General features: G+C 46.3%; 3 protein-coding genes across 6 annotated transcripts in view; 1 reads left to right on the top strand and 2 right to left on the bottom strand.

Moving 5' to 3' along the window:
* Positions 1–11,927: 11,927 nt before the first annotated feature.
* Positions 11,928–61,868, bottom strand: LOC133127618 (transcription initiation factor TFIID subunit 4-like). 2 transcript variants are annotated; one of them, XM_061240634.1, is made up of 17 exons: positions 61,755–61,868; positions 60,409–61,301; positions 59,861–59,997; positions 59,439–59,546; positions 58,658–58,795; positions 57,933–58,055; positions 57,657–57,746; positions 56,904–57,107; positions 53,872–54,007; positions 50,260–50,365; positions 49,712–49,885; positions 32,258–32,384; positions 31,162–31,287; positions 30,727–30,783; positions 28,980–29,099; positions 14,558–14,680; positions 11,928–14,177 (listed from the first exon to the last, which is right to left on the bottom strand). In XM_061240634.1, exons 2-17 carry the CDS (start codon positions 61,208–61,210, stop codon positions 14,154–14,156), a joined length of 2,595 nt encoding a protein of 864 aa, XP_061096618.1. In that variant the 5' UTR covers positions 61,211–61,301; positions 61,755–61,868; the 3' UTR covers positions 11,928–14,153. The 2 variants fall into 2 exon arrangements, with proteins under 2 accessions (XP_061096618.1, XP_061096619.1); XM_061240635.1 differs by lacking the exon at positions 11,928–14,177 and having other exon boundaries at positions 14,359–14,680; positions 61,739–61,805.
* Positions 61,869–62,757: 889 nt separating this feature from the next.
* On the bottom strand, positions 62,758–66,062 carry LOC133126822 (proteasome subunit alpha type-7). Its single transcript, XM_061239221.1, has 7 exons — positions 65,913–66,062; positions 65,357–65,483; positions 64,743–64,867; positions 64,331–64,453; positions 63,965–64,084; positions 63,552–63,614; positions 62,758–63,135 (listed from the first exon to the last, which is right to left on the bottom strand). The coding sequence occupies exons 1-7, from the start codon at positions 66,012–66,014 to the stop codon at positions 63,040–63,042; spliced, it is 756 nt and encodes a 251-aa protein (XP_061095205.1). The 5' UTR covers positions 66,015–66,062; the 3' UTR covers positions 62,758–63,039.
* An 817-nt stretch (positions 66,063–66,879) lies between these two features.
* The window catches only part of LOC133126790 (protein SSXT-like), a 19,275-nt gene continuing 14,197 nt past the window's right edge, over positions 66,880–71,957 (top strand). For all 3 annotated transcript variants that reach the window (XM_061239169.1, XM_061239167.1, XM_061239168.1), the window contains exons 1-3: positions 66,880–67,268; positions 68,577–68,653; positions 69,307–69,391. In XM_061239169.1, the coding sequence (XP_061095153.1) occupies positions 67,200–67,268; positions 68,577–68,653; positions 69,307–69,391 (231 nt within the window). In that variant the 5' untranslated portion in view covers positions 66,880–67,199. The remainder of the gene's footprint in view (positions 67,269–68,576; positions 68,654–69,306; positions 69,392–71,957) is intronic.

Raw genomic sequence — 71,957 nt, 5'->3', positions numbered from 1 at the left:
TGTGCAGAATATCGAGCGATATGTTACTAGTAGCAACTTGCCAGAAGATGCAAGGGTCTATAGAGCAGACAGGGCACTGATCTCCTACACTGAATAGAGTTTAACAGGTGTTTGCCTCGGCAAAATTATACAGCATTTCCCAAGGATATTTGGACACATGCCAGTAGAAGACTACATTTTCTTGTCTAACTATAATTGTTAAAAACACACATTAACAACTGAGAAAATTAGAAATGTCACTTGATTTGTTTATTGGTTCTTTTCTTTATGTTCTTCACATAAGCTATATCTTAGAGGACTAATATACATACAAAACACAGCAGGAATTAGGCAGTGGAAGAACAGTCATTAGTGAAATACTTCAGTATGGTACATGCCTGTGTGTGTGTGTGTGTGTGTGTGTGTGTGTGTGTGTGTGTGTGTGTATGGAGTGTACATGTTCTCCCCGTATCTGCCTGGGTTTCCTCTGGGCACTCTGGTTTGCTCCCAGAGTCCAATACATACAGGTCGGGTTAAGTGGAGAGTGTAAGTTGTCCTTGGGGTATGAATGTGTGAGTGAATGGTGTGTGGGCCCTGCGATGGATTGTTGACCTGCGTGTCCAGGGTGTATTCTCGCCCTTTCACCCCGTGCACTGCACTGACCAGGAATAAGTGGTTTAGAAAATGGATGGACAAACGTAGGGTTGTGCCATGTAGGGAATGATAATAATGTTGAGTGTGTGTGTGTGTGTGTGTGTGTGTGTGTGTGTGTGATTGCAGCAGTGATGAAATGAAAAAGATGCTTTCGGCCTTTGGGAACAGAGAAGGGCGATGTGTGGAGGGCTGATGAGGTCTGAAGAACTGAAACTCCACAGAGAGGGGCTTTGATGTCTGCAGAGAAGCTCCTCGCTCTGGCTCCGTGTCACGGAGGTGACCGAGAGTGATTAGCTGAATTTATTTCAACAATTTGAACAAGCGTGTGTCTGATATTCGTCTGCCATGTAACCCGTGCGCAACGTCTAGTGTCAAACCCAAGGTTTCAGAGATCGCATAAATAAGTCATGTGCCCCTTGGGGGGGGGGAGGTTTGGGGGGGGAGAAGGGGCACATATAGAAATGTGTACTTCACAATTTGTGAAAAATGTCGGAGAACTTTGAATGCTGTCTTGTCTTGACATCACTCTCTCCCCGCAGGGAATGTCGATTCAACAAAACAAAATGTAAAGCAGAGAGAAGCTAACGGTCCTCCTTCTGCCACCAGCTTACAAATACAAACCGGTGTGTAAGTCCCCCACCAATTTATAGTACCTACAAACTAAACTACCTTAAACATACCTCCATACCTAATTTTAATAATACCCTGTATGGAGCATTGTAGCATTGCCTTGCTTCCCCCTCTCCCTTTATCCTGGTTCTCTGCATATCTCCATCTCCTTCTACCTGACCTAACCTATTTATACACCTTTCCTACATTTCTCATAGTTTCTTCCTAATCTGTAGGTGTGTTGTGCTTCCTTCTCGGCACCCCTCTACATTTCTGGTGTCTATCGACGTTTCTCTCAACATCGTCCTCTATAGCGATTGGAAGTGTAAGACCCAAAAAGTAGAGAAAATCTATTATCTGGATTGTCTGGCAAAAAGAAATCGGACATGCACAACATCAATAAGTTAAAAACACACGCTCATTTCAAAGGAGATTTGAATTGGAATTTCAGACGCACATTTTTTATGGACATTATCCCGTTTGGAAGTCCTGCATGAAACTCCATCATGGACTCTCACTCTGCTGTTAGAGTGATGAGAACATACTGATGCAGTGTGTGGGATGGTGCAGGATCCATCAGCATTATCAATCCACAGCTATGCCTGGCACCTTCCTGTTTGGCCGACTCGGTTAGGGGCTCCGCGGATGAATAGCAGCCAGCTCCCAGTAACTGCATGTCCAAATAGAGATGCACATCTCAGAGTTTATTGAGCAATGGTTTTTCCTCAGTAGAAGTGCAGAATCCCTATCCATCATATCCATAAAGCCAGTGTCATTGATTTTTTTCTGCATACAGATCAAATGGTGAGATAACTATACTGCTACATAAAAACTATAGGCTGCCAGGAATTCTTCTAATTCTAATTCATAGCCCAGATATCCACCACTTAAGACTGGCTTGGGCATCACTGCAAAAAACTCAACGAGTGTTGTAGTCTTATAAAATCTATTTTTTCTCTCAAGTAGAAACTATTTGCTTGTTTTAAGGTATCTTTGCTTGATAAGTCTAACTGAGTAAATAAGTAAACTGGAAATCCTTTTGTTTTACGTAGCAGAAAAGAATTAAAGTCTAAATATAAGCCTAAAATAGTAAGATTATGGTTTTATTTGCTTGGTGATGTCATAGGAGGGGAAAGTGAGTCTAATGAGCATTATTTTAAATCCCTTTAAATTAAACTTTAAATTAAATATGCAGTCCAGAGCTATCCTTGTATCCTTGCCCTTATCTGTTTCAAGGCCTTCACACGTTCTAAGAGTTTGTTAATCTTTCCTCCGTGAGTATTGCCCTGAATTCTGTCTGCCGTTGGCTGCCTTGCAAGCTAAATTAACAGACACGCCTGTGAAGTTGTCAGCTGTTCAGTCTTGTGCTCAACTGCTTGAATTGGGCAAAAGATGAACAGTGCTGCTGCAAAAATGAAACTTCATGAAAACATTTACATTAGGCTTCATAAATAATGTGTATATTCGGTATTGGAATATATCTATAAATCAAAGTCCATTTTAAAAAATGATCTTAGTCTACCTTTGTAGATTGCATTCAGAAAAATATATTGCCTCACCAAGAACCATTTATAAGCTAGTGACATCTGTATGGAGTTGAACATTCAGTCATTATTTCCAAATAACACGACCAGGGAATCAATCACATTTACATACGGGGAGCAGTGTGGCCTAGTCATTTGTAACATAAAAATGAAACTGTCATAAAACATAGAATGCACCTCTATATAGGTCTCGTGCCAATGTTTAAAGAAGTAAAGAGACGTCAGACATATGTCTTGCAGACTGGAAGATTAATAAGTGAACTGTAAATCAGATACAAGCTACATAAAAGGCCATGATAACAAGGGCACAAAAAAGCGGTTATATTTTTGTGGATTAAGTGCCATTCTGTTTGATTGTGGGCTCTGCACTGCCGGTCTTTGAAGGTTCTTAACTTTAGATTCACTTTGTGGGACAGCAGCAACGTTATCGCTCTGCCTCGTGGCGATGCAAGTTGAATATAAAAGCGGTGTGGGGGGAAGAGAGGGGACTCATCTTTTTAATCAGATTCAGACTCCAAATGTGAGCCATGCCATTGAAGTGAATTGTCACAGTACCTCGGTCCGTATTCTGGAGATATGATTTTTTAAATTGTGAGGTTTGTTGGATGTTGATGCCTGGCAGGGGTTTTATTTTGTGCACAGAGTGGACTTTTTTTTTTTCATCCAAGTAAAGCAGAATATTGGGTTATATTTTGTGAACAGCACATTTTACAGTAACAGCATTTTACAAGAGTCGCTATGTGAGGAATGGGCATACCTGGACTGTATTAAGCCTTTGCTGTTCTGCACTGAAAGTTCCATTTAGTTTGACTTGAGCCTGCTTTGTCCAACCTAATGTTTTTCCCTTTTGTTTTTTTCCAACATCAAGCTAACTTAATGTTGGAAAATGCATGGGTTCCATGGAACAGACTTGAGGGAGAAAAAAAGTTTTATTTTCTCAACTTTCACATCATATGTCTACGACAGTAGCAGGAACAAGAAGTGACATCTGATTGAGACTGATGGTGAATATATAATGTGTGGCACATTCAGCATTTTGTCAGGAAAACAAAAATGATAAAAAAAAAAGAGAATAACAGAAGCAATCGGGTACAGTAGGTTTCTCAAATGAGACAGGGAGTGGGCTGAAATCAGAAAAAAATCCCCCAGGATGAACACAGGGATTTTGCTGAGGTTCAGGCTGAGGTCTCGAGATTTGGGGAAATGAATGACAGAATCATTTCCTCTGTAAACTGGAGAAAGAACCTCATCTGGGGACTGTGCCCTACTGGAGGGGGGCGCCCCCCCCCCTCCTTCCCCTCCTTCCTCCGCCTGTGATCCGTTACCGGGACAGGGCCCCCGGGACCCGCCGGCAGGATGCGGCGCAGAATCTGTTTCTTCATCGCGGTGCTTATAAGTGAAGCAGGAGTGATATTTATACACCGGAGCTGCGAGGAGATCGTAAAACAGCGATGGAGTGAGCGTCTGGGGATACGGCCGCCCCGCGCCGGCCTATAATCTAAATCACGCGTGTCAGAGAGCGAGTTTAACACCTCCCATTGCGCGACGGCATTCAGCGCAGATAAAGATAAAAGCATAATTCCCATAATGTGCTGATATACTGTATATACACATATACAGCGACTCTTATAAGAGCCGGGGCGGAGTGGATCTGACGTATCCGTATTCATGAAGTCGTTCATAAATATTAATGTTCGGTAAACTGCTTTTGTCTCTCTCCGTTTGATGAATCGTCGGAGACCGGGACTGAATTAAGCACGCTGATCTCCAGTAGAGAAGTCAACCAGAAATAGTATAATGAACTCCATTTAAAGTGATTCACTGTACAGTCGATAATTAAGAGAATTGAATCGCTCGAAACATTCGTTTTTTTTTGTTTTTTTACTCTGAACTGACTCGATGTTAAATGTTAAAATGAAACACTGAATTGTGCAGTGGACTGTGTGAAAGTATAAATATTGGTCCATTGGTAATCTTTCAGTAAAGAGTTAGGCAATGTCAGGTGAAGTCCACAGGTATCTTAGAATTTCTGCATTTTTGGCAGGCAGCTGAACCATATAATATCCTGTATTGATTATTGACCATAATGAAACTAGGATTTTTCCACATTTAAACAATGGACCGCCAATGCATGCACGACCAGACACACACACACACACACACACACACACACACACACACATACAGTTCTCATCCTCCAGAAAGTCATTTAGTGCTTCTTTCATTTGTATATGAACATGACAATACCTCTGAGTCTCATTGGCTGAGACAAACTATACGCAGTACATATATACTTGCACAAGTACAAACTCACCGATTAATATTTGCTGTGTGTCATGCAATCAATATGTTATGCATTTATTAAAAGCCAGTAAACTCAACTCATAAATCATAGTTAATTTAACAAATAAGGCACCGTATTTATAACTATGAGGATTGACTGCGTGTGTTCGTACACATAAATATTGTTTGACACTGAACTGCAATTCAAAGGCTGTGGTACAAGAAAGTCATTTATCAGCGCCCTTCAACCAGACGTGGTACAGTACTCTGCAGCGTAGTCTGTGAAACGCACAACAGCGCGTAAACCCGACATCAGGGCCTAACTCTGCATGTGGACAACTGATCATCTGTTTATTTGACACCTCTCAGAGGAGTCGATGAGCGCTCTTACTGTAAGTACAGTACCGCCCGCAGTCCTCTGAGCTCCAAGAGGAAGAGGAGGAAGAGTCTCTGTGGGGGGGGGAAGGGAGGGGGTGATAGACAAGGGTGAGGACGACCTCGAGGCTGAGAACAGGGACAGAAATGAGGGATGGCTGCATTTTTCCATATTCAAAACTATAAAGGGAATCAAGAGATGTCCTACTGCAAGGGTAGAGTCTGGAGGCAAACGTATCAGGAGGGTGGGGGTGGGGGGTCGGGGGGATGAATTGATTTCTGGGATGACAAACTTCACACCGCGGAGTAAACTTTTACGGGAGGGGAAGAAAGAGCGGGATAAAAAGAGAGAGAGAGAGAAAAAAAAAAAAAGCAATCTCCTCCAGTGTCTCAGTGATTGCTTTTCACACGAAATTACCGGGTAATCAAAGGCCCTGGTTGTGCCCGCAGTCTCTCCTCCCGCCCGCCTGCCCGCCTGCCCGGCCGTCTCCCTGCTCCGACGGAGGCCCGTCATTACCGCGCTTTCGCATGATTATTCATTACCCGCGCGCACTTCACCGCCACGCGCCCGCCCTCTCCGCGCTCCGCGCCCGCTCTCTCCCCGCTCCGCTCCGCGCTCCGTACTCAGCCGTCCATTCAAACGCGGCACTCCACCGGCTCTGAAGAGCCCGCCAGCCGTCGAGTGTTTGCAACCGCGCCGTCTGCTCGCTCCTCCGCGCCAGTGTCACCTCTGACAACAGCGCTATCCGCCCAAGACACTATTCTCTCTTCGGGAAAAGAAAGAGAGAGATCTGACTGTCTTTCGTTCCCGTGATTGAGTCGTGTACCTGATTTGCATACATGGTGCCTAAGCAGGTGGCACAATCCGGTCAATCTGCCCCTCCCGCTCCCCCTCTCTCTCCCCCTCTCTCCCCCTCTCTCTCCCCCTTTGAGTGACAGCAAACTCTCTCCGCCTGCTTCTGAATGCAAATATCACCTTAAACAGGTTGAATGCAAATATCACCTTAAACAGGTTGAATGCAAATATCACCTTAAACAGGTACTTCAGGGGCCCAGAATTGTAATATTGTAATATTGCTCTGGGCCCTCTTTTTTAATCCAACTGGAATTTTTCGGGGGCCCTCTCCAGCTGTGGTCCCCCCCCCCCCCAACCTGTGGGCCCCTAGAATCGTCACCACCTTTCACAATGCTTGTAATGGCCCTGGACAGGGGACAAAAGAGATGGCTTAAAAAAGAAGAAGATCAAGTTGTTTTTGCAATCAAGTCATTTGGTTACTTGGAGCCGAACCGTGGGGTGGCCCATCCAATCACTGCCCCTCCCAGTGACCTGCCCTACGCCTCTGAAGGCACAGAAAGGCAGAGTGTCATTACAGGTGCCTTCACACTGACTCTCGGCCACAAAGGTTATTGGGGATTCTTCAGTCCCAGTGTCCATTCCACAAGGTCCCCTCCACTGCCCTCAGCCTCCATCTGCTTTCTCTCCCTCCCTCCCTCCCTCCCTCCCTCTGTCTTTCCCTCTACCCCTCTCTCCGTGGCTGAAATAATTCAAGGAAATCCTCAGCAGAGGCCTGGGAAGTGATGATCTGAGCATACTTAAAGAGAAGAGATTGAAGCCTCTTAAATGCCTTTATTAAAATATAATGACCTGGAGATTTCCATCAATTATTTCCAACAGCTCACTGTGGAAGAATGGAGTTCATTTGCAGACTCACTTCTTCACCGGTCCTGCTCACACACACAAGTCTCCGGGCACGAACATCCGTGCGTGACTGTATGAGCGTGCATGTGTGTGTGTGTGTGTGTGTCACAAGGCAACAGAAAGGAGGCTGGTGACATACTCATGGTCTCTTGGTGCTTTCGCCTGCTCAAGCGCTCAACACTCTCTGGGCTTCCAGAACCAGACTGGCCACTACCACCTGACTCTGGGACTAGGAGCATTTCAGGACGCGTTCGTGCGTGACTGTGTGTGTGTGTGCGTGACTGCGTCTGTGTGTGTGGGAGAGACTGTGTGTATGTGTGTGAGACTGTGTGTGTGTGTGCGTGACTGTGTGTGTATGGGATAGACTGTGTGTATGTGTGTTTGAGAGAGAAACTGTGTATGTGTGTGTGTGTGTGTGTGTGTGTAAGAGAGAGACTGTGTGTATATGTGTGTGTGTAAGAGAGAGACTGTGCGTATGTGTGTGTGAGACTGTCTGTGTGTAAGAGAGAGACTGTGTGTGTGTGTGTGTGTGTGTGTGTGTGTGTGTGTGCGTGGCTGTGTCTGTGTATAAGAAAGAGACTGTGTGTGTGTGTGTTACAAGGTAACAGAGTAGAGGCTACCAGGAGGCCAATCCATGGTCACACCATGGCAGTACATCATTGATGATGGACATGTCTGATGATACAGATTGTGAGGAGTGTATAATGGTATAGATAATCTGTGTTGTACCTTTGGTGTCACAGTCGTAGAATAACTACCCTGCACAGCAGAGTAATATCTGCAGAATACTGATGGAATTAAGAACTGTTTATGAGTTGCAGAATTCTATCCAGTGATCTAAAATGCATACTTGTGTTTATTATTTTACTTTATCAACCTCTCACTGAAGTAGAGGCAGGCAGCGATATGCACCCAGCGATGCATTTTAGGCTGGGACTATTGTTGCTGCAGGCATTTTTGAATTTAGCTTCTAGTGAGTCATTTATTTTTTATTCTTAGGTAATAGAATAATACAAAATTGGGAAACAACTGAAACTCTTATCCCCAGGCACTGCGGAATAAATAGCTGCACAGACTTTGTTTTCAGCAACTTTTAACCGTTTCTTTTTGATTATTGACAATATGCCGCACTCTTATTTCCAAAAGCGATTCTTCAGCCATTTGCAAAGGAGGAAAAAACAAACACATCACTCTGCCACTCCAGACAACGCGTAAATGAGAAGCTGAACGGTGACTAGTGTAGGGTCTGGCCCCATCAACATGGCTGACTGGGAAGGGGGGAAGGGGGGGAGTAAGTATTTTAAGTATCCCTTGAAGGGTGTGTTTGTATGGGCCAAAAATGATATGTCCACTCTTTGCCTTTGAAAGAAATTTCCTAAACAGCCACTACTGTCAAGCTTCCTAAATCTCTGAACGCTTTTAGCTTTTTTTTCCCCAGAAAGAAGAGTCACTTTGAACATCAGTTCGCTGGACTCAGAAACATAGAGACATGCCAAATCTCATCAGGTAAACCCATAAGGATTCAGTGGGGCTCTGGCCAAATGTCCCCATCCATGGAATAACAGTCTTATAGTCTCACTTTGCCAACACATCCTAAACACACCAGCAGCATGAGCAGCCAGTGTCCCTCTCTAATGAGATGAAATTACATCTGGATCACATTTATCCAGAGTGACTTACCCAGCTCTTTTACATACAATCTGTTTATACAAAATAAGGTCAAAAATAACATCTCAGGACTTTGTGAATGTAGCGCGATACACACATAGTCTGTAGAGTGAAGTTCTGCTGCAATTAGACACTCATGATGATTGACCTTCCGACTGGCTGCCCTGCTTATCACCATGACCATCCATCCATAATCTAACCTGCTTACTCCTGGTCAGGGACTGAAGCCCATCCCAACATGCACTGCACAAGAGGCAGGCCAACAATTGCAGTCAACAAGCAGTTATATTATTCTATACCACACTTACTGAAAATTATAACTAGTCCTCCGAAACCCTTGCTTTATCCTTGAGGTGAACTTATCCATAACACTTGACAGCATGTGACAGTACATACAACATGACAGAGAATACAAATATACTTGCGTTTTTCTCTCTCTGGGTTTCCAACAGACTTGACAACTATGTACTGCCATTTCTCTAGTAATCCAGTGAATAAATCTTAAGTTTCTCATGCCTGTCATTTCACAACCCAGTTTATTACTGCTTTTCCCAACATTTCAAAATCTAGTAAAACATATTCATAGAGTGCAATGTTTTGTTGGGACACTTCAACATAAATGGTTTCTTACTTGACTTTATTGGGGACGAAATGTAAAATGCAGGTACTCAGAGATGGGTATGCATTTCACTGCTTTATAATCGTCTCAGCACACCGAATGCACTTCATGATTTAAGCTTCCATACTTTATTGTTAATTATTGTGAAATGGGTTGTTTTCAGCAAACAGAAGGCTAATTAACTTTCAACTCAGCACAGTGGGTCAAAAGAGATGATTCCAATATGGTGGAGCCTGTTCTGTTTCAGAAGGGAGCAGGTCCCATTCTACCACAAGCATCATTTTAACATTCTTTTACTTTTATTGCAATGTTGGTTTGCTGCATTCGTTTTACGTCTTTTCTGTGAAGTACGTTGTACATCAGATGCATCACAAAGGGAGCAAAATAAAAAGTTATTATTATTATTATTACCGCACTATTTGAACCGAGGCTACGCCAAAGCATCAACTGGCCGTGGAGAGGTAATATTGGGCCCTCGGGAAAATGTGAGGAACCATGGGTCTTTCTCCAAAGTTATACTTGCATGGAGGGACGTATTTTCCCACTATACCTGGAGCCAGTTTTGCTTTTTATATTTTATGTTATTGTAGATATCGCTTCTGATTTCAGTGCAGTGTACAAGAGAGTAACAGAACACGCAAAAAAGGGAGACATATCCTACCACAGGAAAATCCGAACACCCATAATTCCCTTTTGTTCAGCAGCCACACAAAGCTACAACCGTAACATAGCAACGATCCTTGCGAACAACAACCGGCTTTTTCCTTCAAACACTGGCCTTGTATGCGAGCACATCACGGCTGATTACTTCAATATCTTTTGACTGAAAGGCCAGCGTTAAAGCCACATCTCACACAAGACAAATTGTTAAATGGAAGGACCTTTTGTTTTGCGTCTGGTTTAATGATTTGTGGGCATGCATTTTAAGGGCAACTATCCATCATTGTGATAAGTCAGGGGTTAATAAAATGCAGAGGACAGACATAGTTGTAGGCAATGTTGGACACAATGGAAGGCTTTCAACAAAACTATAAATACATTATTGGTCAGACCTGCTCTCCTCGGGCACTCTCTGCTTTGTTTTTGCCCGGGGCAGGCATCACTTATGTTAAGCTATGCACTCCCCTCGGGCGAAAGCACAGGCTCAGTCAAATGCAATCCTTCATCTAGTCACGCTTTCAGGCTCTGTCACGTGAATAAAAAAGGTGTTTCGTTAAAAACACAAAAATAAAAGAAGGAAAGAAAACAGAACATTTCAAGGGATACGTCAACGGCGGGGGAAAAATGAATCCAATGCTTCTAACGGCTCAAATGGATTTATTGGCAGATTACTGCACGGCATTACGGCAAGTGAAGCGTAAAAAAGGTGTCGTTTAAAACGTTGGTAGTCTGACCGTTCATTTATAAGCACCAGTGCGTTATGCCAAATATCAGACGAGAACTGTAAACAGCAGATTCTAGCAGTCATCTGAAGCAGGCGGGGCCCTCACGGGCACATTATGTGGCTTTGTTTACTTTAGATGCGAAGCGCACCGTTTTGCAGTCATTTTATTCAGTCAGGGACTGTGTAGAATTAAAGACAATATTGCTTTTCCGTCCCAGAAGGCAGGCTCTAGGCAGTGGTGTATTGGGTCAGTTTCACTCGCATTGGCAGTTTAAGGATTCGGATATTGTTTTTTGAAAAAATAAATATTCGTCAGCGGGGGGCAAAAAAAAACCTGGCAGCACTGCACATTTGGAACAGGTGTAATGTACGGCCATTCCGAATAATTTGAAAAGTAATAGAATGCCTGCTTTTTGGATGGCGGTTAGAACCGTAGCCTACAGTTGACGCAGTTCCATGTGACGGTCCTCCTAGTCGACTCCGAACAAGTATGCGCCCCCGCCCCCACCCACTTAAAAAGCGAGAGCGCGCACGGGAATCACCAGCCCCGGCTGGCGCTGGAGATGAACGGGGATATTTTCAGTCACCCATCTTCTGACGCCAGCTGAGCTCCTCACCTCGTCTCAGACGCTATCTCAGGTGAGATCTCTGCCTGCCGCTGGCCCGCAGCTAAATTCGCTAATCAAAGCAGGAAGAGCGCGCTGCAAAGATTAGTACGGCGGAGGCATAATAGAATGGTAAACAGGCGAGGATTTGCATGCGGCGACATCGAGACCATGTGATGTTTGTCTTCTTTTCCCAAAGTTTTAAATTTAGAGTTTTCTGAGGCAAGGGAGGTCAGGTAACAGACCCAATTAATACAGATGCATTTAAAAGATACATATCTCAAAACCTATTCTGGAGATTAAAATTACGGGGAATTAAGGGGATAAAACACACAACATCACAACCAGTTTCGGGGCAATAATAGCTCGGGCAATTTAAAAATCAGTATCAGTTTTTTTATGTTTTATTTTTATTTTACGCTTAAAGACAAAGTATACTTTCATATTTACTGTTCTGAAAAACATTACACCCCACCCCCCTCCCAGAAAGACAGCAAGCGTTACAGACTTATCAATGTAGATTTTTTTAATTTCACTTTTTTCACAATAAGGCATATTATTCTGCAACAGAACGAAAAATACAAACAAGAAAACCAAGAGGCACATCTGGAAAAACAACTTATTAGCTTTTATAGAGAAATGGCCCCATATTCAAGTATGAAAATAGACAGAAAATAGCCTTACCAAGAAATTAAAACAAGGTTTTTACCACAGATTGGAACTAATATGTATATTTTACACTTTCTAGAGTGCAATATTTTGGCATTTTTCCTGACAAGTAAAAGTTTGTCCTTTGCCTTAAGTACCAATATATTAAAGATAATTATTGCTTGTGAAATTTCCACAATCTGAGCATGGACATGACACAAATTCTCCATTTCATAATGTAATATGGCTGTGAACTTGAAATGGGCTTCAGAAAGTGAGATTACATTCAAAGTCTATGCGTGAGCATCAGGGTTCTGACTGAAGCCCGCTCCGTTTGTGAGATCTTTAAGCTAAGTGCATTTCTTCAGCAATAATAAGCCGACATTCACATGACCAACAAACATCTCTGGGGTTCCCTGGCTGCCAAAACGTGTATTAACAAAGTGACCGAACAAACAGCGCAGATAATTGGGAATCGTTTAGCAAAATAATGCTATAGTTTGTAAGCAAAGCACGCTAGCAATGTTAGCTGTGCCTTTAACAGTGATGATTACGATAGAATGACAAATGCTCCCATCAGCTTGTGACAGTCTGTTATCACCTTGAAAAACGGTGATTCAGATTACAATTTTCACATTCATTTTTGGTACAAGTGGAATACAGCCCTTTTGTATTATTCATGTAAATTACCCAGATATATTTTGGCATTACCTCACAACCTGCAAACGGGTTTAGCTGCACAAGTCGAATACAAATGCTATACACTAGTCACCTGTTTAAGCGAAAAACTAGATACAATATGATATGGCGTAGAAAATGTAAAGGATAAACCGTATTGAATCTACAATCCGCTGCAATAATACAAATATACAATTCTTATTCAGATAGCATCTCATTGTAATCAAATGCAATTGTAAAAAAAAAAAAATGTATTTATCAAATATAGATGTAACCATATCATACAATGGTGTGTGCTTTTGTAAAAAATGTCAAATCGACTGGGCACTTCTTTCAGCATTATGACAAACGGTGTACATTCAAATCCACACATCCTCAACCATAATTTGTGGCAACTGCACAGAACACGTTACGATGGGCGTTTAGTGGTGCGCTAGTCCATTGTAGGAATGGTCCAATCCTTAACAGAAAACGACATTTCCAGCTCAAACTTTCCAGAGGTGAAGTCTACCATGTTCAGTACAGTCAAACTGCCCCCCCACCCCACATTCACACCGATTCAAACAAACAAAAGTCGGTTGGTTGGCATGTTTGATGTTTCTCATTCACCCATTCATACACACACACCAACGGCGATTAGCCGTGCAAGGCACCGACCAGCTCAACAGGAGCATTTGGGGGTAAGGCGTCTTGCTCAGGGACACTTCGACACACCCAGGGCAGGATCGAACACCCAGGGCGGAATCAAACTGGCAACCCTCCAACTGCCAGACGACTGCTCTTACCGCCTGAGCCAATGTCGCCCGAGTCAGAAAAAAGGACACAGTACCTGTGCCTAGTACAGACTGCATGTCCCACAGCACCGCCTCCTGTCATTGAACTCCAGGAGAAAGTGCAGCCGCGTGGCACTGCTCATTACAGTGCCAGTGGCCTTTCCCCTCCACAGTGTGTGTGGCAGTGGTTCTGCTGAGGGGACTGCGATTGTCTGAGGGCTGAGGTTTGATGGTGTGAAGCTGTCTGGACAAGAATCCATATAGTGTGTGCGTGCGTGCGTGCACGTGTGTGTGTGTGTGTGTGAGCCAGCGCTATCACAGTAGCACAGTACAGGCTGAGCGAGTGAGTGTGCGTGCGCATGTGTCTGTGTGAGCCAGCACTATCTCAGCAGAGCGCTGTACAGTCTAAGCGAGTGTGTGCAAGTGAGTGTGAGTGAGTGAATGAGTGAGTGTGTGAGTGAGTGTGTGAGAGAGTGAGCGTGTGCGTGTGTGAGAGTGAGTGAGTGAGTACTATCTGGGCAGGGCTGAGTGTGTGTGAGAGAGAGAGTGAGTGAGTGAGTGCTCTGAGCAGGGCCCTGTACAGGCTGAGTGTGTGTGTGTGTGTGTGTGTGTGTGTGTGTGTGTGTGAGCGAGCACTATCTGAGCAGGGCCCTGTACAGGCTGAGTGTGTGAGCGTGTGTGTGAGCGTGTGTGTGTGTGTGTGTGTGTGTGTGTGTGTGTGTGTGTGAGTGAGCACTATCTGAGCAGGGCCCTGTACAGGCTGAGTGTGTGTGTCTGTGTGTCTGTGTGTGAGTGAGTGAGTGAGTGAGCACTATCTGAGCAGGGCCCTGTACAGGCTGAGTGTGTGTGTGTGTGTGTGTGTGTGAGAGAGTGAGCACTATCTGAGCAGGGCCCTGTACAGGCTGAGTGTGTGTGTGTGTGTGTGTGTGTGAGAGAGTGAGCACTATCTGAGCAGGGCCCTGTACAGGCTGAGTGTGTGTGTGTGTGTGTGTCTGTGTGTGAGAGAGAGTGAGCACTATCTGAGCAGGGCCGTGTACAGGCTGAGTGTGTGTCTCAGTGTGGGGTCCTGCTCCATGCAGAACAGCAGGTCCTTTAAGCCCACGCGTGTGATCCTCTGAACAGAGGCCTGCTTCAGTACACCAGGGCCTGAGCCCAGAGCCACCTGAGAGAGGGAGAGGGAGAGGGAGAGGGAGAGGGAGAGGGGGGGAGAGGGAGCGCGAGGGAGAGGGGGAGAGGGAGCGCGAGGGAGAGAAAGAGAATCAGACAATCAGACAACAGGCATACACAGTACATCCCCCCTCCCCAACCCCCAAAACAACATAATGAGAAAAATAAAATGGGAGATAATGACCTCGGGGCTGGGCAATACAGTTTGAATGCCTGACGCAGGGGGTAGTACACTGCCTGAGGTGTCACTGAGGGCAATTTCCATCCACCAAGGACATTCAGACTGCATAATGCCCGGCCTGAGGTCATTATCCCGCTTATACAACAGCTCAACAACAAACCGCATCATTGTAATCAACGCATGCATTTAAAAATGCTATTTGGATAGCAAGTTAGCTTCATGCTAAGTTTCCTTAATGGCAAAAATTGTCTCTCAGCACTTATCGTGGATAGCCAACTAATCAAAGGAGGCTAAATTAATTAAATTTAGCAAAGCTATAACTAGACTAGCCCCTCTTCAGTGAGTTAGTTGGGGAGATGCAGACTGAAATAAGTTTAATGCTGAAGAGTACTCCAGTAGAGCACTTTAAAGATTGAGAACTAATAAATTTCAATCATTAATGGCAGTATGTCTGTGACCTTACACTAAACATGTAGTCAACATGCATTCAACTTTCTATGAGAATGAAAACTTTTTTTAATGTTATGTACATTTTCACAGCCTTAAAAATAAAGACATTTTGTTGTGGGATTTTGTTGTGCGCAACTTTGTTGTGGAATTTTAATGTGTACATGAGAAAGAATTATAATTGCAACACCACATGTTCCTGTTCACAGATTCATATTTAAATCAGCCTTATAACGGCTGTGTGCAGTTAAATGTAAATGCGAATATCAACAACCTTCACACTCTGTAAAATCCAAATGTTTCTTAACCTTGAATCTTCCGTAATCCAAAATGTGCAGTTAAATTTAATGACAGAAAAAAAAAAATCAACAACTCTCACACTCTTTGAACTTCCCACACTCAAAAGGCAACAATTTTTTAGGACGTTTCGCGACATGTGCCGCAATAAAACGAAATGTGTGTTTCGTTTCAGCGCTGAACAGGCCTGTTGGAGCCTGGCAGCACACTGAAGGTGTTAAAGGTGTGCTCTGGCACACCACCGGCGCTGCAGTCGTGTCCTTCCCCCACATGTAGTGAAGGCGGCACCATCTGGCCCGCAAAACAACCCCCCCCCAGACAGGACTGCCGGAGGGGTCAACTTCACAAATACACCTTTTACTTTTTTTTTTTTTTTTTTTTTTTAATCTTTTTTTTTTTTTACTCCACCGAATTCGAGTCACCGTTTGCGGCACGTACGCACGCAGAGACGCCCGACTGAGAAGCGCACGAAGTCACAAAGCAACAGAACGAGACTGAAAACAAAAGGTGAAGATGCGACAGTTAATTGCACGGCGGGGCGTGAGGTCTCCTGCCTTGGCGTGCGGCGGAACCGTGGGGTGATCAGAGAGCTGGCGTTAAAACACAAGGCCCACGGCCTGAGCTACAATACCGCCTCAGCCAGGCGTTTCGGGTGCTCCTGCCCGGGTGAGCGGGGCGAACCCCCTCCCGAGCCCCCATCCACAAACACGGGCCGCGATGAGCCCACACCCACAGAGACGCCCGGTGTACATACAAGGCAGGGCCACACTGCCTCCTACAGAGCCCGCGTGTGAACCCCAACACAAGCATTCATATTTAAAGCACAGCACCATTACACCTTTTGAGGCAGCAGTTGTGGGAAAGGGGGGGGTGTGTGTGCAGCTGCCTCTGGCTCTGAACAGAGTGAGAGTGTGTGTGTGTGTGTGTGTGTGTGTGTGTGTACCCCTCGTCCTCTCGCCCCCACCCCCCCACCCCACCCCCCACAGCTCCACCCTCCCAATCCCAGGCTTAGCCTGCAGCTCTCTGCAGAAAGCATATTCTAGCCTTGAGAAAAAGAGCAGGGGAAAGAGAGAGAGAGAGAGGGGAGGAAAAAAAAGAGGCACAAACGCTGCAAGGCCATCTGGGTAATCTTGTTCAAAGGCTTTGGGTAATATCTGCCATTTATATAGGCAAAAAAACTAGCACTTCATTTCCATACCTACCAGCCTCAAGGAGATTAAATTAAATAAACCAAGAATTAGAAACTAATTAAACTAAACTAATACAGACTATTCCACATTTATGTGCTTTTGTTCTTTTCTCAACTTTATTCCCCCGCCAGTGTACATTATTATTGACATAAATGCTGTAGAGGTTTTAAGAAAACAAATTAGTCCCTGGTTAAGGACGATAACTCAAAACATACAACAAAAAAAAAGTTAAGTGTAATAAGATATTGCGTACAGTCCGTGTGTACATGGGCCTACGTCGCATAATTACAGCGGCGGCTAATCTCGTACAGGAGCTGGACCGTCACGGGCCACAGTGGGAAGATGCAGGGGAGCGATGAACGTTCAAGCCTCCGTCACCGCGCCTCACACGAGGCACCAGGCAGCGGAAGCCCCAATTAGGGAAACACAAAAGGACACAATAATCACCACTTCCTGTTCCTGAGGACATGGATACCGCACGTGCAGCAAGCGTGTGACGGATACCGCCGGCTCGCGGCATGTAAATGCAGCTTCCGTTTCAGGTTCGTTTGTATGGCGCTTTTCACAGGAGGGCCGTCACAAAGACGCTTCGCAGAGTACGAGAGGGCACAAAGGAAAAGGGCAAACGCCACGCCAGCACCCCAAAATAGCAAGTACAGTACATGGAGGTAAAAATAAATCTTGGGAAGGACCCGGCTACAGAGGGGGAGCCCATCCTCCGCTGGCCGGCAAGGTGTCAAGGTAGGATGGATAAAACGAAAAGGTAGCGGAAGTGAAGGGTGAGGGATAGAGAGAATGAGAAGGAGAGGTCGAGAGATTGAGAAAGAGGGGGAGAGGAATAGAGAGGAGAGAGGGATAGACAGAGAGAATGAGAAAGAGGGAGAGGGGGATGGCGTGCTCCACCCCAGCAGTGTTGCCACGGCAGCGTGTTTTAGGCCCCGGGGCCCGTCTCATCATGCCTGCTGCGTACAGATGTGGCAGCACTGATGTCATCTGAGCTCCGCACTGGCCTCTACTGCCTTTGTCTTTCCATCACACACACACACACACACACACACACACACACACACACACACACACACACACCAACGCTCAACCACACACACACACACACACTCACATACACCAACGCTCAACCACACACACACACACACACACACACACACACACACACACACCTCAACGCTCACACTCACACTCACACACTCACACCAACGCTCAACCAGACACACACACACACACCAACGCTCAACCACACACACACACACACACACACCAACGCTCAACCCCACACACACAAACGCTCAACCCCACACACACACACACACACACACACTCACACTCACACTCACACTCACACTCACACTCACACTCACACTCACACTCACACTCACACCAACGCTCAACCAGACACACACACACACACACACACCAACGCTCAACCACACACACACACACACCAACGCTCAACCCCACACACACAAACGCTCAACCCCACACACACACACACACACACACACACACGCACACACGCACGCACGCACGCACACAAATGCCCACACACACACGTACAATCAGATTTACAATCCTTTCTGTAAATCATAAAGAAAATTACACCTTCACAGTAAACTAGCAATTAAATGGACCAATGGAAGCCACTGCACTCGTAAAAAAAACACACAAAAAAAAAAAAAAACACAATGGGTCACAGCAGAGAGCTGGCACAGCTGAAGACTGAGAGAAGGGCCAGGGCACGCGGTCTGTTCGGAGATAAGACAGTGTCACCGTCGAACCAGTACGAGCGGCGTCTGTTTCCCAGCGCTCGCCTGTTTGACCTTCAGCGCACCGGGCTATTCAGAGGCAGACGGAGCTGCAAACCTCGCTCAGGGTCGGCCCCCGTTCCTGGAGCCCGGCAGCGTACGCACATTAAACCAAACCCAACAGCCACGTTCTGTGGCCCTGCGTACGAGAGAGAGGGCCCTGGAGCGTGTCAGAGAGGGAGGGGGGGCAGTGCGATACAGGAACACCTCAATGGGGATTAGGGACACTCTGATACGCCCAGTGCCTTGTTACACTCCCCGAGGAGGAGGAGGGGGGCGGGTTGACTATCTAATGATAACATAACCCAACCCCCCCCCCCGCCCCCCGCCTCCCGCCTCCCGCCCTCCACTCTTTCAGAAGAATAGATGTTGGGGTCTCAACCCCCCCCCCCGGTGAGGATAAATCAGATATCTCAATCCCAGTCCATTACCTAAACACACTTTCCATCTGCCACTCTATGGTTCACAGGCAACTGCACGGTGTACTGATGCGAGAGAGAAAGAAAGCAGGTTGGAACTGACCAGAACAGAACAGAACAGGACCATTTTCGATTTCTATGAGACCAGGTTCTGGGGACTCTATGAGTGACAGGGAAAAAACCAAGCATGTTCCACACAGGGGTGGTTTAGCGGTTAAGAGCCACGCATCGAACGCTACGGCTGAACGCTAACCTGCCGAGGCCCCAGGTCTGACCCCCTCTCCCTCCCAGGGTGCTCTACACCTCCCTGCCACACGCGCAGGAGAGAAACACGGAGAGAGAACTCATTAAAAACGACCCGTATCCCATATAGCCCCATTCCAGCATCCGACTCCAGAGAGAGGAGCAGCACCTTTTTTTGGTGCGCAAGCCACCGCCCCCTCCATCCCTTTTTAGATTGAGAAAGGATCCCAGAAGAGAGAGAGAAATCAGCTGATGTACAGATGACGCTTCCACCAGCTGTCAAAACGTCAGTGCCACCCTCGTGCACACCTGCCTCGTTCGACTACAAACGCCAGCTTTCACATGAAGCACTTCAGCACTTCAGCAGTGTCAACCCAGCACTGAAAACAACACTTTTATTTATTTATCTTTAAGAATTATTGGTCTTCTGCTGCTGTAGCCTATCCACTTCGAGGTTAGACGCGTTGGGTGTTCAGAGATGCTCTTCTGCATACCACGGTCATAATGTGTGGTCATTTGTGTTACGGTCACCATCCGGTCAGCTTTGACCAGACTGCCCCTTCTCCTCTGACCTCTCTCATAAAAAAGGCGTTTCTGTCTGCAGAACTGCTGCTCACAAATTGCTGCCACATGATTGGTTGATTAAATATTTGCATTAACAAGCTGGTGTACAGCCCTACCTAAAAAAAGTGCTCACTGAGTGCATATACAGTACTACAGTACACTTTCGAAAATAATGAAAGTTTTGTAAATATTCAAACATATAAACTATAAGGGGCAGTAAACGGTTAAACTAAATCAAATCTATTTTGTTTGGACCACACTGCCTTTAAAACTGCATTACTTCTCCCAGGCACACTTTCCCGCAGTTTTATAAGAAAATTGTCCTGGTAGGTTGTTCCAAACATATTGGAGAACTTTCCACAGTTCTGCAGACTTTGGCTGTCCAGGTAATCCCAGACAGCCTCAATCAAGTTTTTATCAGAAAAGTGGTCCATTACTTAATGTCATTTTATTTAATGAAATGCAGACATTTCTCAAACATTTAATCGTCGGAAAATGACAGTTGGAACTGTCACACATGCTCTTTTCTATTGACACACTAATGTAGAAAAATTCGACATTCTAAAATCAAATTTATATTAGGAAAATCCAGGGTGCCTAAGACTACCGCACAGTACTGTACATAGGCATAACAATACATCAGAAAGGTTTGTGATTTGTAAGATAAACATCATGCAGACATTCGCGTACAGTACATCAGATGTGCAGAATCGGCACTCCCCCCCTCCCTCTCAGAATTCAGCCTCGCCACACAAATATTTGCTCCAATAACCCCGGCGCCGGATTGGTGCACACAGGAGCTACCGCCGACCAACTGGAATGAGTCTCTGGGCCAGCTCGCGATGTGTGACGGCACTGCCCTCCGGAGGTGCTGGGGCCTATTCGTTCTGCACCGCACCGTGCTCACTCTCTCCCTCCCTCCCTCCGCCCCCTCCCCCCGTTTCTCCCTCCCTCCTACTCCCTCCTTCCATTATCTGCAATTAAATCCTTGGGCTATGGCTTTTATTCTAAAAAAGGTACCCTGGTTTCAGGACTAGCATCTGGCATCAGTCTCTGTGTGGCGCGTATTGGAAATGAAGGCGAGCCCAGGCAGAGGGGAAAGAGACCGGTCCAAGAGTGCAGTCACAAGCCCTGATTTTATTTTATTTTTTTCACAAGCTTTTGGGGAAGAAAAACAAAAAAACAAAAAAAAAAACGGTACCAAACACATTTTAAAAGTAGTCATGGACACACACACACACACACACACTTTAAAAACACAAGGCCTGATGAAAGCGAACACTGAACAAAGGTCCCCCAAAAGCCAGCCGTGTCTACAGGAAGTGACGGTAAGCGTCAATTTTCCCGTCCGCGATAAATCCGGTCTGCCATTTTGTGTGCCGGGAAGAGGATGACGAGGAGGACCGCATTCCCCCCCCGTCACGCGTTTGGGCCTTTTTTTCCCCGCCCTTCCCTCCCTCCGAGTCTGAGAAACTTCACCCGAGTGAGAAGGGCACGGACGGCCCCCGATCCCGCGCGGGGAGGTCGGGGGTCACGCGCGTCACGTGACTGCCCCGGGGCCCCCGCGGCGGGGGCTGCTCGACGGCGCAGCTGCCAGCTCAGAGTTGAAAAGGAGGTCAATTCAACAGGATGCAGCGGAAGGGCCCGGGGCCCCGTTCTAAATGAAACAGAGTCCCCTGGGGAGCCTGGCTAACCCAGCAGCCATGTCCTTTACAATTCCCCGCAACGAGAGGGAGGTGAACGCACGCTCTTTATGTAGTCATTAGCCTAGGAACCTTTTATAAAGAAATAAATAACTTCGAGAGAGAGAAGGAGAGAGGGGAAGGGGGGGTGGAACCCCTCCAGCAATGTTCAGCACCAAAATCCTTCACCTTCATCTCCCAGAAATAAAGAAGCCTGTATCCGCCCCGCTTCTCACCTTTGTGACTTTTAATTAAGTTACTTTTATTTTTTTTCCTATAAAGTTTCTTCCAAAAAGTGTGCCGATATGAACTAGCTAGACAACAAGGAAGCTCAACTATCCTGTTTTTTCGGCAGCAGAAAAACAGCAGTTTTCACAGCTTAAGTTTTGTAGTGATGGCGTGTGTATGAGAGAGGGCGTGGGTGTATATTTGAGTGTTGTGTGCATGTCTTTGTGGTGGTAGGTTGAAGCAAGCAGACATTTGCAAGGTAGGAACAACTCATTATTAAAAAAAAAATCACCTCAAGTGGTGCCCCCAGGAGAGAAATCTCATTAACAGGTTTCGATTCCATCTTTCAATACTTTTGTTAAAAGTGCCAGAAAGTGTTCAATTAGCACCTGCCTCACCCATTACGCAAAGCACAGGGGGAGCCTTTCGTCAAGCCAGACTCCCTCTGGAGTGTGGGCACTTACGTGGCTCCCCGGATTTTCTCCCGTCTCGGGAAGCTGCTGTCCAACACGTCCAAGCCCCCACAAGGCGGGGTCCCAGCAAGGTGGGCAGATTACATTACATCACATTATTGCCATTTGGCAGACGCTCTTATCTTATCCGATGGACGGTTGCAGGGTTAAGGGCCTTCCTCAAGGGCCCAATGGCTGTGCGGATCTTATCGTGGCTACACTGGGATTCAAACCACCAACCTTGCCTGTCCCAGTCATTTACCTTAACCACTACGCTACAGGCTGCCCTGTTACGTGCCCAATAAAAAAGAAAAGAAAAAAGAACGAGGCTCATCACCTCCATCTCATTGAAAGAACCAGCCCCTTGTCACGGTGCACAGCACAGAGTCTTCTGCTCAACACACACTTATCAGAGCAGCACACACCCTTCAGCTTGTGTCCAGCAAGGGACTTTGTTCCACTCATCTCCAAATCAATCTTACTGAGTTGAAGTTAAACTTGTAATTATCTAGTTTTTTTTTGTTTTTTTTTTGTTTTTAAACAAACACTCTTTAAAATCCATAACTTGATCTTGGCCCGAGTGCCAAGAGCTGAGATCGGACACGCATCCACACAAAAAGAAGCTTCTGCTGTTGTTGCTCGGTTATCATGACAACAGTTATCAAACTGTGGCAAGTGGGAATTACTGTTATTATTCAAAATGTACTGTTAATATCCCAAAAAAATTTTTTTTCCTAAAGCTGGCACGTGAAAACTTGCTGGATCATCAGGACTACATTAGCAGCCCCCCAAGCTGAACACCAGGGACATCGCGGCTGCAGTAATCTCACTCAAGTCACAGGGCTTACCCACAATCACACTGGATGGTTAATCGTTCAAGGTAGAATGACTGCAGGACGGCAGTTCTATGGCGAAGGCCTTGAGTTTGTAACATCAGGCTTCTGTTGGCCTTCAGGACCACACCACAGATAACAGGCAGGCCTGCACCTCAGGCTCACACCTTCAGAGGGGCATTTGCTGTTAACTGTTGGCAGGTGTGAGAATGCGTTTGGTTTGTAATGCCATAATGTGTGCAAGACAAAATCCCTTCATCGGGCCAAATAAAGTCTAATCATTAAAAAAAATTCACAGCTTAATGGAATCAAGTTTCTAACCACGGTTTGCTTCCACAAGTTTCTGGAAAACATACAAAAAAAAAAGATGCTCTGAATCTTAGTAAGGCGCCAGGCGGTGACATGAAGGAAACCGGCGTGATCCCATCGGACTTGACATTCATTACCCCAAACATATAGTCTATCTGCTGAGTTTTGGTGTGGTTCTAAACCAACATGTTTCAACAGCACAGGGGCCAAAAGCCACATATCCCCAGTACGAGTATTTTTGACTGAATTTTGAAATCACAAATATTTGAGAAACCTACGAACTGTGCATCACATCAAGTTTATATGACAATGTCTAACAACATCAAGGGCATACTGTCACACCGAATGTCCCTGCAGCCTAGCTACAGTTGCCCATAGCGACACAACACATTCACAGTTCTGAGCGGCTGACTGGTTACCAGGTAACTGAAGGGACACAGAAAATGGAAATGAGAAAATAAGACAAGAAAATAAGGAATACGATCTAAGAGTGGTTCTTGTGGAGGGGATGACACACTTTGTTTTCGTGAGATTAACGTTGTGAAACTTTTCCACATCAACAAAATTTCATAATTAAACCCTTACATGGACCAGGAACAAGGGGTTGACTCTTGACTTCGAACTTTGCAAGAACTAGGTCATTTGTTTTTTAACAGTCTGGCAATATATTCATTTATTTTTTTTAATCAATTAAATCAATGGATTAATAATGAAAAAAATACTACAAAAATGTATTTGTTCACAAATTCACTTCCTTTCTGAACCCCAGATTGAGCCCCTGCATCTTAATATAAGAGAAGAACCAACAGCCCAAGTCATGAATCTACCTCACCCAGGTCTAACAGTCCTGGACACAAGATAAAAGAAACTGACAATTAAGACACACTGTATTTTCACTGCACAGAATCCATCCCTCTAGGCTATACATTCTGAAATGGTGATGGATTCATAGATAAAAAAAATAAAGAAATAAAACACAAACACAGCTTGCTCAAGAAAGAGGGCTTTCTGCCCACCAAGCCTCCTGCCTGCTGTGTAAAAATACTGCAGAGTATGCCATTATTCATACCAACTGGTTAATTCCATCATAACTAAAGGGCAAAATGGCCTTCAGAGGATCCTCTCACTCTGCTGACTTCTTTGAGAACCGAATGCCCTTAAATCCTCAATGCCCCACATCAAACCTGCTTTGATAAACACCAAGGGTTAGATAAGCTTTCTATTACTACACATGCCTAGACAAGTTCTTTCCTCCTGCAACAGAGTACTCAAGTGATACTTGCTGCACAACGGCATGCTTCATGCTTCATTAAAAATTACACAACTAATTTCAACCACAAGCATGTCCCTGAGTGGCCATTATTACACCAGCTTTAAAACGTTCAGTTAAGAACATTCCAAATCACAAATATGAGATCAGAATGTTCTCAACCGAACATTCTAATGCTGATGTAACAACTGGTAATTGAAAGCAAAGGAGTTTCTCGAACACAGACTTCCAAAAAGGATTAATGACTGATTGGATATAAAAACAGAAAGCTACATATTTAGTGGTCAAAGCGCACCTGGTCAAAATTAGCCAGAAATGTCTGTTTTTAAAGGTATTTTTATTATTATGATTTTTTATTTTAATTTTTATGTCAAACATAATGCAGAGACGCGCACGCACACACACACACTGCATATATAATGCAACCACGCAGCCTATTGCCTGGCTCCCCCTGCGCTCAGTGCTTTCACAGGAGTCAGGATCTCGGTTTTAGCCACGGGGCATGTCCTTGGGCTGGCGCTGGGGGTAGCGGGGGGAGGGGGGGGGGTGTTTTTGTCCTAGAACTTTCAGTCCCGTTCGCCCAACGCTGGAAGGACATGGAAGGTTGCCAGTGCGTATAACTTAGCACCTGTGAACTCCCCCCCCACCCCCCCCACCCCCATCCAAGTGGTGTTGTTCCAGAAGGTGGCAGCGAGCAGTACTGGGTTAGGCCCTGCAGGCTCCCACACTCAGGCATCTCATTGGAAAGGCATGCCTCAAAACAATATGGAAATGCGCTGTAATTCATGCAAGCTGCCTTTTCTTCTGCCACCAGTCCAACATTGCCAAAAGGACTAACAAAGCCATTGCCAAGAGTACTTCAGAATGATGTAGTTTCTCTCAGAAAAATATGAAAAATACATACATGCCCAACTATATGCTTTTGTTTTTTTTTTGATGAAGAAAAAAACATGCCACCCCCATTGTCTTTTTAATATTCGGGCACACGCAGGGAAATTTGGTTATTTATATATTAAAAGCATTTGCGCCTCTTCCTCTTCACCTTTATTCAACAAAGCGGTGGATTACCAATTACAATCCCGGCCTGCGGCTCCGTGCGGGCCCTGGAGAGATAGCGCACTCATGCAAATGAGCCGGGACACGCGCTGTGGATACTGGCACCAAACATGCCGGCACGCACCCCCCCCCACGGCGCGGCACACTCGCCCAACCACCCGCCAGGGTCCGGTAACCATGGCGCCTCTCCACCCGCTGCCCTCCGCCCCGTCACCCCCGCCCCCGGAGAGGGTAACTTGTCCTGCCGCACTACCTCCCTGTGGCCTGCAGGGGGCCTCAGCCATGTCAGGCACTCGCACCGTGGACCGTATGTACAACCAAGCGCACTGTCCCCCAAGTACTGTAGCGCTAGCCGCTAGCCTGCCGTCGCGGATCTTCAACACTAGAATTCGGCACCGTCAGGTGCACGTAGAGCCTGACTGCATGCACAACTGGTCATGCACAATCCAGCCAGGTGATGTTTTTCCACACTACCTTGCACGTTTGACTCTTATTGGGCTGTCGTGGGCCAAATATGTCATTGTTTTTGATTCCCGAATACTTTTCTGTGCGCGATTGATCTTGCCGGGTGCAACTGAGCCGACCCAAAAGCAGGACCAGAAAGCATGGTAAGGGTTAGCATTTTTTGAGAGCATTTCGTAGGTTCCAATACACCAGACAAGCTCAGAGAATCGTGAAGTGAATTATTTGAAACCAAAACACTTAGCATTTGACCCAGGACCGGGTACACACAATCCACTCAGTCAGGTGAAGGATAAGTTCCACTACGCTCAACCCCTATTCACCGGTTTCCACAGACCCGATAAGCTCGTTTAGAGCCTTATTCAAACAGTGTGGTTGAATAGTGATAGAACGAGTAGCCAGAGATAAGTCATTTCTATTGACAGGTGTGTGAATGACTGGCCTCACAAAAAAACGCTTCCCGGAGGACCAATGTTTACGCTGGTTTTTGTTCCAGCCGATTATTCTGCCTTCGTTTTCTAAAGAACAGCATACATTGCTGTTGGTTCACTCCTATATCAGCTTTAGCGCATAACTGAAAGAACGTGTCTATTTGCACACCGAATAGCAGAAGAGGGTATGAAGCGCGCAAATCGCCGGTATCACAGGTACAAAAACCTACACCCCGCGCCTCCCACCCCCGGTTCCCCGTTGCGCGACCCCGCCGTACACAAACGGAGCGGATACCGCGCAGATGCACAGCGCAGCGCTCCGGGCCAGCAGAGAGCGGAGATGTACCGTAGCTTCAGGAGCGGCGTTCACACCTCAACCCTTTTAGAAGTGTTGCATTTTTTTACGTTTTAAATTTGAATGCTTTAGCACGAGCTACCTGGAGACGGGGGCCCAATTATCTTCCTCTCACCTCCTGACACCGGCTCCCCAGTCCTGCGAGCGGGAGAAGGGGAACGCCGATCCGGCTGGGAGCGGATCGGAACCGGAACGCTAGCTAGACCGATATTTGACTGAAGTCGAAAAATAATGGGTTTACAAACATGGCTACATTCTGAAAGAGAAGTAGGATTTTACACAACCACATGCTGGAATCCATCATACAAGTTGAAAAATCTATAAATGGGAAATGGGAGTCTACATATTTGTGATGAACTGAACTAGCATGACACGGGTACAAAAGGAATTTCAAAACTTCCACTAAGGACATTAATGGGCTTAGCTCAGAAAGCTAGTTACTGCCACGTTTAACATGCAGCGGGGCTTGGGTGGCCGGGTGGGACGGGTTTTAACAAACCTTATCCCCCAAAACAACAGGGGACCCCACCAGCTCAGAGCACAAGGCCAGAGGGGCATGTGAGCCCCAAAACTGAGCACAGGGGGGGGGAACAGGGTCCCACATCTCAACAAGCTCCAACACTGACTACCACTGAGCCTGACTGAGACTGCACCAGCCTTAGAGAACCAAGTCACAGTTGGCAAAAAGCATCTATACTGGGCTATCGTGGAGGCTGAACTTAAACTATCATTAACAGCAAGTCAAATGCCAATGCAAAATTGGGCCATTCAGAAGATTCCACATCTGCTTCACCTGTCCATTTTTCCCCCCATTCCGTTACAAATCACCCAGCTGAAAATGAGCTGGAATTCTCTCAATGCATAAAGGCTGTGCAAAAACTCATGTGAACAAAAAACAGAATACACTGTTGGTAAATGGAAAAACAAAGTGCTTTTTTGCCTTTTCAGAAGAGTTCCTGGGAAATACAACGCTTTTCTCAGAAATGAATGCTTTTTCAGAACAGTATGCGGGACCGATTAACGGTGTCCAACATACCACACGACTTGATCAATATCTGCCCGAGAAGTCTGTGCCTTTGAAGTTTTGGTTTGCAATATGAAATCAATGTGTATAACTCAATTAAACAGAAATGTTACGAGTGAAAGTCACGGAGACGCAGAAATGGGAAACTAGCAGTAGACCCTCTGGAAGAACACATTTAAGAAAGCTTTAGCTAATAAATGCATCAGCTTGCTTGGCTCTCTCTCCCTGCGCCTTGCCCTTCTGAGTCCACCGCACAGAACGCAGTTAGCATCCTGGTGGAGCTGATGCGGAATTATCCAGCGGTCACAGGTCTGTCTGAGGGCAAGAGCGAGACCTCCAGAGGAAGACATCGAGGAGGTGGGCCGGGGTTGCGCGGAGTCAGACTCCTGAGGTCAAGTGCGTGGCAAATTGGCGGGGGCGGAACAAGCGCCTCAGCTGGGCGGTTCCCCAGGGACACACTCCTACAGCGCAACCCAGAAAAAAAACTCAGGCAAACATTTCTCTAAAACTGAGGAAGGGCGACGGTGAATGTTTAATAAAGAGGGTGCTCGCGACTCCATAGATCGGTGGAAAGAGAAAGAGCGAATCGCATCAATTAACAGCAAAATCAACACAATCTCGAGTATTTGTAGGAATTTTAAGTGCACGGTGCCAAAGACTGATAACCGGGGGAGAAATGGTGTGTGTGTGTGTGTGTGTGTGTGTGAGAGACAGAGAGAGCACATTTGAGTGTTTAGGGGGGGGGGGGGGTTAATAGTCCCTCTGTGTTGTACATTAGGTATATCACACACACACACACACACACACACACACACACACACACAAAGCGTTGTGAAGACGCTGTAATGTAGGTATATTACACACACAGACACACACAGACAGTAATGTAAACACACAGACAGTAATGTAAACACACACACACACACACAGTAATGTAAACACACACACACGCACACACACACACACACACACACACACACACACACACAGTAATGTAAACACACACACACACACACACACACGTGCTCTACCTCGTTTCCAGACCCCCCGCCCCAGGTGTCCAGCGGGCGTTTTTTCCGGGGCCCGATGGCCGCGAGGGCCGTCAGATTAGCATCTCTCTGCTGCGTCTGCGCCAGCTCCAACTGCTGCATCTGTTTCCAAAAACAAAAACAGGGTCTGTCACACACCGCCATTTCAGGAAAAGGCTTTGTTTTCATTAGCCTTTTTTTCAGTTGTGAAAAAAAAATAAAAATTAAGAACATGTGGTGAGGCAGTGATCACAGAAAAGGCATTATTTTAATGAGTACGACTGTAAATACTTCATACAAAAACACCCCGTATACAAATTAGAAAAGCTTCTCATTTTCAAGTACAACATATGTACCCAATATAAATATCCGCTGGTATTACGAACGCATGAATTAAAAATTTGTGCCACAGACCTAATATACAGACAATCACTACGGGCATTAATACTTAAGACATCACCTTAAAATCGAAGGGGGAGGGGGGGGGGTCTCTATCATGTGCTTTACTGGAGGAAAAAAAAAAAAAAAGTCTACAAATGGGAATGCATTTGAATCGACGCTTTTACATAGAAGTCGATACGTCTGATTGTCAGCTCCAAACCAGTCTGAAATAGTTATTAAATGGCATGAATTTCACTGACTGCTTTAAAATGATGTGAATTTGATATGAGAGCAACGTGAATCCACATGATGTGAACACACAACGCATACGTGTGAGATACGCCCATGCATCAATTCTCTCTCAAGCATAACGCACACAAAACACTCTCATACACCCACACACAAACACACAAGCACTGTCACACACACACAAGCACAAACACACACGCAACCAAATACACGGTGTCTCACACACACACACACACACACACACACACACACACACACACACACACACAAAGCCAACCTTAGGTGCTTCCATTTGATTCTATTCCCCGTTAGCCCGGGGGCACAACTCTGGCTAGCTCCAATATTAGGCTCAATTAAAATAAGCTGCAATTAGTGAAGCCTTTTCTCTCGGGCAAAGAAAGTGAGGAAATGGATATTGGGAAATGTAAAAGTCAGCTACTGTGTGGAGGCAGCCGACGTAAATGAACTTATTTGTTGATTTCTACAGTTGCTACACGGGGACCTCTGGGAGCTGAGGCTTAACTAGTCTAAGCTATAAAATAAAAAGCCCCGCAGCCAAACATGAACTGTGTGAAAACAAGGGCTCCATCACGGAGAGAAAACTGCTGGGCCCAGAAAATTAAAAGCCAGAGGCACTTTCCATTTACAACTAAATCCCAGCACCACCTTGAAGCCAAAGAATTATAAGTAGTATCAGATTTACAAAATGAACAATTATCCTGAAAAACTGGAGCCCATTGTAGAACCCCCCAAATACTACTACTAGACTCACAAAATATAGAAATACAAATATATTATGCATACATACATGTGCACACACACAGATATGCTTATACATGCATGTAAACATGCGTGTATTATATTACACACAGGCATAAACGCCTGTGTATAAGCGTATCTGCGGTCCTGTTTTTAAGCGAGTTGCTGCCAGTGATCGAATGAAGCGAGGGTCCCCTGACGCAGCTGCTTGCCTCTGACCTGGCAGTGAGGGGTCCCTGAGCCTCGTGCCCCAGAACCACACCAAACACCCACACACGGGTCCATACGCCCCCACACCAAACACCCACACACGCGTGCACACGCCCCCACACCACACACCCCCACACTGCCCCAGCTTTACCTCTTTGGCCTTCTGCTTCAGACGGAGCTGCTCAGGGTCCTCACGGTTGGACCGACTCTGTGAGAGGAGGGAAATATCACAGATAAGGGTGTGCACCCGATGACACAAGTAGAAGCAGCCACTGCTGAAGCAAGCCCTTGCTATTCAGCAAAATGTCCGCAGTTCAACAGCATGAACAAAATATTCTTTATTGTGTACAGAGAACAAATCACAACTTTTGTGTCTTCAACAACAAAAAATGTATTTTTAAATTGTTGGAAGGTGATGGTACAGCAGATATGTGTTTGGTTTATATTTGGCAAGAAAGGTGATCGAAGACCTCAACAAAAAGGATAGAAAGTCACAACTGCCATTGGCAGAGGACATATTGAAAAGCCACAGTGGAAGCTGTCCGATTCTGAGAAACAAAATGGCATCGTTGCCTGAAACCTGTACCTTGGCAACGCGAAGGAGAATCTCTCGCTCTTCGCCGTCCTTCCTCTGTTTCTCCAAGCGGTCGAGCTGCTCCAGGAACTTGAGCTGAGCCCGGGTGTCACTCGACTGTCTGTGCCGATAGTCATCCTGCGCGATTTACAGGTACATTAAGTAAGAGTTTTGTGTTAAAACAGTGTTACAAGACCATTGTTAATCCCTTCCCATCATTGAAAAAGGCTCACTGACATGTTGACTCACCCTCTGCCTGTGTTTATAGTCCTTAAATTCAGGTTTCAAAATATGCAGTTGACTGTACCAAAACATTGTACAGCTGTACAATAATTAAAGCTCATTGGTTGAAAATTGGTTCCAATTGCCACAGCCAATGGCATAGGGGGGGGGTTTGAGGATGTTTGTTGCTGCAGTTCCTCTCTCGACTATTAGAAGTCTGAAATTATCTATTGCACCTTCAAAGAGACCAAAGGCACAAAAGTGTGCTGCAGTTTTAATATCTTGACATTAAAAAGGTTCAAAAGTCCAGTTTTCTACTATTTCTTCAGTTAAAAATGCCTGATAAAGTTCTAGAGATGTGTAATAAAGACTAAAACAGTGATAACCAGCCCTGTTCCTAGAGATTCATTTCAACCAAAATTTGGCACACCTGACTCTAAACTAATTAGCAGCTTAACAAGATCTCTCACCGTTGAATGAGGTGTGCTTTGCTGGGTTTGGAGTGAAAACCTACAAATTTGTAACACAAAGGGCCAGTATTTCAAACGCTCTTATTCGAGACACAGTGCTGCCTTGATCCCTCACTTACGAGAGCTGGGGGAAATCCAGAGACATATCTAAAAGAACATTTTTTACACTGCTGGCCTTATTTGAGAAGAAAAAAGGAATAAAATTGGGGAGCCCAATATTATAGGGCTGGTGTGGCTCGTTTAAATTATTGGTCTTCGGTCAAGACTTTGATAAGCAGAAACGGGTTTCTTAACGCTGGGCTAAACCAGAACCTGTGCCCAGACCGGCCTGTTTTGGACAAGACAGGACATCCCAGGTCTAAACCCACTTCCCTTTTGTGGAAGTGTCCGACTTCGTTCCGGGAGGAACGCTCTACCTTGAAGGATATCTTGCGATGCTGCGCGACCACCGTCAGCTTCTCCAGAAGCTCCCGCAAGCGCTCCTGCGTGGCGTGGGAGAGCAGGCTGACCGCGTCCGAGCTGAAGTCTGTGACGCCGTGCCTCCTGCCTGCGGAGAGCGTCAAAAAAAAAAAAAAATCCCATTACGCACTTTTTCTTTTTTTTTTGGAGGCGAGGCATAAAATAAATAACGAGCACAGCAGGTGCTTCCCCGGCGCGGTAATGAGAGACAGTGAGGAAAGCGGAACATTTTCCCCATAAAAGACAACTTCAGAAGATCTCAGATGATGAGACGTTAATGAAACCTTGCCCAGGGCGGGCCGGAGACGCCGGCGCGGCTTCGCCTCGCCCGCAGGGGCCGCTCCGCGCCCAAGGTCGCTTGTAGGACGAAGACGGCAGAAGCGCAGACGGACGACCGACTCTCAGGAAGGCAACACAAGTACACGACTATCAAGATTATTGTGCAGAAAGGAGGGGGGATACAGTAACGCTTCACCGAAATAGCCAGGGACCAGAGAGTGAGACGGACAGAACATTTGCTGCATATTTCTGAGGAGGTTTTCAGCCAGTAGAGTCATTAGAGCAAAAGGAGGCAGCGGTGTGATTAATAACAATATAAAAGTGGTGAATGCCCCTGCCCTGGGTTTCAAACTTTACCCACAAGAAAACTAAAATTCACATAAATCGCACGCTCGAGCCCTCGCCATAAATCACATGGTCAAATCCTCCCATACGAAAAAAAATGTATTGCATAGTTTTGCTTAATTATTGAATAGTGAAAGTGCATTAGGATCAGAGTCGGAAATGAATAATTAAGCTCCTGAACGCACTCCCATTGCCAAGGTGCCATTTCTTAAGGGAAGTGAAAATGAGCAGCGCGGCGGAGGCTCTGAGCGCGAGCGAACGGGTTAAGTGACAGGGCTGATGAGAGGGACGACGCAGAATCAAATTAAAATGTCAGGCCTGCATATAACGCAGAATTTAGGAGGTTCAAACACTGGGTTTAAATGATCCCCGAGGGGCACCATTTTAGATTTTGCCCATTTCTGATATTTATGGCCAATTTCTCCCGTTTATCCATCACGGGGGCCCATCAGGCGGGGAGGCTGCCCGCGAGCGGGGGGCGCTGGGAGGGGTGAGGCTGCGGCAGATGGGGCCGCTCTGGGGGCCCGGGGCCGCGCGCTGCAGGAGAGCCAGGCGCACACTGAGGCGCGCGCGGGAGACTGTGACCGAGACCACGCGCTGCACTGTCTGCTCACATCCTGTGTCACACTGCACTGTGCGGTACGCTTACATCCTGTGTCACACTGCACTGTCTGCCCACATCTTTCAGCTCACTGTGCGGTACGCTTACATCCTGTGTCACACTGCACTGTCTGCCCACATCTTTCAGCTCACTGTGCGGTACGCTTACATCCTGTGTCACACTGCACTGTCTGCCCACATCTTTCAGCTCACTGTGCGGTACGCTTACATCCTGTGTCACACTGCACCGTCTGCCCACATCTTTCAGCTCACTGTGCGGTACGCTTACATCCTGTGTCACACTGCACTGTCTGCCCACATCTTTCAGCTCACTGTGCGGTACGCTTACATCCTGTGTCACACTGCACTGTCCTTCAGCTCACTGTGCGGTACGCTTACATCCTGTGTCACACTGCACTGTCTGCCCACATCTTTCAGCTCACTGTGCGGTACGCTTACATCCTGTGTCACACTGCACTGTCCTTCAGCTCACTGTGCGGTACGCTTACATCCTGTGTCACACTGCACTGTCTGCCCACATCTTTCAGCTCACTGTACAGTACGCTTACATCCTGTGTCACACTGCACTGCCTGCCCACATCTTTCAGCTAACTGTGCTGTATGCGCAGACATCCTGTGTCACACTGCACTGCATCGCACTACACTGTACTGTACGCTCAAACCTCCTGCATCACATTGTACGGTATGCCCAGACATCCTGCATCACACTGCACTCATACCTCCTGTATCGTACTGTACAATCCATGTCCTGCAACTCACTGCACTGTATGCCCACATCCTCCACCCCACTGCACCACACCTCACTGGACTGTACAGTGTCCTGCATCCCACTGCACTCCACTGTTCCATATACTCAGACCACCTGCATCACACTGCACAGTGTAGCTCCCAGGCATCCCACATATATCCCACAGTTCCCTGCACAGCACAGGGGGACATGCTGTAGTAGCACCATGCTGCAGTACTTTTTGGGGGAAATTCCCATGGCCATAAAAAACACACAGCTGCACTTCACGTCTTAACAGTAAATGGTAAAGTTGCATATGCAAATTCTCGATGCAAAGGAGAGAACAGAACGAGAGTGAAACAAGACAGGATTTATGACACTGAATGCTCAGGTAAAGGTAAAGGCCACAGAGGGGTGGAGATATGGTGCAGAATGAATGGACCGTGGGAGCAGGCAAAGACACATTAAACGGCTCACCAACACAATACACACATCCAGAAATCTCAAACAAACTCTTGAGTAATGTGTTCTAGTGCAGAGTCTGAGTACATACTGGGGAGTACTGGATCCGATCAACTGAGGGATCCAGCATGCAGCAGTATCACACACATACTGTATGTTGCTGGGGATCTGGTATGGATCACGTGCACAGGAATAAATTAGACAGATCCTGAAAACGTTCACAAACATACAGGGTTACAATCAGACAGACTTAACTTTTTCTAAACTAACCAGGAAGGTCAAATGAAAACTTTCGCCTGCCCCGACGACTTGGGGAGCCGAGGCAGATTTGGAATGCAAAACCTTCCAACGTTTGGGGGAGGGTGAACGGCATGATGGGAAGATGCTGAGGGCCAGTTTCTGAACTTGACCAAAACACTGGGGGTCGGCAGCCGCACCGTATCGATCACAAATCTATGGAGTCAGGACCTCCGTGCAGCCTCCCACAGCGCCGGGGCGGCGCGTTCGCCCTGACCTCCGAGAGGAGCCCTCCCACACCCCGCGTCCGGTCTCCGGAGGGCCGGCGCCCACCGGGGGGGACCACACGCGCCTCACAGCACCCCGAATAAGGGCCGCCTGCGTGGGATAAACGCAGTCCGCGGGGGGCGGGGGAGGATGGGTAATGCCCTGCGGGGGGGGACAGCGGTCCCATGAGCGGGGTGCGCAGGGTACGGTTACTGCGCTGGGACGGCATTGGGCTGTCACAGAAGAATAATGCAGGACAATGCAAACACCCAGAAATAAATGAGGGCGTTTCAATGCTACTGGAACTGCGTCGTTCTTCATTATGCTCCTGATGCAGGCCTACTTGTGCAGTAAAATAAAAATATTTTACATATAATTGCGTTCGTATGCATGTTATTTCATTTCCAAAAATAAATGTGGTCAGGTTTATGTCAGATGCAAAACAGACACCAAATTGTTCTTGTTACAATGAAGCTGGAATTGGAAGAACTCATCACTTAGCCTATATAAACAAACATAAACCGCTCTTAGCCAACAGTCCAACTCAATCACTGAGCAATTTGTTTGAATTTGCTTTTAGTTATTTTTAGTAGACCCATTTCCTTTCTGGAAAGTGCTTCTTTTTTTCTTTCTTTTTTTTTTTTTCCAACAGTGGGAGTATCAGGATACAAATCATGGCAGATGACTGTGGCACCCAGAAAGAAATAATAATAAATATTTAATATAAGGAAATGAGCAGACATTCATTAATGCAGAGCAGGCAGCGTACAATTACTAAATAAAAAGTAATGTGCAGCAATGCAAGTCCTAGCCAAGTGAAACGCTCCTTATCTTCAGCTTAAGAAGAAAACGGTTATTGTGTATCATATTGCCTGACAGGGATCCTGCATACCACTACATCCGAGATCCTGTACGCTGCCACATCAGAGATCCTGCATACTGTGACATCACAGAGATCCTGTACACTGTGACATCACACAGATCCTGTACACTGTGACATCACAGAGATCCTGTACACTGTGACATCACAGAGATCATGTATACAGTGACATCACAGAGATCCTGTACACTATCACATCACAGAGATCATGTAAACTGCCAGATCACTGAGACCTGTATGTTACATGATTAGAGACAAGACACTTGTGTTGATACACAATATGGGGACTAGTAGCCTCGTGTGATGTTACCATACCAAACACTGGACTACCAACACTGACCCCTGAAAGGGCAGCGGTCTTTCAGCAGCACAGAGGGACAGAAGGCGACTACTTAAATTCAGCTCAGATTTGGATTCTCAGGACAGTCGCTCCATGACGACTCCTCTCCATCCGAACCCCACGACCGTCCTCCGCGTTACCGTCACCGCTAATCACCGGCGTGGCTGCTGCTGCTGTCCTTCTGCGAGGCCAGAGAAAGGCTCCGAGATGCAGGAGCAGAGCTGCAGGCCAAGCGCCCCGGCCCAGTGCGGACAAACGCGCTGACAGGGGAGAAACCCAGGAGGAGAAAAGTGGAAACACCTGCACCCCCTGTTCCCATGGCCGTCGCGAGGGCCCCTTCAGGAACATAACCCCTCCAGCAGCCCTTACCCGTGGAGACGCAGAACCCTGAGCACAGCGCCACGGTTACCGAATGAGTCCTCAACACCCCCCCACCCCCCGATTTCACGGGGACGAACAACCCCACGACAGGGTGCACCGTGGGATACAGTAGATCCGGAGGCACTTGCACAGATTCAAGTTAGTGTCCCAGAAAGACTGATCACAGCTCTGTGTCAAAGAGGTCAGGAAACATAAAACACCCAATGACACGCCCCCTCATCTTAAAACATACGATAGGGAGAGACAAACCAAGCACTTTGCCAACTACACTACAAACATCCTTCTGCTATGAATATACAAGTGAAGCATTTATCCAACTACAGTACTTCTGACAGAAAAGAAAGTGCTAGACTGTTCAGGCATTCACCCAACTAAGCTACAAGCATCTTTACTGAATAAATATACCAGTCAAGTGTTTATCAACATACGGTGCCCCTAACAGAATCAAGGGAACCAGTATTTTTGCCACATACGCCTCGAGTATCCAACCGCCATAAATATTTATCCAAATGCAGTACTGACCACAGCAACGAGGGGGGAGGAAAGGTCAGATGTTTATTTAACTGGGGATGGCCGCTACAGAGAAAGGGTGAGACGGACGGGCCGTTTATTCGGTTAGCCCGAGTCTCGGGCGTCTCTCTGTCCCCCGCCACACTGCAGACGGTGGCGAGGGAAGGGGGATTCTCCAAACTTCATGCCCGGAGAAGCTGGCAGAGCCTCCCGAGCCGGGCCTCCCCCGACGCGGTCGCTGAAGGCCCTCTGCACACGGGTGCTAATGAGGCCCATCGAGCCACTGGCTAACGGAGAGGAGACCGGCGGACTCCTGCCGAATTTCAATCCCAAAACGGGAGCGCCTAGCGTCACTGCTAGCGCGACTCACACAGCGCAGTCTGCTTTGGGGTGCTACACTTCCCATTGTGAAATTTCTACTTTGAGGCTACAGCGCTACACAGACATTACACCTGGGCCAATGCCTCATTGAATTGGCCCACAAAAGGACATGCATTGAATGTCAAATTTAACCAATGAAAATGTCAATTAAGCCAAGATGACAAAATTATATTTTTATTACGTACATTCCCTTGGAGGAGAATTCATGGGCCACCAGAGATCTTGGACCCAATATTTTGTCAGATTCATTCACCCGTACGTTCCATAGGGCCACATTTAATGACTAGTGTTCCAGCAGAACGGAAACGTATGAAGCAACCGTTCCATTTACATTTACATTTCCCATTGGAAATGTTAGCCATGAAGCCAATTATGTGCTGCGCTGAAATTTGACCCCCCACAAATCCATCCACATTGACATTAGTCTAAACAAAGCACAGGAATGATCCGGAACAGCTTGGCAAACAGCAAAAAAAAAATCCTGAAATATATATATATTTTTTAAAAGAACCATTACATCTCCTTGACCAGGAAAATAAAGAAATGAGCAAGGCCATCTACATAGACTGAGCATTGGACCGACTACCAAAATGAATCATATCCTGCCTTTATCAAGGAAAATGACTTAACAAAATGGCTTCCATTACATTCATTTCTAAAAATGAAGACACCCTTCAGAGAGAACATGCGCAGGAGCTGAACTTGTAGAAATGTCAAGGTGACACGTTCGCTGTGAATAATAATTTGGGGTAGACACTCCATCTGTAATAAAGACACAGATTTTAAGAGAATGACAAGGTGTATGTGTGTCGTGCTGATCAGGACACACCACTGTAGGTCTATGGAGAGGGTTTCAAGCCATTTCAGCACCCGACTATATGGTCACAGTCCAAGTAAACAAAGTTGCACTGTTGGCAAACGAGTGCTTACGCCTGCGATTTTAAAATTAGGTGCAAATTAGCAACCGTGGTCACTGTATCCTCTGGAGCCCACGGACAGGAAAACAAGACTAATAACAGCCCCCCGAAACGTGAATGTGCCATCGTACACAATCTGCATTTTAGTTACATAATTTAATACCTTTCAACAACGACTTCCAGTACGCACAGACGTCCACAGCCTCGCCCTCCCATTCCTACTCCGCCCTGGTCTACAAACCGTTTTTTTTCCCCCTCATCAAGGTGACATTTCACTACAACCAAAAGCAGCTTTTTAAATTATGTTTTTTTCGAAAGATTTTTTCCTATTCTCACTTTTTTTTCCCACCCCCATCCTCTTCATTTTTTTTTGCTTTAGTTCTTTTTTTTTTTTTTTTTTTTTTGCTGATTTAGATGGAGTTCCTTCCAGGCCATCCCTTTCATTTCCCTAGCCTACTTTCAGAACGTATCTTTGTAGAAATCCTCTTCTGCGTGACTCGGGGCCCCTCAGCTCTCAGCCTTTATTTTCATCATCACAGCATAATGGATTCCTGCCACATTGGCAAGTTTATTCAATATCACCTACATTTGCATATTGCTTAACAAGAACATTCAAATTGTTGATGCCACTGATCAAAGTGTTTGGATTTCCTTCTCCCCGCTCACATCCCCCCCACCCCCACCCACCCACCCACCCCCCCGCACTCCTTTCAAATTTTTACCATCATCTGCAAAAACGATGTGATCACGCTTTAAGAGCCAGACTCTTTGTTTTTACAAGGACAAACCGTAGCTCCAGCTCTACACAAGACCATCTCAAACAGCACACAGGAGAACAGACGCTACGCCGAGTCACAATGCACCACATCTAGTGGGGTAACCCAATGAGGGCAAAAGCCCCAAGACTGTAAACTGATGCTGATTTTTTTGTTTTGAATGAGGGGAGGGGTTTAACATTAAAGACAATGATTTATGGAAAAAGAAAAGGTACAAGATGTCCAACACACCTTTACGGCAGTACGTTCCCCCCCCTGTACACCACCCAAGTACCGTACAACTGGGCATGCCCTTCATCATCATAGCAGTGACCCAGATGTATTCATTCAAGAAAAACAACACATTAAAAGGAAACTGATCTGTTAGCGAATTCATGGGAATAAATGTTTCTGAGACGACAAACAGCAGCGCTTGCATTGCAGATGCTAGAGGTGAAGATAGCAGTTGAAATCGTACTTCCCTCTAGGGTCTTTCAGCGCACTTATCCCTGGTTATGGGTATGCACTTTGTTGTACGTCGCTCTGGATAAGAGCGTCTGCCAAATGCCATTAATGTAATGTAATGTAAAGATCCAGTACAGAGCGCCGTCAGGATTAAGTCACCGCAGAAATGAAGACCCTGTGTCGCAGTGAAGTTCAGCGATTTAAAGCCGGCGTTTATTATTGATCAGCGCCGACATGCTCTGCTGATTAACTCCAGGCTCCTTTCCCCGTGGGTTCAGAGACCCAGAGGTGCCCGTTCCAACAGATGCAATTAAAGGTGAAGATGGCAATGTGATTGCTCACTCAGAGTAAATGCTGTCTTCACAAAACCAACGGTGTACTCATAACGGCCAACCCTACTGTACAAATACAGTCAATATAAGCGGGTGATTAATGGTATGCAGACTTAAATCAACGGGGTGCAGCGGTTTCTCAAAGTGGAAGTTAACTGTGACTAGTCCCAGGAAAAAGGGTTGAAAAAGGCCCTTCGCCATCTCCACAAAGGACCCCTAGCCACTTCAATGGTTCTTTGTCAAGCAATACATTTCACACCTTCCATAAAGTGCCATAAAGAGCTACAAAGGGTTCTCCTCGGGAGACAATGCAAAGAAACCATTTTCCCCTGACTGTAAAGCAGGCAAGGTCTTTCCTAAAATGGTGGAAGAGAGATGGCGGAGAGCAGAGACGGTGTTACAATACTTCCAGAAAGGCCAATGAACAGAAAAACAAAAGCTGATAAACCTAATGATGCAAAAATCCAATCCGGCCGGCATTAAGAACAGGGCAGAGCAACTCTGCTGGTATTCATTTCGTTGACGAATGTGGCAGGTCACCCTCTCGTTAGGCTCGCCCGGGGACAGAAACTGGCCTGGCACAATGCAAACACTCCGTGCCAAAAAAGAAAAAAAGAAAAAAATAAGGCCCCTGGAGCTCATTTCACACAAACTTCAGAAAAACATTTAACATTTACACCTCCTGTGAAAAAATTAAATCTTTTTCTCTTTGGCTGAGAGAGACGCAAAGGTGGCAGACGGGGCTGGTTCCTGAGCCACAGCGCCCCCTGGGGACAGAGCTCCTCCACTGCCGCGCTATGCCCCCAGCCTGTCAGAGCCGGAGCCGGAGCCAGAGCCAGAGCCGGAATGGCGGGGGGGGGGGGGTGTATCTGCAGTCATCTGCCTGGGAGGCTGTGGAAGCTCTGGGCTGTACGAGGCCGGGGGACATGGCTCAGATCCACAGAAACAACAAAGAGAGGCTTCTGCTTTATTACCTCTCCAGCAGAGCGGCGGGGGGGGGAGGGGGAGAGACCGTACAGTCCTGTGTCATTTCACCCCCCCGGGGGACAAAACTGCCCCCGGGGCACAACCCACATCGTCCCACACTGGAAGCCAGGTGCGTGTGCGTATGTGTGTGCGTATGTGCACGTGTGATTCGGTCTGTGTGTGTGTGTGTGTGTGTGTGTGCGTGTGTGTGTGTGTGTTGCATACTTTTCTACACCAGCTCTCTGGCTGGGACACATTTGGATTGTGCAGGGGGACAAGGACTGCCATGTGGTTTTATTCTGTGAACTCATGGCAGACAGGAGTTTATATTGCAAAAGCCGATCTTATAGACAGTAAACAGTTTTTTTATTCCTCTTCTTTTTTTTTTTTTTTTTTTTTGAAGGGCACATGTTTAATGAAGCATTTCTGAAAGGCTTTTGGGCTGGAGGGCAGCTTTGACCTTAAAATCCTCAACAAATTTTTTTGAAGCGACTCAAAAACACACAAGCAAGAAGAAGCGCGGAATAAGACAGCAGTGCGACGTTCCCGCTCAACTGCAGCTTCAGGACGCACAACGGCACCATCCATTTCCCCGCAAATTACCGCTAGAAAAACCATTAAAAAAAAAGCCCTGAAAACAAACGGCGTCACGCTCGTCCGAGGACTCTCACCGGGTGGGCCCCGATACAACATGGAGGCCTGTCCACCCTCAGAGCCGGTCATTTAGGAGAGACCGCGCCTCCATGCAGAAAGGAGGACTGCAATGACGCCTCAGGTCCTGAATGAAGACCTCTAGCATTTCCAAACTCTTAACAATACATATGAATTCACAAAAGGGGGGGGAAAAAAACAACAATACAAAAAACAATCAGGGCCAGGAAGCGGGTACTGTAAATTTCATAAACGGACTTGCATGACTGTACACCAAGAATGCAGAAAGATGAATAATGGAACTATGTTTTTTAAAAAAACAATAACGGGGGTGGGTGGGGTTGGAAAATGGGAGTCGTGGGAATACAGGGACCGTTGCGCCTGAGGGCGATCAAATTATACTCCGGACCAACGGTTCCTCCTTATGCGCTGACATTTACATGTAACATCAGCCCATGATGGTGTGCGGTGTCTGGGGAGGAGGAGGGACTCCTCTCAGGGCCCCGAGAGGCCGGGGGCCCGGGGCCCTTATTTCATGGCCCACAGCTCCCACTGCTTTACTTAGCCCACCCCCTTCCGTTTTTTTTGGGGGGGGGGGGAAATGTCTCCCATTATATTCCAGGGAGGAGTGTACTGGTTATGTTTCAGCTAGGCCTAACCCCCATCAGGTTACTCACGAATGTAACCCAACGCCTCTACTTTTTTTTATGCGCTTTGACAATGAGCATATCGCAAATGCCCAAAAAATAAGACCAGTAGAAACAGAACATGTCATTTCATCTTTAAAATATTTCAAAAAATATATATACTATTTCAAACCTTTCAAATTTCTGTATACAGTCAAAGGAGTTCCATTCCATCAACACATATGACATATGTTTTTTTTCCCCATGGGCCCAAATCACTTAAATATTCCCTTAGAAATGGATTCACAGTTGAAACTGGCCTAGAAGGGGTGACCAGGGGCATCAAACACCAAGCAAATCAAAAAATTCAGAGACCAAGCAAACAGGGAAAATGTCTTCTTTGGAAACGCGACCAGAAGAAAGGACCCTTGGAGCAAACGGAGCCGCCTACCACAGATCAGGAGTCTCGGATATCTCCTCAGAATACTGAGCCATCCCAAGTTTTTTTCCCCCCCCCATGAACAAACAACTTTCTAAGAAGAGTCAATCTTCATCCAAGCACAACAGGTCAGAGAGCGAAGCCCTGCCTGATTCACTTTAATAAATTATTTAAGTCCCAGCAGGCGACAACACTTTTTCCCTCTTCTGCAATTTTACAAATCGAGAAGCACCCGTCACCCTCCTCTCAAATGGTGAATAAAGGCCATGAGATCACATTGCTTTTATTCAACACTGCCACCTGCTGGCGTCCTGCGGCAAGCCAGGCATTCCATCCCTGCTGGGGAACTTAGTTAGAAAAGTGAAACAAATGGGAGGAAATGGACAAAAGACCGCCACAAGGCCAACACGATCGGTCAGCTGTGACAGAAACAGCAAAAGGCAGGTTAATTTGAAGAAGGGAACACCCCCACATGTGCACAGCCAGAGCTATGGTACACTAAAAAAGGACATTGTGTCCACTGCACACGTTTCTTTTTTGTTGAAAAAATGTGATCCAATTCGCATCCCGATCTGGAATGGCCCATCATCTGTAACCACAGCCGCATTCACGCTGCAAACTGCACTTCTGACATCTGCAGTTCTCCTCAGAACAACGTGCTTTCACCAGCCGGCTTCTCCTCAAATGCATACTACAGCCAAGTCTACAAAGAGTGGAGTCAGAGAAAGGAGGACCTCTCATAAGTGGCTTTAGCCTCGCAGTCCATGGGCACCTGAACCACCAGCAGGGGTCACTAGAGAGCGGTGGAATGCGGAACAATAACCGTCTAATCCCTCCCATAGCCTGGACGACACGGACCACTTGGGCGTGGCCCTATGGATCTCCCGGCTACACCCAGCACCGGTACAGACTGGGTTCAATCTGGAACCACGGAGCTCATCCACACACCACAGCCAGGTGCATTAACCAAAAGAGCAACCCGACAGCCTCTTAAAGCTGATATTCTTACAATGCCATCAACATCAGGCCAATAGCACCTAAACCATGCGCATACCATTAAAAACACTAGTCTCTAAAAACTTTACTTTGGTATTGACAAATCCAGACAGGACTCTCCTGAGACCATCACATTGGTATAAGTGCAGGGCTACCGTAATTCAGTGACTAAAATGGGAGAAACTAATTTTTCTACAAACCAACTGCAGTGCACCATTTGCAAAAGCTGGGGACAGTTCCACCCAATGAAAGTTCAAAGACTAAGCAGAGACTTTTCTAGAGATGAAGGTACTCTGGAACATGATGCAACTTCAGAAATTTGTGAGAAACATTAATCTCCTTTGGAGATGTTGCAGTTGGTCCTGCACATCACATTCTCGAAAAATCACCACCCAAAAAAAGAGAATAAACAGAAAGCAGGTTTGAAAGAACGGAACGCCTTTGAGAAGCCAGACACAGCCAGTCCTTTTCATGTCCTTGTCAATGCAAATTATCACTGTCCTCTGGCGACTTGTTAAGTCCAGAATCAGATATTCACCCTATAAGCAGAATTCCAGTTTGGGGAGCGTTTGCTCGTACGAGCTAAACCACAAATGGAGATCTCCTTCCTCTCAGACATTTGTCCAGAGCTGGCAGTGAGCATTCTTCAGGCTCATACTTAAATACACCTTTCTTTACATGCTGCACCGCATACATTGTGCACCACCAGTATAATCTTTCCTTCGTTTACACTCAAAATACAGTGAAAATGATAGAGTAAACTATAAACCGGAAAAATACATTTCAGGGTACATGCATTTCTCTTTGGAGGACGGCGAGATTTTAGTTACGTTACTTGACTACACCCGCCCCCCCCCCCCCCAACCCCCCGTGCACCCATCCCAGCGCACAAGTGTTAATTAGAAACTGCTAACATTGGATCGATAGTGTAAAACAACAAAGGGGTGACATTGGGCTCGAGTCCCCTGAAAAAGCAGGGTGGTCGATAACGCAAAACGGGCAGCGTAAGCATTCTGCTGAACTGGGTGACCCAGAGAGGGGACTGTAATGAGGGTGTACGGGTGACCCAGAGAGGGGACTGTAATGAGGGCGTACTGGTGACCCAGAGAGGGGACTGTAATGAGGGCGTACTGGTGACCCAGAGAGGGGACTGTAATGAGGGCGTACTGGGTGACCCAGAGAGGGGACTGTAATGAGGGTGTACGGGTGACCCAGAGAGGGGACTGTAATGAGGGCGTACTGGGTGACCCAGAGAGGGGACTGTAATGAGGGCGTACGGTGACCCAGAGAGGGGACTGTAATGAGGGCGTACGGGTGACCCAGAGAGGGGACTGTAATGAGGGCGTACGGGTGACCCAGAGAGGGGACTGTAATGAGGGCGTACTGGTGACCCAGAGAGGGGACTGTAATGAGGGCTGTACTGGGTGACCCAGAGAGGGGACTGTAATGAGGGCGTACTGGTGACCCAGAGAGGGGACTGTAATGAGGCTGTACTGGGTGACCCAGAGAGGGGACTGTAATGAGGGCGTACTGGGTGACCCAGAGAGGGGACTGTAATGAGGGGTACAGGTGACCCAGAGAGGGGACTGTAATGAGGGCGTACGGGTGACCCAGAGAGGGGACTGTAATGAGGGCGTACGGGTGACCCAGAGAGGGGACTGTAATGAGGGCTTACTGGTGACCCAGAGAGGGGACTGTAATGAGGCTGTACTGGTGACCCAGAGAGGGGACTGTAATGAGGGCGTACTGGGTGACCCAGAGAGGGGACTGTAATGAGGGCGTACGGGTGACCCAGAGAGGGGACTGTAATGAGGCTGTACTGGGTGACCCAGAGAGGGGACTGTAATGAGGCTGTACTGGGTGACCCAGAGAGGGGACTGCAATGAGGGCGTACGGGTGACCCAGAGAGGGGACTGTAATGAGGCTGTACTGGGGGGTGACCCAGAGAGGGGACTGTAATGAGGGCGTATGGGTGACCCAGAGAGGGGACTGTAATGAGGGCGTACTGGGGGGTGACCCAGAGAGGGGACTGTAATGAGGGCGTATGGGTGACCCAGAGAGGGGACTGTAATGAGGGCGTACGGGTGACCCAGAGAGGGGACTGTAATGAGGGCGTACGGGTGACCCAGAGAGGGGACTGTAATGAGGGCGTACGGGTGACCCAGAGAGGAGACTGTAATGAGGGCGTACGGGTGACCCAGAGAGGGGACTGTAATGAGGGCGTACGGGTGACCCAGAGAGGGGACTGTAATGAGGGCGTACGGGTGACCCAGAGAGGGGGCTGTAATGAGGCTGTACTAGGTGACCCAGAGAGGGGACTGTAATGAGGGCGTACTGGGTGACCCAGAGAGGGGACTGTAATGAGGCTGTACTGGGTGACCCAGAGAGGGGACTGTAATGAGGCTGTACTGGGTGACCCAGAGAGGGGACTGTAATGAGGCTGTACTGGGTGACCCAGAGAGGGGACTGTAATGAGGCTGTACTGGTGACCCAGAGAGGGGACTGTAATGAGGGCTTACGGGTGACCCAGAGAGGGGACTGTAATGAGGCTGTACTGGGTGACCCAGAGAGGGGACTGTAATGAGGCTGTACGGGTGACCCGGAGAGGGGACTGTAATGAGGGCGTACGGGTGACCCAGAGAGGGGACTGTAATGAGGGCGTACGGGTGACCCAGAGAGGGGACTGTAATGAGGCTGTACTGGGTGACCCAGAGAGGGGACTGTAATGAGGGCGTACTGGGTGAACCAGAGAGGGGACTGTAATGAGGGCGTACGGGTGACCCAGAGAGGGGACTGTAATGAGGCTGTACTGGGTGACCCAGAGAGGGGACTGTAATGAGGCTGTACTGGGTGACCCAGAGAGGGGACTGTAATGAGGGCGTACTGGTGACCCAGAGAGGGGACTGTAATGAGGCTGTACTAGGTGACCCAGAGAGGGGACTGTAATGAGGCTGTACTAGGTGACCCAGAGAGGGGACTGTAATGAGGCTGTACTGGGTGACCCAGAGAGGGGACTGTAATGAGGGCGTACGGGTGACCCAGAGAGGGGACTGTAATGAGGGCGTACTGGTGACCCAGAGAGGGGACTGTAATGAGGGCGTACGGGTGACCCAGAGAGGGGACTGTAATGAGGGCGTACTGGTGACCCAGAGAGGGGACTGTAATGAGGGCATACGGGTGACCCAGAGAGGGGACTGTAATGAGGGCGTACGGGTGACCCAGAGAGGGGACTGTAATGAGGGCGTACGGGTGACCCAGAGAGGGGACTAATGAGGGCGTACGGGTGACCCAGAGAGGGGACTGTAATGAGGGCGTACGGGTGACCCAGAGAGGGGACTGTAATGAGGGCGTACGGGTGACCCAGAGAGGGGACTGTAATGAGGGCGTACTGGGTGACCCAGAGAGGGGACTGTAATGAGGGCGTACGGGTGACCCAGAGAGGGGACTAATGAGGGCGTACGGGTGACCCAGAGAGGGGACTGTAATGAGGGCGTACGGGTGACCCAGAGAGGGGACTGTAATGAGGGCGTATGGGTGACCCAGAGAGGGGACTGTAATGAGGGCGTACGGGTGACCCAGAGAGGGGACTGTAATGAGGGCGTACTGGTGACCCAGAGAGGGGACTAATGAGGGCGTACGGGTGACCCAGAGAGGGGACTGTAATGAGGGCGTACTGGTGACCCAGAGAGGGGACTGTAATGAGGGCGTACGGGTGACCCAGAGAGGGGACTGTAATGAGGCTGTACTGGGTGACCCAGAGAGGGGACTGTAATGAGGGCGTACGGGTGACCCAGAGAGGGGACTGTAATGAGGGCGTACGGGTGACCCAGAGAGGGGACTGTAATGAGGGCGTACGGGTGACCCAGAGAGGGGACTAATGAGGGCGTACGGGTGACCCAGAGAGGGGACTGTAATGAGGGCGTACGGGTGACCCAGAGAGGGGACTGTAATGAGGGCGTATGGGTGACCCAGAGAGGGGACTGTAATGAGGGCGTACGGGTGACCCAGAGAGGGGACTGTAATGAGGGCGTACTGGTGACCCAGAGAGGGGACTAATGAGGGCGTACGGGTGACCCAGAGAGGGGACTGTAATGAGGGCGTACTGGTGACCCAGAGAGGGGACTGTAATGAGGGCGTACGGGTGACCCAGAGAGGGGACTGTAATGAGGGCGTACTGGGTGACCCAGAGAGGGGACTGTAATGAGGGCGTACGGGTGACCCAGAGAGGGGACTGTAATGAGGGCGTACTGGTGACCCAGAGAGGGGACTGTAATGAGGGCGTACGGGTGACCCAGAGAGGGGACTAATGAGGGCGTACTGGTGACCCAGAGAGGGGACTGTAATGAGGGCGTACGGGTGACCCAGAGAGGGGACTGTAATGAGGGCGTACTGGGTGACCCAGAGAGGGGACTGTAATGAGGGCGTACTGGTGACCCAGAGAGGGGACTGTAATGAGGGCGTACGGGTGACCCAGAGAGGGGACTGTAATGAGGCTGTACTGGGTGACCCAGAGAGGGGACTGTAATGAGGGCGTACGGGTGACCCAGAGAGGGGACTGTAATGAGGCTGTACTGGGTGACCCAGAGAGGGGACTGTAATGAGGGCGTACGGGTGTCCCAGAGAGGGGACTGTAATGAGGGCGTACGGGTGACCCAGAGAGGCGACTGTAATGAGGGCGCACGGGTGACCCAGAGAGGGGACTGTAATGAGGCTGTACTGGGTGACCCAGAGAGGGGACTGTAATGAGGGCGTACGGGTGACCCAGAGAGGGGACTGTAATGAGGGCGTACGGGTGACCCAGAGAGGGGACTGTAATGAGGCTGTACTGGGTGACCCAGAGAGGGGACTGTAATGAGGGCGTACGGGTGACCCAGAGAGGGGACTGTAATGAGGGCGTACGGGTGTCCCAGAGAGGGGACTGTAATGAGGGCGTACGGGTGACCCAGAGAGGGGACTGTAATGAGGGCGTACGGGTGACCCAGAGAGGGGACTGTAATGAGGCTGTACTGGGTGACCCAGAGAGGGGACTGTAATGAGGGCGTACGGGTGACCCAGAGAGGGGACTGTAATGAGGGCGTACGGGTGACCCAGAGAGGGGACTGTAATGAGGGCGTACTGGTGACCCAGAGAGGGGACTGTAATGAGGCTGTACTGGGTGACCCAGAGAGAAGACTGTAATGAGGGCGTACTGGTGACCCAGAGAGGGGACTGTAATGAGGGCGTATGGGTGACCCAGAGAGGGGACTGTAATGAGGGCGTACGGGTGACCCAGAGAGGGGACTGTAATGAGGGCGTACGGGTGACCCAGAGAGGGGACTGTAATGAGGGCGTACTGGGTGACCCAGAGAGGGGACTGTAATGAGGGCGTACTGGGTGACCCAGAGAGGGGACTGTAATGAGGGCGTACGGGTGACCCAGAGAGGGGACTGTAATGAGGGCGTACGGGTGACCCAGAGAGGGGACTGTAATGAGGGCGTACTGGGTGTCCCAGAGAGGGGACTGTAATGAGGGCGTACGGGTGTCCCAGAGAGGGGACTGTAATGAGGGCGTACGGGTGACCCAGAGAGGGGACTGTAATGAGGGCGTACGGGTGACCCAGAGAGGGGACTAATGAGGCTGTACTGGGTGACCCAGAGAGGGGACTGTAATGAGGGCGTACGGGTGTCCCAGAGAGGGGACTGTAATGAGGGCGTACGGGTGACCCAGAGAGGGGACTGTAATGAGGGCGTACGGGTGACCCAGAGAGGGGACTAATGAGGCTGTACTGGGTGACCCAGAGAGGGGACTGTAATGAGGGCGTACGGGTGACCCGTAGGCGGTACGGTAAAAATGACTTGCCGGTTTCCAGCAGGCGTTTGTGCAGGACGGCCGGGGCGATGAAGGGCTCGTCTCTGCAGGACCTGATGACCGACCCCACCAGCTCAGAATTGGTCGCTAGGATGCGGGCGCTTTCTTCGCTCAGGTTCACCCCGGCCATGGACGCCACGTCGTTAATGTCGTCCTCCTCCCTGTCAAGAATTACGTCCAAACAAGAACCCTTTACATGATCAGAACCCTTAACATGATCAGACACACTGACATTTTTTTTTTTATAGAAAAAGGCAGAAGATGCACAAGCACAAACAATCCAGTGTAACTTTTCCCAACCGGAGAATAACTCAACAGTGGTCAAGGGAGGACACACAAATTAATCATGAAACACAATGCAGAGAAAAGCGCACAATTTTAGGGAATGAAATGGGATTTAAGGAAGCAAGTTGAATTATTCATTGCTTGGCAGTTGTATGCTCAGACGCTGTGTAATCTAGTCCGAACAGAGGGACTTTCACCATCACCTCTTCACTACTTCTTTTAATTACGGCGGAAGAGATTAATCCGGTACCTGAACGACGTGGGGGCCCCGTCCTTGAAGCAGTTTCTCTGGACAACAGACGGCTGCATAGTAATAATTTTCGACACCTGAATAGGGGATTGGTTTATAATTGTTCCTGTGGGTAAAACATAAAATAATATTATTAGTCTGTTTGCAGAGTCAAAGCATGAAAGGAAAAATATGAGCAGGGAGACAAAAGAAAGTCTATAAGACAGGGGAGCACATTAATAGAATTAGAAAACAGTGCTGCAGAACAGCTTCAAGCCAGAAGACACGTACAGTTATTTAAAACCTGTTCATTCTTTCAGGTTAGCAGGAGCACGCACAGGTTTATTTTAAAACTACCAAGTACATTTGAGTAAAAACAATCTCATAAATACCTAGTTTATCATTATGATTTCCATCGCCACAATTTCAGTTTGCGGTGGGGGAGAAGAAATGAGGACATATAGTTATAATGAACCCAAAACAAATCTCAACAACTTGATCCACTAGTAGTCAGCAGCATGCTGACAGTATGTGCGTGTCTATGAGTGTGTGCATGTTAAACTGTGTGCATGCATCTGAGCACACGTCGCAAGTGAGAATGAATGAGAGTGTGTGTGTGTGTGTGCGCGCGCGTGAGTGTGCGTGCGTGCGTGTAGACGTGCCTGTGTGTGTGTGTGTGTGTGTGTGTGTAGACGTGCCTGTGTAAAAGAGTGAATATAAGCGGGAGACAAAGTGAGTGGGTGAAAGAGGACAAGGAGAGTGAGATGGACAGAACACGAACATGTACGAGCACAAGATCTAATAATTCATCTACTGCATTTTCATCATTATTCCTGTGATCACAGCAGTGGAGAAGCAGCCCTGAGGACGTGTGTGTGTGTGTGTGTGCGTGTGTGCGTGTGTGTGTGCGTGTGCGTGTGTGTGTGTGTGTGTGTGTGTGCGTGTGTGTGTGTGCATGTGTGTGTGCGCATGTGTGTGCGCATGTGTGTCTGTGTGTGTGTGTGCGTGTGTGCGAGTGTGTGTGAGTGTGTGTGCGTGTGTGTGTGTGTGCGCATGTGTATGTGTGCGTGTGTGTGTGTGCGCATGTGTATGTGTGCGTGTGCGTCTGTGTGTGTGCATGTGTGTGTGCATGTGTGTGTGCATGTGTATGTGTGCGTGTGCGTCTGTGTGAGCGTCTGTGTGTGCGAGTGTGTGTGCGAGTGTGTGTGAGTGCGTGTGTGTGTGTGTGTGTGTGTGTGCGAGTGTGTGTGCGAGTGTGTGTGAGTGCGTGTGTGTGTGTGTGTGTGTGCGAGTGTGTGTGTGTGTGTGTGTGTGCGCCAGTGACCCCAGAGTACACAGCAATACTCTCCACACACAGCCTGCAGCAGTAATACACATTGGCTGGCAGAGAGCATATCCCCGGGCCCCTCTCCCTCTCTGCAGATGACCTCTGCCTGGGCCATTATTTTATGCATTAATGACGAGATGCATAAAGCGATGAGAATGCGCTGGGTCCCCAGGCAGACTGGGCCTGGTGATGGGCTCCACACAAAAAATAAACATATACAACGCCCCAGGAGCGCTGCTAATAACCAAAGTCACAAGCTGATCAAAAAAATAAATATATTTTCCCTCCATCTGATAACGAGCCGGTTCAGATGACTTTGTTTCAGGATTACCGAGTGACACTTTGAAAGTTACACAATGTTATTTCGAAAAGTTTTTGTAATCTTGTTTTAAGTCTCTTATCATTGTAGCTTTCTGCTTGCCTGGGCAGTATCAGAGTTTCATCTTTGCCGTTGCATTAAAGGCCCTGTACAATGATTTTATTCTTCATTTTGGGAGAATGAGCTACTTCCAAATGAACATTCAGGAAGGCTGTGAACTTCACCTCAAATCTGGGACTGAACATGGAAATGAAAAATATGTCTATAAAATAATGCCACCTTAACAAAGTAACAAACTTAACTAAACTTGCAGCAAACATTTGTGTTAATCTTGTGATCTGCAATGTGATCACTTTGTGATGTATGCCTATCCCAGCATACATTGGGCGAAAGGCAGGAATACACCCTGGACAGGTCGCCAGTACATCACTGGGCACACACACCATTCACTCACACACACACCTCCACAGGCCACTTGGCACCTCCCCCTCACCGAACTTCCACCTCAGGCTCACGACTACTGTCTGTTCTGGCTCCACGGTGGTGGAACGAACTCCCCGTTGAGATCAGAACTGTAGAATCGCTCCCCACCTTCAAGCGCAAACGGAAGACGCACCTCTTCAAGCCGCACCTCTCCCCTTCCCTCCCTACCTCCCTGTGAACCTTAATTGTTGTCTTTCTGTGATGTACTTTTTTGGGTATCGGTATTTGTAGTTGGCTAGGTAAGCAGTATTTGGCTAGTTAAGTTTTGCTTTGTTGTTTATTTGTTTGTTAAAAAAAATAAAAAATAAAAAATTCAAATAGGCCCTGGTCCTTATCTTTGTGTTGTACAGGTAGCAGTTGAAATTGTACTTCCCTCAAGGGTCTTTCAGCGCACTCATCCCTGGTTATGGGTATGCACTTTGTTGTACATCACTCTGAATAAGAGCGTCTGCCAAATGCCATTAACGTAATGCCATTAATGTAACAACTATCCTCAATGCTTTCAATAACGGCACGGCTGCTAAAGTGCTAGATGAAACGGCAGCAGGAAGTGGCACGGTTTCCAGAGGAGACTCACGCTAGTCTGCGCTCTCAAATCTACGGAGGACTGTCATTCTGCATTCAAAATTTGAAATTCAGAATGTGTATTTGCTGGTTTTATTTTAACCTTTGATGTGGAAGTGGAGCAAAAAACAAAAGGCAGGAGAAGCATGCCTCAGGACCATTACCACGGAGCACCTGGACAGGACCGCAACAGGCTGCTGCGCTCACCAACCCAAAGGATGGGCCGGCAGGCAAAACTCTCAGGCCGGAAACATGCCCCACGCGAATACGCCTTCAAGCTACGGGAAGTAAATTTCGCGCATCGTTGCGTTCCGCCTGAAGCGGCGGCCGAAATTCTTAACGCAACGCAAGCGCGTGCTGCAGTGTGGAGCATCTCAGCAAGGGGCACGATAGCAGGCGACAACAGGATGTCAGGATGCAATTTCTGCTTTTTTCTGTCCGCTTTGTCACAACCGTGGCTTTGCTCGCGCCCTTCAGGATGGATTTATTACCTTCAGAGGAACACAGGAACGCACACGGAATACGTACAACCGGGCCGTGCGTGTCGGCCTAACGCGGTCATCCCCGTAACATACGTACGCGGGGTACGTTTCAGGCCTTAGGCACGAGAGTTTGAGGTCTGAGCTACAGCCAGCTTCCACAGGTACAGGGGGCAGAATGACCAGTGAAGGGGCCAATAACCAGGAAGTGCTCACGGTGAGTGGGCAAAGGAACGGCAGCACGGTGGAACGTGGCCATGAACGGGGGTTCCAGAGATCGTCCAATCAGAACATCACGCATCATCGCCAACGGACCGACCAGCCAGCGGCACAATGGCTCGGAGTCTGCACCGTGGTCCAGATTCCTGCAGAAACTCGGAGCCCTCGCTCCATCGGAGAGAGTCGGCATTGCCCCATCCCGAGCAGTGTTCCCGCTCGTGCTCGAGGGCCAGGAGCCTTACCTGTGGCGCGGGAAGCAGACTGTATCGTGGTCACAAATTGCTTTGGCAGAGTCCTGTTCTGCGCGGACAGGGAGAAGTGTGACGGGCCTGACGTCAGGGCCTGCTTCATCACCACGCCCCGCGGCTGCTGAATCACCTGGAGGGGGACGAAGCAAATGAAGCTGCTCAGGGCCCTTCCACACCGTCTGCACAGATCCGACACTCTCACAGGAGCCATCCCACTACTCAGGCTCACAGACAGCAGGTCAATCAGTATAAGCTCACAGTACGGTAGATCTCGTGTGAATATGCATATAAAAAAGCACAGCCGTGACATTAAGAGTCCATCACCCTTTCAGCCATTCCAGGCAATTACCAGCCGGAAAATTAAAAGAAAATGCACATCAGATAAGGGACAAACATGAGAGACTTCCCAAACACAGCATATCCATGTCACGTTAATGCGTTAGCCCTCAGATCATTAAAGAGTCATAAATAAATAAAAAACAAACACATTGGAACAAAAGCAACCGACTGCACCCAATTAAGACACGTTACCGTTGCCATGAGCTGAAAGTATACGGTCGAATAAATATGCAGTCCTTCACCTTAACACCCCCCCCTACCCAACACGAAATGTGCTGACAAATTAAAGTGGCTTTCTTGTCATAGCAGTCAGTCACTCACCCAATCCTGGCTGGAGGAGAAGCCTCTAAATTAAGCACTTTACATTCACCATTATGTCTCTCTTAAGAGCCCACGGGGCCCGGGGCAGCCCCACGCGCCACAGAACAACTTTTCAAAGGGCTCCAGATTAAAGTCATTGAAGTTCCAACGGGGGTTTTGAAGCCGGGATCCCGTTAAGGATCAGCCCCCCAGCCACAATTGTGTCTTTGAGAATTCTCAACCGCAGCTCGATGATAAGCAGTAAGTTAGGGGCAAAAAATAATAATAAAATAATGGGGGGGGAAAAAAAACCCCACCACATTGGACCACCATTAGACACTTCCCGTACTTCATTTAATTGCGGTTTTAAATAGCTGTGAAATAAAGGCACTTGCTTAGAATGGCAAACATTCAATAGCACACACAGTTGATGAGAATTTCGGACATGCAACGGAAGGAGCAATTGGTTGCGTTGGGCATTAAGATCCTTGACAGATATATTCAGTTACGTCATGGCAGTAGAGCCAGCCACATTTCTATCCAATGGCTCTGAAGAGAAAAAATAGACCCAGTCAAACTAGATGCCCTCATATGCCCCATCACCATCTAGTGATAAAGTTAAGGTACTGTAACAATTCCGAGGGAGCAGTTCACCAAGCGATTCATACTTCATAACTGATATTAACCCCAACACTCAGGCTCACTGATATTTAACTTAACTGATATATACTGCTATTGTATTGTTGTACTCAGGGTATTCTAGCTGCTAACTGTGGTATGCTAGTTTGGAAGCTGATTGTATTCTTCAAGGGTCCCGATTATCTGTATGTTTACACTAGGACTCGGAACTGTACTGTCCTCTTCACACTTGTACTTGTGTTTGATCTGCACTTTGTTGTATGTCGCTCTGGATAAGAGCATCTGCTAAATGCCATGTAATGTAATGTAAAATTAAGATACCTGCTCGTGTAAGGTTCATTTTTAAGGCCGAGTTTACCTAAAAGCTAGATAGCATCTAGCACTGCATCAAGCCTGGTCTTGAAAATAGTCAGCGTTTCTGCCTCCACTAAATGGCATGGCAATCTGACCACTCGGGGTGAATACATACTCTCTAATAAATACTTCCTTTGTGAATTTCCATGTATGCCCCCTTGTTCTGATAACCAAACTCAACCTGAAGAATCTCTTGCAGTTACCAGAGTTACTTCTGCAACTCCAAACCTCTCGGATGTGTGTCTGTGTATAAAATGCCATTTCATTTTTTGGGGATTTCTGCGGAGTGTTAGGGAACCAATGGCACGTATGAGAAAACGAATCATGTAAAATAAATGAAAATAAATGAAAATCCTGTAACGGATATAAAGCTTGAAAGGAAGAGGGCGAAAAGGCGGTACGCACGCATCCTTGTGTCGAAAACGCTTTCAAATTGGGCATGTTCCACAAGATCGATGGGGACCAGCGGATTTAAATTAAATTACATTTTACCCAGGGCCAGTTCATCTTCACTGGGAAATTAAGACAAAGTGCTGAGAAAACCCGACAAAAATGAACTACACCAGAGCGCAGGTTTGCCAAGAGACAGAGTGTGCAAAATTATCCCCCCTCCTTCCTCCATGAAAAAAAGAAATCTGAAACAAAAAACAACAAATTACTTAAAACTAAATTACTATGTAAAACATTATTTCAAAACGGCAAATATCAGAGTACGCAGCGTACAGGTATTACAGCCTGAGTGGGAGCTGAATAGGAGCGTGTGGGTGTTGGGAGTGTATCGCAGAGGAGGCGAGATGGAGCAGAAGTTTAGCGCTAACTGGTCCTGTGAATATGAACTGGGTAAGCCCTAGAGAGGGTTCTTCTGTAGACCCGCTCAAACAGCAGCCCTGCTGCAGTTACACTTCACACAAAGATGAAAGTTAAAAGCATAAAAGTAGAAAGAAACAAAACAAACAAGAAAGAAAAAACAACTCTGCATTAAATAACCAGCCCCCCCCCTCCACTGCCCAACTTCTTACAAGAGATTATAAATTCAGTTTCCATTCCTTCTCAATTCACGGCAAGCCCTGCAGGGCTGCGCCCTCCAACCGGTTTAGGGCCACATATCTATCTCAAAAAGGCCGCTTCAAGCAAGACAAAGTAACTGAAAGTAAAAGAAATGGAATTTGTTTATACACAGACGTTTAAATGTGTGACAGAATTATTCAAGTGTCCACCCACTCCTCCCCCATGACACAAACACAAAGAGCAATAAGTATTAAGAGACCCAGCAGCAAAATGACTGAAGCGACAGAAAAAGAAATCACATTCTTAAAGTTTTCAATGACCAGTAAGGGCCAGAAACGACCCCTGACCTCAGAAGCGGGCGGAGTCTCGGGGAGGCAGGGGCTCACCAGGTGGGAGGAGCTGGGCGTTTGGGCGGGTCTGCGGGCCAGGGCGGTGACCAGACCGGGCTGCGTGGGCCGGCTGAGGCCGGGGAGCGCGGCGGGGGCCGCTTTGGCCCCCTGCGGAGGGGCCGGCGGGGGTTTGGGCAGACCGCATTGCTCTATGAAGAGCTGTGAGTTTGGGGTGAGCTGACGCACAGCAGGGAGGCTCCTCTGGAGAGAGATGAGACGGAGACGGAGACGGAGGAGGAGGTACAGAGATGCAGAAGAGGATCAGTTCTAAAGGTCCCCAAAGTCCCTTTCGGCACTCCCCAAATTAATAAATAAATATATACCCCAAGAACAAACATTCTGAACTTTGGAAAGTATTGGACACAGAACGCAGTAACGAATGCGACTGATTGGACGGGGAGGTTTTTCGCGAAACCCACAAAGGGCGAGGCTGCCAGGCGCCGTCAATCAACGTGTGAAACAATTAAGCCTTTCGCACTCCACAGAGAAACACTACAGCAGAGGCTCAAATCTGTGAGTCACACAGAAGCCAATACCTTTAGGTTCAAATATGAGTAATTAATGTCTCATTCCCCCCCCCAAAAAAATTTGTAATAGCCAAAAGCATTGAAATATTACTGCTGTACAACATTCCAAAGTGTATGAAAAAGCTGCACATTTACAATTTTTTCCATTAAATCTAAATTTGTTTAGAAATCATATTTTAATTCCAGAAATTAGATTTATATAGCCTAGGGAGCCGACAGATACCTTCAGAAAAGGGACAAGATAAGGCTGAGGTGAGGACTTGAGCTCAGTGTACAAGCGGTCCGTGAATTCTTCCGCTTCAATCTTTCCGTCCTTTTAAGAACAATGCACAACAAGGGGTTTATGCAACAAAGTCACAAGACAATAAGCGCTAACAGCAAACAACGATCAACGTAAAAGCAAAATGAAAATGAAATGAAAGACTCTGGAAATGTAATATTTAAAAAAGATATTACATGGTTTATATGCAAAGTATATATTTTACATTATTCATCTCACCAGCAGACTCTTCACCAACTCCTTGACATTTTTCGCCATTTCAGCAGAATGAGTACCACCGGAGGCCAGCTTAATTAACGTCACCAGGAAATTCTTACACTTCTTTACATTTTCCAAAGTTTCCTGAGGAAAAAAGTTTTTTTATTTTTTTATTATGAGAGCAAGAGACCCAACATTCAGCTACCGTATTTGTAGCACGCAAGCTAAATTTGACGCCACCATTATGGCTCACGGTGAACAGATTTTCAGGAAACACGCATAAAACCCTTCTACACTTTGAAATAAGGACCATCTGTTACAGTGGCACTATGAAGATGACTGAGAGAAAGATGCACTTTGAGGACACTAAATATTGTACATTTTGAGTGATATTAAATCTGAGCTGCAAGCTGCATTCTAGAAAAAAGAAATTGATGTACAGTTCTAAAAATAGAAAAGAACCTGTTACAGATCACTGTTAATATGGCTGCTGATTGGATGACTGTGTTCGGAGCAACAGACACAAACAATACATCTATTTTTTTTGACTCAAGTATTCTGCTGCTGTAGCCCGTCCCCTTAAGAGGTTTGCCGCATTACGTGTGCAGAGATGCTCTTCTGCACACCACTGTTGTAATGTGTGGTTACTTGCATTACTATCACCTTCGATAGTAGGTGGACTGGCACCTTAACAAGGGAGCGTACAAGAGTCATGTGATCAATCCGCCAATCAAAGGCAGGCTTACTGCAGAGATGGTAGTGGTGGATGTGGCCTTGGGTGCCTCTGCTTTGGCAGGGGAGACTGAAGACACTGTTGTTATCACTGCAGACACAGCTGGCCGGACAGCCTGACCTACAGTGGTGGAAACGGCACCTCCTGTGGCCTACGAGGGGAAAAAAAGAGATGAAGATGAGACTTCAAAATGCTGTGCGACAGTAACTACGGAAACCATCAGTTATTTGAGGGTAGGTCACAGGTTTGAATTGATCTTGCCACTCAGACAAGTCAGTGTTGTATCTTTCCGTGCAGAACACCAACTCTTGAGGTGTTTTTCCAAACGTATCTGTAACATTGTGTTTGTGAATCAAATAAATCAATTAATCAAATACAATGAAGGATCTAAAAGCTCACCTGATGTTATTATCAAAGAAACGGGATGGCCTACCATTTCACATTGATTTAATCTAGTCTTTCACCTGTAAAATCTGATTTCAGAGTGATTTTTAAGAACCACCAATACAATCACAGATAGGTTTAGAAAAGCAACTTGAGGCAATCAGAAATCAGGAAGATACAAACACTGACTTGTCTGTGTTGAGTGACAAGATCAATTCAAACCTTCGACCCACCCACAAACAAGTTGCACATCAGAATCCAGAACAGCTCACCACACCTTAAAAAACAAAAAACAAAAAAAAAAAACGATTCTAATCTGTTGAACCCTGAGGTATTGACAGTTCTGACAAGAAAGATTAAGAATTTTTAGCCTGCTTATCAGGGATGTAAGTTCAAATATTATGTCCAACCTTTAAAACGGTCATCTTTTGGAAAGAGGTCACTGGCTTGCCGCTTGCGGGGGGTGGTGGCACCTTTATCACAGGTGTAACCTCAGCATTTCTAATAACCGCTGTTGCCTACAGACAGGAAGAGAAAACAAGCAATTATTTTCCACTGAAATTAGAAAGTCACTGGACAGTTGCAATATTTACAAATTGCCTTTATACTAGCCCGGCGCCTGTTCCAACATCGTTTAGTGCTTCACATCCCCAAAAATCATTACAATCATAACAGCAATTAAAATGACAGGCCCACATACAATCAGCGGTTACTCCAGCCAAGCAAAGGCATCATTTATAACTCCCCACGGCGAGTACCAGCATACACCAGGGCAGCGCCAAATGCGCACGGGGCTTCTGAGAATCTCCTGGGGGCTGCAGCCGAAACGCACCTGACTGGCACCCGGGGTGGCCGGGGCCCTGGCTCCAGCGTTCACCCGGGGGATGATGCCCTGGGCCTGGGCCTGAGCAAGGGCCTGCTGGGAGACCAGCATCAGCTGCCCGCTGTCACTCCGGATGAGCACCATGCCTGCGCGGAGAGCAGCACCGACAGCAGCTCAGAGAGCGTTACATCACACAGGGGGAGGAGCAATTACAGTAGGCACACTGCCTAGTGCTTTCGCCAATCCTAAAAGTACTACATACCATTTTAAATTAAACGGAACATTCACAGCTCCATCTACAAATGACATACAGTAGAGTTTCTTTATGTAGTGGAACAACTCCTATTGGTGGGGGGGGGGGGGGGGGGTGTAGCAGTTCTGCAGCACACATTGTACCAGCCTCTGCAAAAGTACACTTTAAATACAGAGTGCATGTATGCAAAAGAACTAATGCACACAGAACACACAACATAACCAGAAGGGGCTACTGCAGAATTCTAGTTAAGGACTGGTACAGTTTGACCGCAGAACTGCTACAGAAGAGAGAATGGACTTACCTTGTGGGATCTGGAAATTAGCTGGCAGCTGCACAGAAGTAGTCTGGGGTGTCCGTGGTGCTCCGTTTGGCTGAGGTGTGGACGGCCTAGGCAAAGCAATGACAGTCCCTTTCCCTGGTGTCTGGGTAATAGTGGCCACTCTGGTCACCTTTGGTGTTTGCGGAGCAGTCACCGCGGCTACCCCAGCTTGGGCAGACGGTGCCAAGCTCACCTCAACCTTGGCTTGGCCACAAGTGCTGGGCAGAGTACTAACACACGTCGGCGAAGAACTCACTTGGATAACGTTATTAGCCGCCACGACTGGTGAGCTCGTTCCAGTCTGCCCCGCGTTCATTATGATCTTAGGCACTGGGTTGCTTACAGCCGACTGCACGGTGCTTGAGCCGTTTGTAATGTGTGCACTCATCACGACAGGAGCCACAGCAGTTTTCGGTGTTGAAAGTGAAAGCGCCGCAGAAATGGGAGTTTTTGACACAATCACCGGCGGGTTGCAATTGTTGGGCGTCAGCGTTTGGTTGTTACTGTTTTGTACCGCATGGGACTCCGCTCTCAATGGGGTTACAATTAGCTGTCCATTTGAAACTACCTTTTCGCAATTCGAGGCAGGGACTCCTGTAGCTTCAGCTTGCGTCTCGACAAGTCTATCTGGTTTCATTGCGTTGGCATCATCACTGCCGTTCAACCTGTGCAACGAGTTTAGGGAAACATCTGCCGCTCCGCCGTTGACAAGCTGCGTTTTCCACGTCTCTTCAGATTTAATTTGTTTAACTTCCAAATTGATAGAGGTTTCAAGTGCAGGCATTTTAATAGGCGTTGGCGTTAGTGGGTTTAGTTTGCAAATGCCTTATGAGTGCCACCTTAACATTTCTAACTCGCATGACCGTTTCTTGTATCTGAAAAAACAAAAGGTAATTTCAGGGTAGAGTTAAAACATGACCCTGCTGCTGGCTAAGCTAGCGAAGTGAAGCGTGGACTGGCAAGCCTACAGATAGCTAGCTAAACACTAATATAACTTACTCGTCACATTCTAACACTCGACCTATTTGGCCGTGTCACAACAGAGACGATACACCATACTCAAACTATTGTTTTAGCTAGCTCTGGTTGCTTTCCTTCATTTAACGACCTAAAGTAAATGGCTTGCTAGGCAAAGCCTGTACGCACGTGACTACGCGCTATCCAGCTAGTGAGCTAGCTGCCTATAACACATAGCCAAGCTAGCTGACAAAGTTTAACCGGCCAACTAACAAGTAACAAAGCAATACAGATACGTATGTTAACCGTGCAATACAAACTTAAATACAAAAACACACAAAAATCAAGCACATACATTTACAGAACTTTACCTCCTAAAAAGTAACCATCAGCCGCATGACGGCAGTCACAGCCATGTTTATATAGCCATGTGGAAGCTGCGCAGTCTCGTAGTTGCACCCAGTGACACACCTTGGAATATCCACTGGTAGCTAGCGCCGATTGGCCGCTCCGACATGATACAGTACCCGCGGAATTACGTCAGTGTTCAATGACAAAACTCAATTTTCTTCGCTTTACACATGGTGGTGACGAAGTTGAGAAATGTCACCTAAATGGCGCTGTCCCACCTACTATGGCTTATGTGCGGTCTGTGAATCTCACGCGCGCTTCTGCGCTATACAACATATAGTGCATGCGAAATTATACCTCATCGCTTTGATTATACACATCAGAACATATTTTAAATTAAACCGGCCCGACCAATGCTTTTATGACTGTTCGTTACGATCAGCGTAGTGTGTTCTATATGCAATGACAGGTCAAGGCGGGAAAGAATTGCAAGAAATAAAAACTCTTCATTGCATGTTGTCAAACGCATCAAGGAAATTTCAGCGCACATAGGGTCCATTAAGTTATGTGCATGCTGGAAATTACATTCACTTTACGAATAAAGCAAGTAGGCTCTCCTCAGGAAGTACCTGCCAGTCTGGTTTAAGCGAAGTGTGACAGATGTGGTTTCCCCCTGGGTTCTTTCTGACCTGCGTTATTTCTGAATTCAACCCTATCCTAACATCAGGTCGATCAGAAAACAAGCAGAAATGACAGAAGCTTACCTTTTCATGGAGAATTTGAGAGCTTTTTGTCAGAAAAGTGAAGTAAAAAAAAAAAAAAAAAAAAATTGTTTTTTACCTTCTAGTTAGAACAATTAAATAAGAATGGCAATCAAATGTCCCAAAGAGCTGTAGAAACACATTAGCTATAGCAAATATATACATGTGTAACTTTCACTCATTTTGATACATAAATATTTGGTAGATACCCAACATTCACATTAATTGTGTACAAAAAGAAAGTAAATGACACAAACAAAGCTTATACAAACCAAAAGATGTTTATTGAGATGTTTTTCTTATAAATTGCATTTTTTTTGTAGTGTTCAACAGGGGGAGGGTGTCAGTTCATATTCGAGGCTAACGGAACAACATGCAGCTGACAAAAACAATAGAGCTACTTGACCTTTTCATAGATTATCGAACAAAAAACAAAACAAAAAAAAAAAACACTGTGAAAGGCTTGGTATGACATCTTCAGCCGAAACTAAGTGCTGTTATCCACCTACACACCAACAAGTTTCAGTTTTAGTCACTGCCAGTTTTATGTGGCTTTCTTCTGCTTCTTCTTCTCAGCCTCCTCCTCTTTCTCTTTCTCTATTTCCGCCACCAGTGTCTCAATTTCTTTCGACTCCAAAATCTAAAATGAAGACGAGAGAGGAAAAACAGACCACATTCAAATTGCATAATGCTGTGTGCACTGCGCTTTCTTAGATTCAATATGAACCAAAACATACTGTATCTGAAGGTATTTCTGTCACATGCATATTGATGAAATATAAACATTTGAAATAACTGCAGCTTTTTTGCCACAAAGCTTGGGGATCATATCTCCAAGCAGAGAAAATTACAGCACTAAAAAACTAACACACAACGAAATGCATGTTAGGGAGAATACAGGAATGGTCTTGAAACGCATGTGTAATATTACCAGACATAAAACAAGACTATGAACAGTTATGGGTGTGACATCCAAGAAGAAAACTGGAAAAAATAAAATAAAATCTGCACTATTCATGGTTAGAGAATGAAAATGATCCAGAGAGAATGCTCTACCTTCAATGGCTGAGTCCTTCTGATGACGGCAAGCTCAATGTTCTTCCCCCCAGACTGCACAACCTGTAAACAAGCGGTCATATGGTTTGCCTCACAGTGAAAATGGCAAGGCTCAGCAAATATACCACAATATCTGCAGAAGGTGTAGTTCTTGCCAAAACAAGTTAAATGGACCAATTCAGTTGTGAAAGCCGAGAACTGCATTGTGCCTCTGCAGCCTAATCATGCAACTCGTATGATTTTTGAGCAGGTACTTAGGTTGTACTGTGAGACTACTGAATGGAGTTTAACACTGCCTGGACAGAAAAATCAGCAAGTAGTAAGACAGAAATCTGTGAAAAGTGTAAAAAGTCAAGGGGCAACAGAACAGACTCCAGAACATCATGGGCCTTCATAAGAGCAGCTTTCCTTACCTCGAGCAAAGCTTTGATTGCAAGCTTGATTGCATCATTGTCACTTGCAAGAGCGTCATCTGTGTAGTTCTTTTCCAAAAATTCTCTCACCGTCTTTGCACTGCGACCGATTGCATTTGCCTGAAAGCGACAAAATCAAAACATTGGAAAAGTATTTATATCAGTAGAAAGACAACATGTTTTCTGGTCAGTAGCGAAAAAAGCTGTGGAAAATCTAAATACTACGATTGTATGATTTCTCTCCTATTCCTATTACTGAGTATATACTTCTAAAACAAACTTTTCCAATCACAGTGCCAGTACACGTCCATTAGGACATGAATAATATGGATGAAGAATTAAAACAAAACTAACAAAGACACACACCTTCCATGCATGGTATGTTCCTGAGGGGTCTGTCTGGTAGAGCCTGGGAGTTCCGTCGTCGTCAAAACCCACGATCAGCGCAGAGATGCCGAACGGTCTGCGTCCGTTGCTCTGAGTGTATCTCTGCGGCAGAGACAAAGGGAAGCCTTCATTTCTACACTAGCGTTTATTTCAACGTTTAGTATGTTCCTGCAAAGCTTGCCTGGAAGACAAGGCTGCAAGCTAGTAAATCTGGGTATCATGTCTCATGTCAGAAACTAGACACAAAACTCAAGCTCATCAGCAATAATAAGCAAGAGAAACAATACTAGGCCAGAGCTAAAAACGGTGGACGATATATCTTTGATATAAACTTTGATTTGAAGATATAGTTTCCAAATAAAATAAGATTTTAGAAGTGTCAGGTGTTTACCTGTTTTAGGGTTGCGATGTAGCGTGTGATGTACTCGACAGTAACGGGATCCTCCACGGTCAGCCTGTGGCTCTGGCACTCTACTCTGGCTCTGTTGATCACAATACGAGCATCTGCTGTCAATCCTGGGGAAGGAGAAACAGAAACACGCCACTCAGACTTTGTACAGTCCCTCTGAAAACAATCAACATTTCAATGCAAATTGCAATGGTAGAAAAGATGAGGGCTTTTTTTTTTTTTTTTTCTGTTGGCCATTTTGTAAAGTTAAGCAAGACCGTTATTTAGAGGTTCAGGTCATTTAATTTGGCCATTTACACACATGGTTAACTTAAAATTATTAAAGAGAGAGCAACAAAGTCAAAGCAACATGCACTGTCAACCACCTTTGAGCAAGGCCCTTAAACCCTCATCACTCCAGGTCGGAGTGGCCCCTGCTTAGTCAAATCAACTGTAAGTCGTTTTGGATAAAAGCAACAGTAATGTAATGATTCGAACTCTGAAGAAACACAATTATAGTGTGGTCCAAACTAGTAACATATGTCCCTGTATTACTCTGTCCAAAAAAATGTGAAAACATAAAATATTCAGTAAGTTAACGTATATTTATACCATACCAGCGAAGGCCATGCAGACGTGTTCATCCAGTGCACAGATCTTTCGCACGGTTCGTTCTTCTTGTAGCTTTGCAACGGATTTCTTCTCAACACCAAGAACTACAATATCTTTACCCCGGATACCAACCTGGGGGAAGGATCAATCAGATACAGTTAAGATATGAACCTAAACTCTAGCTAGCATTGATAAGCTTACTAAACATATATATGAAGCTGCACTTGATCAAAAGTCACAGCGGTCTGTATACTGGCAGTCCCGAGCATGGCTCCTTTTGTTAGCTATATGGCTAATAACATGCGAAGTCATGGTTAGTTGCTAGGGATGTCTCTCTGGCTAAGGGAAATCTAAACAAGGCAAATACCGTGCAGTGGAACTTGTTACTTTACAACCAGATATAATCGACTAAATTAACACTAAGTCAAAAACAATATTCGCGAAGATTAGCTAGCTGTGTGGGTAATTAAGTTAACCAACTTAGCTAGCTACAGCAAGCAAGTAGCTAATGTTAGCCAACACTGGAGCAAAAGCCAGGTACCCAAGTTGCAACAAACTCACAGCAGTGGAGCCTTTCTTGACGGCCTCTTGGGCATATTCAACTTGGAAGAGATGGCCGTCCGGGGAAAAGACTGTAATAGCTCTGTCATATCTTGCTGCCATCCTAGATCCAAAATGCCCTGCAAAGGTACGAAAATGAATTCATAGAAATCCTACCCGTTTAATTGTGCAGGTTGACTCTCCAAGTACGCCTGCGTATGACCCGTGAACTGGGGCGATACCAAATTGTATAAGCGGTGGGTGTCGTTTACGTAAGAGTGAAAATCGGTAATATTGAATGGTGTCTGTTGAATAACACAGCTTTTGCTACATGTTTTTACGATTTCTTTAGACGTGTAACTTTATTATTTAGAATAAAGGCCAGTTTCTCATTGGCCTTTTATTCGTGTTAATTCGGTGCCTAAACGTTTAACCAATATCACAGTTGCGAGACTGAAGTTTTCCCAAATGTATGGGGACTTCAAAAAAGTTAATCACAGATTGTGGATATGATTGTTCTAAAATGATTTGACTGGATCATTGGTCTCGGATAATAAATAAATAAAAGTAAACAGAGACAGCATCCATTGCATTCAGCTCAGCTTTTCAATGAAACCTTAATTAACAGTTAAGTTGAATACATGTAATTAATATAGTGAGCTGTTTTCAATATATTTAATGTTAACATTTGTATTATTATGTTTTTGATATGATTTTACCAGCAACTTAATATATTTATTTTAAATGAAAGTCATTATTACAAAGGGTGAATTGTCATGAAAGATGCTGATTTTTTTGTAAACACACACACATACACTGCTCTCCTTGTGCTCCTTTTTCCTGTGCGGGCTTTACATTGTGTCAGAAGTAGACTGGAAACACAGCACTGGTATCACAACTTTATTTGACAGACGGTTCAGACGCCCCCATATGAGAACATTCCATTCGCCTATTTTCTCTTGTGGCACTGTCTCGTCTCTAGCTTGAGCTCAAGAGCAAATCATTCCGCGCAGGGGAAGTACGAAAGTACTATTATCAGTAAAACAGAGAAAGACAAACGTACAATCACATGCTTTGGTAACTAAATTAAATTTTAAGCAAGGCAAACACAGAAGCACTTTGTTACAAAGTCTAAATTATGGAATGTTTCGGTCATGTTCTTTTGAATTTTGTTGCCACCTCCCCTTGCGTGGAACGTTACATTGCAGAAATACATCCCATTCTGTACTGTGTGGTCTGAGCTAAGCTAACTAAATTTTGTCATTTTGGACTACATTTTCACTTCTTGTCTTGCTCGGGATAATCACCATGTCGGTGGCTTTCGCGGCTCACAGACAACGGGGAAAGGGTGATATAACACCCGCGGCTATACAGAAGGTAATTAATTTACGCTAAATCAGAACAGCGCAAGGCGGTTAGCAAGCGAGTTGGTAGCTTGAGCTACGATGCGAAGTCGCTGCAGGAGAATGGAAGAGACAGCTAGGCTAACCAGCTAGCTGGCTGATTTGTTTACAATGATCCTAGCTTTAATAGTCGGCTGGACTAAACCGCGGTGAAAATAAATTCCACGTGTCCTACTGAATGGGTGTGCACTCAAAGAAGTGGGAAGATATGGAAATAATCTTAAAATGATTTCTTGTGTGGATGTTTGTTTTCAGTCATTGCTAGCTTGCTAGTGAAAGAATGGAGGCCTAGCTCGACACTGGACGCTGTTTATTTGCCTTTGTGTGAACTGTAGGTAGTCGAGACAGTAACGGCTCATATTGGCGTAGTTGTGCGTTTATCATACATACTATATTGAGGTTCTGTTTGTTACACTTTTTATACCCGAAACTAATTGACATGTTAGATGAAGCAATTGAAAAGGCCTGAGCCGCTATATTATTATTGTAGCTGTCTCGAAGTGAACAGCTTTTAGTACTGTCGTGTCTAGCAAAACCGACATGTTTCACGGTTTAAATTGACCACCTAAATAGTAATTGTTTTTAGTGGTAAAAATGAAAAGAAACACATGGCTGAGAGGGTAATTGCTCAAGGACTAGGCTTGTTCGCTTTCTGGATTTTTAGATGTTTAAGTGTTTGAACCCGACACAGTTATGAAGGATATTTGTACTTCTTGTCCACATGCAGACTTCATAATGCATGTTTTTTTGGGCATTGACAGGGTTTATGCTCCAAAGCAAGTAAATAACTTCAACACTTCAAGTAATTCCACAGGCATTACATATGAGCACATTGTATTTATAGTGTTCATTCAGAATTATAAATAGTTAAATAAATATCAGTTATAATATCATCCTGATATTTTATTTGAGCGCTGCGGTCTCAGGTTGCATGGGCCATAATAAATATTTCCGACCAAAAATCATTAAATAAAATATTTGAATAATCAGGTAATACATACTACCTTTAGAAACATAACATGGCTGCCTAAGCTGCTTCAGAGTTCCTTGAATGGGTATTATCTTGTTGTAGGCAATACACACCCTAATGCCCCCATACCTGCCATTGTCAATAGAAACTTCTGTATATATCTAAAATATCCCTCACTGTAATTGAGAAAAAATAAATGATTAAACAAAGCACAGAAAGTGAACTCTCTCCGTGCATTCATAGCTTTCTTACATGAATAGCCTATTTTGAGTTTGATTTATCCTTCACTCACAAATTAATTTATCTTTTCAGCTGCTAGATGAGAACAACCAGTTAATACAGTGCATAATGGACTTCCAAAGTAAAGGAAAAACTGCAGAATGTTCACAGTAAGTAATGTTTATTTAACCTTTATTTACTGTATACCCCGTTTTTATACCCTGTAAGGGACAGACAGACATATGCTCACGCACATCACTGTTGGACCTGAATGTGTGACTATAAAAACATGAACTGTCATGTAACAGATTATAGTCTATGAAAACAGCTTAGTGATGAAATTGGGTTTTATTTTTTGTTAGGCATGATAGCCAATTAGTCTACACCTCAAAACTAAGTTATAAGTATGCACTAAAATCCTCTAGCCTTGGTGATTATACTGAACACCTGTGTATGAATTAGGCATACTATATCTCAGCAAATGCTGTAGCACTACAAAGGCAAAGGTGATTACCACTGATTTTATTTTATAAATACTATCCATGTAGAAAATCAGTAAAAATCTATACCTAATTAATGTGTTTCTTCTGTATCTATACTGTGAAGGTGAATGGCTTGCTTTCTTTTAATTTCTACATTGTTTTCTATTTCAAGCTTTGAAATCTAAGGAAGCACATCTCATTTACAGTTTACTAAAGGGGGCCTTGTTGTGGGGGGGGGGGGGGGGATGTATAAATGAAATAAAATATTCAGGGACCAGAAAGACAAGGGTGTTTACAAATCTGTTTCTCAGTTTTTAAAATCAGCCTGCTTGACTCCACAGGTATCAGCAGATGCTCCACAGAAATTTGGTGTACCTGGCCACGATAGCGGACTCCAACCAAAACATGCAGTCGCTGCTTCCTGCCGTGAGTGCCTGTGAACCTGAGGCGTGACCTTGAGCTTCTCCTCCGCACACGTTCTTTTTCTGTTCATTTCCTCAGCCCAGCACAGCGGAAAACACACAGACACAGACGGCTGCAGACGTGCACACATATATACAGACACACACATACACACACACGGCTGGAAATGTCTCACAGACATACACACATATACACACACAGAGACATACATACATACAGGTATGCACACACGCTGTTTATTTCACTTTAATGTCTCCTCCACGCACGTTCTTCTTCCCTTCATTTCCTCAGCCTGGCACAGCAGAAAACACAGACACAGACACACACACAGACATGGCTGCAAACGTCTCGCAGACGTACACACATATATACAGACACACGCATACATACAAACACATACAGATGCACACATACAGGTATGCACACAGGCTGTTTATTTCACTTTAATGTCTCCCCCTTTCAGCGGTGAGAAAGAACGCGCCCGGGGACGTGTCTGTGTCAGCGTTCGTATTGATCTGCTTCCAGCCTCACCTGCCTGCTAGCCGGCTCTGATTTTCATCACCGCCAAGCACAAGGAAATCTACATTCCCCCTGCCCTTTTTCGTTTGTGCTGTGTCGTGCATAAACTGTAGAATGCTATGCTCTAATTTGTAAAAAGAAAACTAATGCTACATTTTAATTAACTTTCTCTGGCGTAGTACTGCAGTGTAAGCAAGGAAAGGGAAGAAAAAAAAAAACAGCACATCCAAACAGCAATGCAGGTGTAGCACAGAATCACAACATAGGAGAAGGTAATAAAAAACAAACACGGCATTAGTAGCTCCCCAATAACGAAACATATTTCTTAAATACACCAGAACATGACCCACGTCCAATAAAAAACCCAGCACATTGAACATGCTGTGTTTCCTTTTTTAAATAAACTCTTAAGGCTGCGTTATAGTCCAGCGACAGAATATCGCTGCATCCAGTAACGTGGATGTCCATGGTGGCTGCTACATTTGGTGTATACTCTGGGTGGCCCGAGTGCGTTTATACATTTTTAAAAGGACAATGACCACCGTCGAGCGACAATATAAAGTTCATGAATGTTTCGCAATTTATAGTCCGTCGCTGGACTATACATTGACCTTTAGTTATTTCAAAGCTGGTGACATTAAAATGAATGTTTTAAAGTAACTTTAATCAATAACTTTTCTTGATTAAAAAAAGCTCTGCTTTCCCCTGTTTCATTTGGAGTGGAAGCATTCATTCCTCTGGATGCTAATCCCATATTGGTGCACTGTGCCCAGGCTCATCCATAGTCACAAGAATGTAGAGAGTCAGGCCAAACGGCAAGTCAGGCGCTCAACACGGTCTCTGTTGTTCCTGCATCCCACACAGCTGTTGTCGTGACACGGCCAGCCCGGAGAACACTGAGCCTGCGTTTGAATTTGCCGTGGTAATTGAGGCTGTGTACATGCGCGTAGGCCGGCAGAGCAGCAGGGAGCTGGGCTTGTGATCGCAGGTTGTGCTTTTGATTCCATCCTAGGTGGAGCGCTGTCGTTCGTACCCCCGGAGCGGTGCTCTTAACAACCCAAATCACTTCAGTGATATATCCAGCTATATCCAGTTGGATTATATGTAAAGAGTGTAATCTGTCTAATTTGCTCTGGATAAGAGCATCTGCTAAACGCTGAAATTAAGTGTGATGTAGCACAGGGAATGGGGAATATAGGCGGCATGAGTGTCTTGAGCACTATGAGTAATGTAAGGATTCATTGGGGACATGTTTTTAAAATGCCGAAGGATCCCAATGTCTGGGGCAGAGATTATGGCACTGTTTGGGCTTTGATGTGCAGCAGCTGTTCTCTGTATAATTTGGTTTTGTTCTCAGAATTGGCCACCGAAGAGCTCAGTTAGCAAGTGAGCCTTCATGGAAGTAAGGGATCATCAAGTCAGCATGTTTATATCTGGAGTGAAAATGGTCCTAAACTGCTGACCGGACAGGGAATTTAAGTGTAACTAGTAAACTAGTAAACTTGCATTTGAGCTTTGGATTTTGTAGTTTATAAAGCGTCATTCCTATTGTAGATGTTGCTCTGGATGAGAGTGTCATCCAGAGTCTCCTAGTTTTCTCCCTCAAAGAATTTCAATTTGAGGTAAATTAGTGGTTTGGAAAGGCAATTTAGGGGAAGATTATGTGATTCACTGGAACAGCTTGTACCGTACCCAAAAAAAAAAAAAAAAGGCAGAATTTGATGTGCATATGCACATTTGAATGATATCATACTGTACGCACGCTGTTTCGCTATTTTCATGCATGGCACTGCCCACTCAACAACAGCAGATCTGAAAGTGATCCCTGCCACAGTGCCACCTCAAAGAATGAAAACGGAATAATCTGAGCGTGCACTCATCGATGCAGATGAGTTCCGCGTCTCTTCTACCTCTCATGTTCGGCATCAGGGAAGATTCCAGAAAGCCAGCGCGTAACGTAAACCCCTCCACTGAAATGGAAGGGGAGAATAGAGAACAGAAAGAGCCCCAGGGCAAGGGGAGCAGAATTCGGCTATCTGAGGGTTGTGTG

This window comes from Conger conger, chromosome 4, assembly GCF_963514075.1.
Source record: "Conger conger chromosome 4, fConCon1.1, whole genome shotgun sequence".
NCBI lineage: Eukaryota > Metazoa > Chordata > Actinopteri > Anguilliformes > Congridae > Conger > Conger conger.
Note: the sequence above shows the minus strand (reverse complement) of the source record. Positions and strands in the feature narration are given on the sequence as shown.

What these genes read in the sequence shown, in the direction of transcription:
- LOC133127618 (XM_061240634.1), bottom strand. Translation starts at nt 61,210, where the DNA reads ATGCCTGCACTTGAAACCTCTATCAATTTGGAAGTTAAACAAATTAAA. An exon ending in CGCCCAGCTCCTCCCACCTG is followed by an intron (nt 54,008 to 56,903) that starts GTGAGCCCCTGC and finishes GTCCCCCTCCAG; the next exon opens with GTGATTCAGCAGCCGCGGGG. An exon ending in GTCTGCTTCCCGCGCCACAG is followed by an intron (nt 50,366 to 53,871) that starts GTAAGGCTCCTG and finishes TTTTACCCACAG; the next exon opens with GAACAATTATAAACCAATCC.
- LOC133126822 (XM_061239221.1), bottom strand. Translation starts at nt 66,014, where the DNA reads ATGGCAGCAAGATATGACAGAGCTATTACAGTCTTTTCCCCGGACGGC. An exon ending in TCAAGAAAGGCTCCACTGCT is followed by an intron (nt 65,484 to 65,912) that starts GTGAGTTTGTTG and finishes TCCTTCCCCCAG; the next exon opens with GTTGGTATCCGGGGTAAAGA. An exon ending in CAATCAAAGCTTTGCTCGAG is followed by an intron (nt 63,615 to 63,964) that starts GTAAGGAAAGCT and finishes GCTTGTTTACAG; the next exon opens with GTTGTGCAGTCTGGGGGGAA.